Genomic DNA, 72,089 nt, shown 5'->3' with positions numbered 1-72,089 from the left:
TTAAGCAAAATCTTATTTTGGGTACTTCTATTTTGTTTCTTTTTATTAATTAAAAATAATTTGATGCAATTTATGGATAGTTTTTCTATGTTTTGAGTTGGAAAATGACTGAACAAGCAATTTCAGTTCATCAGTTTCGAACTGAGGTGCTATTTTTTTTTCTTCATTCATTTTAAGATCTGATGACTTTCGTGTTGCCCAAACTGGCCCTAAATCAATTTGGGACCCCTTTTTCTATACGATTTCTGTATTGCAAATGTGACCTTCTTTCAAACACAAGTTTTTATTCTTATTTCTGCAAAATAGTTAATACTTGTCCTCTTCCATGCTTGACTACTATCAATCGACTGGTTTTTGTCTGATATTGGAAAGACATGATCTACAAGAAATGTAATTGCCCACCAACCCACACCCCACCCAACCATCCCCCCCCCCCCCCAACCTACTCCTCCTCCTCCTCCTAAAGACTACACATTATCTTTCATTAGAATTTTTTTTTGAATGGTCATATGCTAAATTGGGATAGCGTAACATCATCATTAGCAAAGGAGTGATCATCACTATTTCACATGGACACAATGTTTAATGGTTTTTAGCTTAGTCTATTTTAGAATTCAATTTAGGGTTTCTCTACTATTAACTTCTTCACACAATCAATCACTTGATATCTTGCTTAATTACATGCCGACACTACTCAGATTAGGGATTTTTACTATTAAAAAGTGTTAAATCTCTTTTTGGGTTTTTTTTACTGCATTTGCCTACCATGCATTAATTAAATTTGTCGCAGGATCATGTTTGAGGAACATGGGTATCAAAGAAGTGGGAAAAAATGTAGAGAGAAGTTTGAAAATTTGTACAAGTACTACAAGAAAACAAAGGAAGGAAAGGCTGGAAGACAAGATGGCAAGCATTATCGGTTCTTTCGACAGCTCGAAGCTCTCTATGGAGAAACCACCAACGCCGTAGTCTCACCATCTTTACCTGTAGAAACCCATTTCGTCGGTAATAATAGTAGCAATTATCGTTACCAAGCAGCCGGCAATGCTCAAGCAAATCAAGAGATCACTACTCCCTATCATCATCAATCATCTGATCAAAAGCACTGTGACAGCCTTAGCCTCTCGAATTCATCCGAGTTTGGAACCTCCTCCTCAGAAGATCAAGACATTAATAATGATGTCAGTGCAGCCGCAATGGACGATGATCTGCAGGAGGTGAAGACAACGAGGAAGAGAAGAGGGGGTGGCGGGGGGAGGGGTTGGAAGGCGAAGATAAAAGAGTTTATCGATGTGCAAATGAGGAAGCTAATGGAGAAGCAAGAGGAGTGGTTGGAGAGGCTAATGAGAACCCTTGAGCAAAAGGAGAGGGAGAGAGTGGTGAGAGAGGAGGAGTGGAGAAAACAAGAAGTTGATAGGGTTGAGAGAGAGCACAAGTTTTGGGCCAAAGAGAGGGCATGGATTGAAGCTAGGGATAAAGCTTTGATGGATGCATTGCACAAGATATCGGGAGGATCATCATCAACTGATCAAGCAAAAGCTACTAATTACAATTCGTCATCACCTGATCATCATGATCGTGATCAAATAGTTCATAACATGAGTAGGAGTACCAAGGAGTTATTGAATAAGAAGCGAAAGGAGAATGCAAATTCAAAAAGTGCGTCGGCATCTTGTTACTTTCAGAGCAATGAGTCTTGTTCCTCATTATATAGTAGTCAGGGAGGGTATTGTGGTGAAATGAGTAATGAACAAGGTAACCATGATGGTTCTAACAATTCTCCTAATTGTGGGAATAATGCAAATAATGTGGGGAGCAATGCAGTGCCTGATAATTGTTTTCCCTTCTTGATGAGTGAGGGGGAGAACTTGTGGGAAAATTATGGATTGAAGCTCAGCACGGAAAGCCAAAACCAGTGATGACAATATTATATGAGGTGTAATATTATTACTTTGTATTAGGTGATCATCTGCTAGCTGCAGAAGACAACTTGCTCAGTTGCTCTAATCTAGCAGGAGGGTTTGAACTTTGAAAGGAGAGGTTTGACTTTTGTTATGGGGTTTAACAAATTTGAAAAAAAACCTCTCTCTCTCTCTCTCTCTCTCTCTCTCTCTCTCTCTCTCTCTCTCTCTCTCATGTGAGGTGGAGCTTACTGTATGATCGTGTAAGCAAGGAGCTAACTGGGGGATATTTATGTGTAGGGTTTGATTGATGTTTTAATCATGGAACTAAAGTCTTAGGACATGGAATTTTTAGAGGGAAATAATTATGGATTTGGACAGGTTGCGGTGCTGCTAGCGTTGCGGTTTCATCCTAGTCTATATTTTAAGGTTTTATCCTTTATGGAAAAGTTTAATTCCTGTATCATGAAAATGGTCTATTTTTTGTGGGTTTTCATTTGTTTTAACCTCCATTTCTTTCATGTTACATGCATGAGTAAATGTTTCTTATCTTATGAACACTCATGACATGGATTTCAAGCATATGCATACTAGTTAAGATCAATTTAGTATAAAATCGCTTAATAACTTAGTTTTTAGCTCACAAATCTTGATCAGTCAAAGTAGGTTGTTATAATTACACAAATGAAGGGTTTAGAACTTTAGATCGCTGAAGAGAAGTATTCATAATTCCATAAATTTTCTCAAATGTACATTTAACTAATCTTGTGGTTGAACTTGTTTTACACACATTGATCAAGTAACTCACAGAAAAATATAGTGGGTTTTACAACAATTAGTTTTTTAGATGTTTTAACACGCAATTAAACATGTTGTAAATGTTATGCTGTTGTAGGCTATTTTCCTTGTAGTGTTTGTTATGTGTCCGATGCAATGAAGCAAAGAATAACTTTTTCTAACGACACGAGAAATTTTTGTTCAAAAAATGGAAATGTGAGATACTACCAGTTGAATTTCAATTTGACAGTAAAAGTGATTTAGCCAGATAGCGGCGAGGGAGGGTTGCGATAACGGGTTAGGGTTAGGATAGATTGAAGTTCAATTCTTTACAATATAGCCAAAAAATAAAGCAAATTCCCTTACTCCATTGGAAGTTGCCTTCTCGATCAGATCGGATCAGATCAACATAAGCTTATATAGCATGGCTAGATGGTACGTACTAGCTATAGAAAACTGCCAATATTTGGAAGCTGGCATGTTATGTGCAGCTGCTTAGCAAAGAAAACGTACGAATTGTATCTCCAGGAACATGTCCTTATCTGCAATTAAAGCACTCCGGTAGTGATTTCCATTAGATTACAGCTGAGTGATATATATAAAATACATCACTGAGAGATATTAATTAGTGTAGCAGATATCTACATCATTCTGCAGTAAAATATATACAAGACTGTCGGGAGTCTAGAGGATTATAATTTTTCATATACAGCAATATATAAACTTTTTCTTTTCACATACGTGATTAAATAGAAATTCGGAAGGGAATTTTTATTAACACTCCAAAAATAGTTTTAGTGTAAATGATTTAATTTATTAGCAATAGTTGTACATAAGTTTTGAAACTCGAAAACCTCCTCCAACAAAGTGAAGAGTAGCACTATAATTGGCATTTGCTTCCAAATTATCCCTAAGCACATCAATAAGTGGTTGTATCTCACTCGAATTTAATAATCAATTTTTTTTTCTCCTTGCTCCTTCCCCTTGTAAGCTCGTAACTCACGGGGTTAAAAGTATTTACTCTCACATCCGGATTTTATGTTCGATTCTTCATACCCTAATATCACTCGTATAAAAATATAACCTAATGAAAACTCAAACGCATTCAAAAGAATGATAGAATGGGACTTTGAATTAATTTTTTTCCTCCATTTCTTTTTTTTCTAATTTTTTAGGGAAAGAGGGTGGCAATCAAATTGAAGCTTATTCTTGCATAATGGGGCCGGGGATTCTCTGTTGTACGCTGGTGTATGTGATGCATTAGCTTGATGAAGAGTTTTTGTTTTTACGTTTTGCTAAACTAAAGTATTTAGATAAAGTACATAATGTTGGTATTTGACAGTTTACTAACTCAATACCAAAATATGTGGGTGATAAGTTTACAAACTCTATCACACCTCTTTCACTTTGCACTCTCAAATAAAATTGGACAAAGAAATAGAGAAAGGAGGGAAGCAACAAGCTTTGATAAAACACTTGGACTTTGATATATGAAAAGAGAGTTTACAAACTCTATAGCTTACAAGCTTAAAATGAGAATGAGAAATGGGATTTTGATGGGATGATTTACAATGCTTGAGAACTTGGGTATTTATAGCAAACCAAATGATTAAACTAAGATTATTTATTACCACACAAAACACATTAATTGCACCTAATAATTTTTATTCAACCATACCTAACATTGCCTAACTTTCAATGCCTAACTTTGACATTGATTTTCAACAATAGCAACTTGTTTTGATTTGAATTTCCAACACACCTCCTCAAATCAAAACGCCTTCATTCCTAGCATTTCACGCAGTAGCCGGAATGTTTCAATTGGCAATGGCTTTGTGAAGATGTCTGCCACTTGTTCCTTGGTGTGACAGTAAACAAGTTCAATTGTCTTTTGCTTCACATGGTCCCTTAGAAAATGGAACCTGGTATCAATGTGCTTGCTCCTTCCATGTTGAACAGGATTTTTTGCAAGTTTGATTGCAGACACGTTATCTACGTGAATCACAGTCGATTCCACTTGTGGATGACACACTGACTTCAACAGATTTCTTAACCAAATTGCCTCACACACGGTTGAGGCTACAGCAACATACTCGGCTTCACTTGATGACAAAGCAACAATTGATTGCTTCTTTGAAGTCCATGAGAAAGCTGTTGATCCTAGAAAAAACACATAGCCAGTTGTGCTTTTCCTTTCATCTTGGTCACCTCCCCAATCACTATCTGAATAACCAAATAATTTTGCATCTTCACCAAAATTATAAAATAGACCATAGTTTAGAGTACCTCTTATGTACCTCAAAATTCTCTTGGCGGCCAGCCAATGAGACTCCCTTGGTGTTTCCATGTATCGACTCACGAGTCCAACACCATAAACTATATCAGGTCTTGTGATTGTAAGGTACCTTAGGCTTCCAACGAGGCTTTTGTACACTGTTGAGTTTACAAACTCACTCTCTCCTCCTTTGGACAGCTTCAATCCAGTTGCGACTGGGGTATTGACAGTGTTGCACTTGTCCATATTGAACTTCTTCAATATGTCTCTCATGTACCTTTGTTGAGAGATGTAGATACCATCACTTTCTTGCTTCACTTCTATGCCAAGAAAGTATGACATTAATCCATTGTCAGTCATCTCGAATTCACTGAACATGGATTGCTTGAACTCATGGAACATTGCCTCATTGTTTCCTGTAAACAATAAATCATCTACATAGAGACAAATAATTAAGAACTCCCCTTTTTCACCATTCTTCATGTAAACTGAATGCTCGTATGGACATTTCTGAAATCCATTTTGGTGAAGGTAGTTGTCGATCCTTGAGTTCCAAGCTCGTGGTGCTTGCTTGAGGCCGTACAAAGCCTTCTTCAAACGATACACCTTATCTTCTTCTCCTTGTACTTGGAAGCCTTCCGGTTGTTCCACGTACACTTCTTCCTCAAGTACTCCATTAAGGAAGGCTGACTTGACATCTAGTTGATAAATTTTCCATTTATGATGTGCGGCAAGAGAGATTAGCAATCTTACCGTGTCAAGTCTCGCAACTGGAGCATAGACTTCATCATAGTCCACTCCATACTTCTGTTTGTAGCCCTTTGCTACAAGCCTTGATTTGTATCGATCCACACTCCCATCTGCAGTGCGTTTGATCTTGTGAACCCACTTGACACCAATAGCCTTCTGATTTGGTGGGAGCTTTGTCAGCTCCCAAGTGTCATTCTTCTCGATGGCATGGATCTCTTCTTCCATGGCTTTCTTCCAACAATCTTCTTCCACAGCTTCATTGAATGAGAAAGGCTCGTGGTCTGCATACAAGCAGAAAAGGTTGGTTTCTTCTTCTTCTTCTTGTCCATAAATCTCTGTGAGATTCCTTAACCTCACTGGAGTTGAGGAGCTGCTTTCCTCACTAGATGTAGGACCACTCCTTGCAATTCTGTGCACTGGAGTTGTTGTGATTGTTTGAGCAGGTTGTTGCTCAATCGGTGGTACAACTTCTGGTTCTTCAAAATCAGTGGAGACGATCTTCTCTTTACTGACTTCTTTGTTGTTCCACGTCCATGTCTCTTCCTCACTGAAGATGACATCTTTACTAACCACTAGTTTGCCAGTTAGTGGGTTGTAGAGCTTGTATGCCTTGGACTCTTCACTATAGCCCACAAACACACATTTCTCACCTCTATCATCAAGTTTCCTCATCTTGGCTTCTGGAACTTGAGCATATGCAACACACCCAAAAATTCTTAGGTGTGTAACATTCGGCTTGTATCCACTCCAAGCCTGTTGTGGTGTCATCCTCTTGACACTCTTTGTTGGACATCGATTCAACAAATAAATCGAACAAGCTACAGCTTCTGCCCATAACTCTTTTGGCAAATTCTTCTCCTTAAGCATGGACCTTGTCATGTCAAGGATGGTTCGATTCTTTCTTTCGGCTATCCCATTTTGCTGTGGGGTGTAGGCAGCAGTAAGTTGATGCCTAATTCCTTGCTCCTTGCAGTATGCTTGGAAAGCATTGGAGGTGTACTCTCCACCTCTATCTGATCTCACAGCCACAAGCTTGTGGTTACTTTCTGCCTCTGTGAGTGCCTTGAACTCCTTGAAAATTTTTAGGGCAGCTGACTTCTCCTTGAGAAAATAGACCCAAGTCTTTCTATTGAAATCATCAATGAAGGTAATAAAATACCTATTTCCTCCATAAGACATGGGATCCAATGGACCACATATATCTGTGTGCACCAACTGCAGTGGTGCCTTTGCTCTCCATGTATCACCAACAGGGAACGATAGTCGTGCTTGCTTGCCAAGCACACAACCTTCACATACTTGGCGTGTGGCTTCAATCTGGGGTAGACCACGAACCATTCCTCCACTTGACAGCAACTTTAGGCCATTGAAATTAAGATGGCCAAATCGAAGATGCCATTTCCATGACTCATCTTCCATTACACCGATGTTGCAGCTTCCAATCTTTGTGTTCAAATTCAACGGAAACATCCGGTTCTTTGACATTCGAACACGTGCAATAAGCTTTCTCCTTGCATTCCTGAGAGTGAGAAGCATGTTCTCCATATGTATAATGTACCCTTTCTGGAGCAGTTGACCAATGCTCAGAATGTTGCTCTTCATACCTGGTATGTAGTAGGTATCGGAGATGTATTCTTCTCTTCCATCCTTCTGGATGATCTTGATCTTCCCTTTGCCTTCAACTGGCAACTTTGAGGAGTCACCAAGACTTACAGATCCATAGGCCCCTTCTTTGAGTTCGGCAAAAAACTCCTTCTTTCCACACATGTGATTGCTTGCACCAGAGTCCAAATACCAAACATCTTGTTGGCTACTGGAATCATGGTGTGCTAGTAAGACTGTAAGTTCTTCATCGGTATTTCCACTTGATTCTGCCATGTTGACATGCTCACCATTTTTATGTGAACATTCATTGGCATAATGTCCATATTGCTTACAGTTGTGACACTGGATATGCGCCTTTCCTCGAGTAGATCTCCACTCCTGAGACTGACCTTGATTTTGTGCATAGCCTCGACCTCTTCCTCGGGCTCGTCCTCGGCTACGGTTGAATGGGCTCCCACGACGTGAGTTCCACTGCCCACGACCTTTATTTGGTTTGTCAATATTCAACTTTGACTCCAAAGCTTGCTCTAGCGTTGTGGGGCTTGCATTCTTCTGAATGCGTTGCTCGTGAACTAGGAGGGATCCTAGTAGCTCTTCTGCGCTCATCACCTCCAAATCCTTGGATTCCTCAATGGCAGTCACCACATGCTCAAACTTAGATGTGAGTGACCGGAGTATCTTCTCCACAACTCGTACTTCATCGAGTCTCTCGCCATTTCTCCTCATCTGATTTACTATCACAATGAGCCTTGAGTGATAGTCGGAGATGCTCTCCCCTTCATTCATATGAGCAGTTTCAAAATCTGCTCGAAGTGATTGTAACCTCACTTTCTTGACTCGATCTACTCCTTTGTAGATTGTACTGAGTGTATCCCATACTTGTTTGCTCGTTGTTGCTTCTGCAACCTTCTCGAACGTTGAATCTTCCAAACCCTGGTATAGAAGATACAACGCCTTTTGGTCCTTCTTTCGTAAGTCCTTGAGAGTGTTCCTTTGATCCGCAGTAGATACGGCTTCTTGCTCGGCAGTGGGTACAACATACCCACTACTGACAACTTCCCATAGCTCCTGTGATCCAAACAATGCTTTGAATTGGATGCACCATCTTTCATAATTTTCTTTCTTCAATGTGGGAACTTGGAGTTGCACTAAGTTGGACGCCATAACTGCTGCACCTGCCAGAATGGTATTCTGGCTCTGATACCAATTGTTGGTATTTGACAGTTTACTAACTCAATACCAAAATATGTGGGTGATAAGTTTACAAACTCTATCACACCTCTTTCACTTTGCACTCTCAAATAAAATTGGACAAAGAAATAGAGAAAGGAGGGAAGCAACAAGCTTTGATAAAACACTTGGACTTTGATATATGAAAAGAGAGTTTACAAACTCTATAGCTTACAAGCTTAAAATGAGAATGAGAAATGGGATTTTGATGGGATGATTTACAATGCTTGAGAACTTGGGTATTTATAGCAAACCAAATGATTAAACTAAGATTATTTATTACCACACAAAACACATTAATTGCACCTAATAATTTTTATTCAACCATACCTAACATTGCCTAACTTTCAATGCCTAACTTTGACATTGATTTTCAACAATAGCAACTTGTTTTGATTTGAATTTCCAACACATAAATCCAGCTATCAATTGAAATAATGCATTCCACACACCAGTTTATTGTAGAATTTTCAAGGCCGTGGGAGAACTATTTTCACATGTAGCTAGTGGAGAGGGTAACATTGTGATCCAAACACAGATAAGGGTAAGTCATCCTACTCATATAACACTCATATACACAACGCAAACAGTGAACACTCTTGGACAGAGACTAATGACCGTACATAGGAAAGAGTAAAGAAGCTTCCCACCAAGGGAACCAAACATTGTAGTCATTGTCACAGTTTCTTTCAAGTACGCCCATTTATTTTCTCTCTCTTTTGTTACTATTCTGATGAATGTCCTTCCCCAAACTTGCTTTAGTTTGCTTGTCCCAAGGCCAAACTGCTTCCTGCTTCTGCTTGAGACAGTTGAGTAGTTGAGTCATCCGCAGTCAAACCAGGAGATTACATGCATGACAATTTTAGAACTTCCAAGTTTAAGCAAAAAACTTTTTGTTTGGGGGGGGGGGGGGGGGAGGGGGCGGGGGGGGTGGGGATGCTTTTGCTGATGTGACCACTTACTGAGCTGATAAATAAAACACCAAAAGAAAAGAAGGGGGAAAAAAATTGAACTGTAACTGCTCTGCTTTTGCAGTTATGGCTTACCCCAAATTAGGAAAGCTGGCCATGCTTCCTGACTGCGTTTTTAACCATCTTCAGACCTTACCGATACTTACCGTGGCAAATTAATTATAACCGACACATGTAAAATATAAATTATAACTATAGAAATAGAGACCCTTAATCTTTATTTAAGCCCTGCAAAGTCAAGGGTTTACCCCAATTGGCCCAAAAACCCAATTCAATTAGGTACTTCGAAAGAATGAGCATTATTGGTCCAGAAAGATGTAGCATATGGGCTTGTTTGTTAGTGAATCTCATCCTATACCAGCATGTGGTATATTGTGCTGGAAATTATTTTCGCATTTTTGTTTTCTCCTTTTATACTATTCTTATTTTTAACGGGGCTTATTGGATTTAATAATTAGAAGAGAACCAAGGGACATATCAGAGAAAAAGTGTAGCAGGAGAAAACAGAAATGCGGAAATTATTTTCTTTCCTTTGATTCGTTCATTAATTTTTACTCTTTGGAAGAATCGGATGAGTCTCCAATGGAATTTTTTTTGGGGAGATTTATCGAATTTAGTCTTGAATTATGAGTCCTCTGACTTGTTCAGCTGTCTTCAAAGCTAAATGGTGGTTTATGCAGATTAGTCTTCTGTTTGGAGGTGAATACAAGGTAAACCCGAAGCTTACGACGATCCAAACCTCAACTCGAATTTCACTCCTCAATCCATCTAAAATTTGAAGAGCTCAATGTTCCAAAAACAAGGGAATTGAAATACAATTGCACTCCGGCTTGCACAACGTTTGGTACTTAGAACTGGATTGGATAAGTATACTAAACTTATAACCCGTGTTTAAAATATCAATATCGATGAAAATATCATGTAAATAAGAGGAAATAATGATGGATGATATATGGATATGTGAAAGGTTGACGGATGATATATGGATATGAGAAAAATTTGCTCAAAAACATAAAAATTCAAAATAAAACTGTAGGGAATGTCAAAAGCTTAAAATTTAAAAGACAAGACAACGAACACGCATATAACCATTCAAGAAATAAGGTAATTAAGAGCAGAATCAAATACACAAAAACTGGATTTGGGAAATTAGAATCCTTACCACCTTCAATTCAGGCAATAAAAAAGAACCTACACAGTTCTTTTGAACAAGAAAAAGAAACATTTTTCAAACTCAACATATGCCAATGGTCCTCAAGCCTTTTATTCTACCACCGTCCTAAAATCAGAGAGATCAAGAACAGAAATCCGAAAAAAAACCCTAACCCTATATGCCCGAGAATGACAAAAGCCATACACATACCGCAAGATAGTTTTCCAAAACCAAAACAAGAGAAGCAACTGTAAATTTCTTCAGTACTTGTAATCCTTCACATGGAGAGACTCTGCAGCACCCTCACCGAGCTTGGCGTCACCCTTGTAGGTTCCAAGAGTAGCCTCTGAGTTGGCCTTGGCCCTTGTGAGGAGAGCAGCCTGTGCCTTTGGGATGTTTTCCTGTTTCCCTGCCCATGCCTTCAGTGTGCTTTGCTGAAGAGCACGTCCGAAGGAGAAGGATAGAGACCATGGCTTCTTTCCCTTGAGTTGGTTCATGGCGTTAAGGTTGAGGGTAGCCTCCTCCTCACTCTGTCCACCGGACAAGAACACGACAGCAGGGACAGCTGCAGGGGTAGTGCGCAACAAGGCACGAACTGTATACTCGGCAATCACTTCTGGTGAAGCCTTCTTGGCATCGGATCCTGGAGTGACCATGTTGGGCTTCAACAGAGTTCCTTCGAGGAGGACATGGTGGTCGTTAAGAGCCTTGTAGCACGCAGCAAGAACACGCTCAGTCACATCAGCACACTTATCGATGGAATGGGGTCCATCAACCAGGATCTCTGGCTCAACGATGGGGACTAGACCATTCTCCTGGCAGATGATAGCATAACGAGCCAACCCATTAGCGTTCTCTTGAATGGACAGCTGAGATGGCTCATTGGGGCCAATCTTGAGCACAGCACGCCATTTTGCGAACCGTGCACCAGCTTCATAGTACTTCTGGCAGCGCTGGGCAAGGCCATCGAGACCCTGGGTTGTGGTCTCACCATTGGTTCCGGCAAGCTCTACGGTACCCTTGTCGACCTTAATACCGGGGAGAACACCACCTTCCTTCAAGACGTCAACGAATGGCTTGCCTGCACAATATAATACAACGAGTACCATCCCATGGAAAATTTGAGAATATTATTTGGGAAAACAACAATCCAAAGCGAGCACAAATAGGAAAAGGGTAACAATTCATGCAACCAGAGGATTGTCAAAACAGGATTACAAAAAGAACAAGTACTCTTTACAGCTTTACCTCTTGAAGAAACTAAAAACTTTACAAAAACATACAAATTCTACAGATTTATTGATCAAACAAAATAAACACTGCACCTAATATATTGATTCCAAATACAACAGAACTAATAATCGTGGAATGCCAAAGTATCAAAACCTAGAACCTTTAATAAAAATACCTGAAGCAGTCTTCTGGTAGAGGGTTTCCTCAAAGAGGATCACTCCACTAAGGTATTGGAGCACATCAGGGGCAGTGAAGAGGAGCTCACGAAGAGCACGCCTGTTTGATTCAACATTCTCAACATTGATGCTGGCAAAACGTTTGCCGATTGTGCCAGTTGACTCATCAGCAGCAAGAATACCCTTTCCAGGGGTGCCAATGTAGGCAGCATTGGCGATAAGCTCATCTGCAAGGCATACAAAATTCAGCCAACATAGACCAGAAATCACAAAATATAAATACCCACATCAAAACATCCACTTTAAATAACCAAAAATGAGAAAAATCTACTTTAAATAACCAAAATCGAGAAAATACAGAACAATAAAGTTAGGACAAGTCCAAACTCCCCTCATAGTTAAGAGGGTAATGCAACCGAAAACAAAATCAAAAAACCAATTACTATATGTTAATTGCTTCCAAAACTATTAGAACTTCAGATCAAAACAACAAATAAACAAATAGGAGGAGGAACTCACAAGGGTTAAGTAGATCATCACAAACATAAAAATATAGGGTTTCAATTTAGATCAAAAGATCTTGATTTGGTACCAAACAACTTTGTCATTGTCAATCGAATCCCATACCAATAGTTGACTGAAAAAATCATAAACCCAATAAACACACTTGAAAATTTGAGGACTCTAAATCCATAAAATTGAGTTTAACCTTGAAGTAAAATCCAAGTCAACAGTTATTCCACCTTCACAAAGTAAAACCCAGAAGGCATATTAACTATGTATGTCAGATTAGATCTAAATTTCAGTAATCAAAATACTAAAAAATAGTTTCAGGAGCAAAAACGATTGATTTTCTGAGAACCGAAAACCAGAATACTGCAAGAAATCTATACAGTATCGAAGAAACCCAAATCTGGTCGTCGGATCTCGACCACAGAAGTAAGATTCAATCACTCAACAACCACAACACACTTAAAAAAAACATGGGTTCACGCATCAAATCTTGAAAACGCACAAGAACAATCAGATCTAAGAAATTAATCAAAACAAATATATAGATAGACAAAAACAGATCGATATGAACAGGTAACAGAGTGAAGTGGATGAGTAAATTACCAGCGTATTTGCCTCTGTAAGCAGACATGTTTGATTGATGCTGAAGATTTGAGAGGAAGAAGAAGACGAGTTGGTTGCTTTCCGAGAGATAAAGAGAAAGATGGAAGAAAGTGAAGGGTGGGTGAGGCTTTTTATGTGAGTCCGGCTCGAAAGTTGCTCTACTTGCTTGGCTTCTTTCCCACGTAAATAAATTATTATTAATTTTCTCTTTTTATGTTTACCATTTTGCCCTCCAGACATTAATTGGACCTAGATTTATTTCCTATTTTGTATAAATATATACGAATTCATTATGGTGGATTCTCTAGCAATTCAAAAGGAAATAATTATTTTTCCAAAAAGTTTAAAGGAAAATAAATAAAGTTTTCTCCATTAATTTAGTATCTCCAATGAAATTTAGAAATAGTTAGGATTTAACTACCCACGATCTTTCCATGTGTGTTAGATTTGGTTTTGATTGACATATCTTAATTTAAATGATTAAGAACATAAATTATCACGTAGATTCTGCAATTGCTTATAAGACTCGTTATGGAAAGATTCGGTTTTGATTGACATATCTTAATTTAAATGATTAAGAACATAAATTATCACGTAGATTTTGCAATTGCTTATAAGACTCGTTGTTATTGCTAGACCTAATTTTACTGCAACACAATTTTGCGATAGCGTTACTCTTTAGAGTCTTCATATATCAATTTTTTTTCCGTTATTAATAATTTGGGTACATTGCATTAGATTTACAATACTAAGGTAGAACTCTTTATTTTTCTCAAAACAAATAATAAACAATAATTTTCATTAATTAGTCTGATTAGGAGAAAATTCATGTGGGACAATTGAAATATGCGCATGCCTTTCAAGGGCCCTAACTGCACACAATTTTTACTTTCTACACACACATTTATATTTCCTTTAAGTTAGAGCCTAAATTAATTACCAAAAAAATAAAAATTAGAGCCTAAATTAATTGGAGGGTGAAAAAGTAATTATGTATGGTGGTAGGTTTTCACAAAACCAGCTGCCGTCCCGTGATTAGGTTAAGTAGGTTGGAAGGTGGTCAAAAGGTCAGAACCAGCCAACCAAATCCTGTGGGGTTTGAAGGCGACTCTGGTTTTGGTTTGGTTTTGTGAACTTGTGATACCCAAAACCAGCACCGGCAATCTAGGTTCCGGCCTTTTAAGACAATGTTTGTCTTTTTATTCAGCCTATATTAATATCTGGCGAAAAATCTACAGCGTAAAATAAATGGATGAGATTTAATGAAACATATGGTATATTTTTATTGAGTTCATCTTCTTCATTTTTATTTCGATGTATTTAAAGTTACAGGATATTATAGTCACATTATTTTTTTTTTTAACAAACGATATTATCTACACTAAGAGAGTGAGAGTGGGTTAGGCCTCACAATGAGCAAGCAATAATGCGGTTTAAATTCATCTTTAATGAGAACCGAACCTAAGACTTCTCATTTACAAGTAAAGAGGAATACCACGAGACCGTAGTATTAAGTGACTCCACATCTCCTATCTTAAGAGCCTATATTTCAAGAAAAATTGTATTTATCCCTCCTATATTTGATATCCATGTCTTCTTTTTTTATTACGCCAAATCAAATTTAATTTGTTTTTGCATAAATTGATTGAAGTATACAAAGAAGAAGCGGTCAAAACTATCCCTTGAATGAATGGCATTGTGCGTAGCTAGCTTCTCGAATGTTGGCAGTTTTGACTTTTAGGATACATAAACTTACAACGTGAATGTTATTTCCAATGAATTTTCTTTGTTTTTGTAACTATAAACAACCATCAAACGTTTTGGAATACCCCTTCAATGTCTCTCCTTTATATGATCGATTGTACCTACACTACACAAAGAGAATTTAGGGGTTCCAACTTAAGAAGAGAAACACACGTTACATTGATTTTAGAATGCCGTAATGTCGCTAACTATATACTATAGTCAAATTTTAACATGTGTTAAGTGTCATTGAATTTGGTTTTTTTAGTCTAAACCTTATTCTAATGCAGCACCTGCATTATTATGTGAAGTAGCGGAGTCACTTTGGGATCAATGGCTACTCATTACCCCAACAGCTTCCTAACCCTATATATATACTTACTAGTAGATTTATCTTTTGACCCTACTTAAGAAGAGACTGGACAACGTTAAATTATAACTTATTGTGCTTCTTCTTTCTCCAATTTTCTTTCCTCGTTTCTTCCTTCTCTTTTTTCTCATGTGCAACCCAATGGTGCGCACCACATGCTTGACCTAATGCTTCACTCAAAAAGTCTTGGCAGGTAAGTCTTGACAATCTGCTAGCTTAGGCACACGCCGCACACCTTGATAGTTGCAAATGCTAGAAGAACACAGCAACTACCGTTAGATGTCATCACAAGCTTTCAATGAATGTTGGTAGATTTTGATAGGTGCCCAATTGATGCTCGACAGAATGGCGCCATGAATTATTTCTTTGGTCGAAATCATGACCCCATTGTTGTAAAATTCTGACTCCGTCACTAATTGTGTGCGTCTATATATGTGTGTGTGTGTATATATGTATGTATGTATGGATGTATGTATTTGTGATTTGCACAGTCAAATCGTCTCTGCTTCGTGTTGGTTCTTTGTCACCTCACCCACCGCATTTCTCGTTGCTGCTTATAAGTCAAAACGAGAGTTGTTATATATGCCTCATCGAACAAACTTTCAACGCATTCATATATTAACCAAATTCAATTGCATCATTTGGATCATGCGCCACAATTTTTTTATTTTTATGTCACGCCCATCTTCTCTTTTGTATTTAAAGGTGCCAAATTATTTAAAAATAAAAGCATGCAAAAGAATATGGTATGACGACATGTCTCATTAGGCTGGATTAGGATCTTCTCCCGGCTTTAAAAAACTAAGCCTGCTGAGCAGGCAATCGTGGCCGTTGAAATTTGATCAAACGGCTACAAACAGGAGGGCCCTCTAAAAGTTATAATAATTGTAGCCGTTGGATCAAATTTCAACGGTCACGATTGTCTGCTCAACATGCTTAATTTTTAAGGGTCAGGAGAGGATCTTTCGCCTCCTTATGAGACCTATGAACAAAATTTAGTTGACTCTTCTTCCAGTTATTTTGACATAAGCACAGTCATTCTTGGTTACTTCAAGCGTTCAACATGCTTTTGGAGTTGTACAACATGGTATCAAACATTTTACACAAATAAAAAATTTAAGTTATGATTCCCTCTTTCCGCTTCTACGTACTTATTAGTCGATTTACTAAGTGCAAGGTGAGACTCTATCATGATTCACAGTAGTGTTATGTTTGCAATTTGATGTCGATAGCCATTACTCTTTTGTACATATTCTAATACGACTGGTATTTATTTAAAATGATCTAAATTGTAGAGAGAGAATTCCAACTTAGTACATTGAGGAGAGTACATAAGCTCTAATTAGCCAATGTAACTACGTCAACGTCTACTTCTTTTTTTCAAAAGTTAATATTCAAATTATAATTTATGTCGAGGTTGGAAGTAGAGAGAGAATTCCAACTAAGTACATTGAAGAGAATGCATAAGCTCTAATTAGCCAATGTAACTACGTCAATATCTACTTTTTTTTCAAAAGTTAATATTCAAATTATAATTCACTTCGAGGTTGGAAACTTTTGTGAAAGAAGAAGAAAAAGAAGTGGTAATTAGGATGTTGAACGCTAAGTTGTGAAGGCTTCACCTACCTCTCTTTTCATCTCTCGTTCTCTTGTTTTCTGAAACCAATTAGCCAACTGGCCATGGCCAAGTAGGTCTTTGAATAGCTTCCTGCAATGTCGGGTAATTTTATTTTGTTGAATAATATTTAATTATTATTCACACACCTATTTTAATTTTCGGCTATAAAATTCAATAATCTAAAAATATCAATGAACAAAATTTAACAAAAATACGTAAAAAAAAAAAAAAAAAAAACGTGTGAATAGACCTATCTTAGTATTTAAACTTAAAAAATAAAGTTGTTGAAATATTTTAACCAGGAACATGGAATGCGTGGATCCTACGCAGATATTGGAGAACAAAATGAACGAGTGCTGCTGTTAGGCATTGGAATATTCTACACCTCGATCCTTCTTTATATACACACATATATATTGTATATATAACACGTGTGTGTGTGTGTGTGTGTGTGTGTGTGTGTGTGTGTGTATTATATTTTTCCATTAATTAATTCCCGATCTTTGATCCCATATGGCCGCTCTGCTGATAAGTGATACGTGGTTTTTAATCTAAATTGACATGTGGGCATGTCAATAAATGTAAGCTTAGATGCAGACATGATTCCTAATACATTATTTATTTTCTGTTCTGCCTCCAAATATTACATTTGATGTAAAGAAAGAAAGAAAAAGAGAGAAAAAGAGCATATTTTAAAACTTTTTTCTCAATGAAAATAATATACTTTTTGTATCGTACTAATTTTGTCAGATGTCTCGGAGGGGACTAAAATAAGATGCAAAAAGAGCACAAGAGGAAAACAGAGGCCTACAAAAAGGATACCAGTCACTGCAGCCTGTGACGACCGGCCTCCCAAATCGCCAAAATAGCACCAGAAAATAGCGATTGCTCACCTCTAAACCCTACACATACAACATCGTAGTAGCAATTACAAGATTCAAACTTGGATAATTAATTAGAAGGCTAAATTTGTCCTTGAAGGGGTTTTATGTAAGTGAACTAAAACCTCAGAGAGTGATAGCGTAACGTTTTAAACCTGATGGGTTTTTAAGAAAACACAAAAACCCCTAGGAGGTATATGTGTATTCAACCCCAAAACTTACGATTGTATTGTGCCTAAAACAATATACATGTTAAGATTGTGAAAGCCCAATACAGTATTGGGCCTAAAACAATACTAACCCAATCGAAGGTTTTGCTTATGCAACTAAAACAAGAACTAAAGTTCAAATAAATATGTTCTCGATCAACCAAAATATAAACAAAAGAGGTTTAAATTTTTCCAAACCAAAACCAAGTTGATGAAACAAACAAAAACTCTTCATGCTTGTAGTAGTTCCTCAAGCTTTTATCAAAACCTACTAGTATCCGGTACTAATCTCATCATGACCGAGATTATACGAATAAAGTTTGAACAAAAAAAAGACCTAGACTACAGAAAGAATAAAGCAATCCAGAACAATTTGGTTTTCGACAGCCTCACATCAATCAATACTTGTAGTCCTTGACGTGAAGGCTCTCCGCGGCACCCTCACCGAGCTTGGCATCACCCTTGTAGTTTCCCAATGTCGCTTCCGAGTTGGCCTTGGCCCTGGTTAGGAAAGCCTCCTGCGCCTTCTTCACGTTCTCTTCCTTTCCTGACCAAGCCTTGAGAGTGCTTTGCTGAAGGGCACGTCCGAACGAGAAGGAAAGAGACCATGGCTTATTCGCCTTCAACTTGTTCATGGCGTTGAGGTTGATGGTAGCCTCCTCCTCGCTCTGCCCACCAGAGAGGAATACCACAGCTGGGACAGCTGCGGGCATGGTGCGCTGCAAGGCACGGACAGTGTACTCGGCAATCATCTCGGCTGCAACCTTTTTTGCATCAGATCCTGGAGTCACCATGTTAGGCTTCAATAGAGTTCCTTCAAGCAGGACATGGTGGTCGTTAAGGGCCTTGTAGCATGCGGCAAGAACACGTTCGGTCACATCAGCACACTTTTGAATGTCATGGGATCCATCAACCAGAATCTCTGGCTCAACAATGGGAACGAGGCCATTCTCCTGGCAGATGATAGCATATCGGGCCAACCCATTGGCGTTCTCGTTGATTGACAGCTGAGATGGCTCGTTGGGGCCAATCTTCAGCACGGCACGCCATTTTGCAAATCGGGCACCAGCTTCGTAGTACTTCTTGCAACGTTCGCCAAGGCCATCCAGACCCTGAGTTGTGGTTTCACCATTGGTACCAGCAAGCTCGACAGTGCCCTTGTCAACCTTAATGCCAGGGAGGACACCACCTTCCTTCAATACATCAACGAATGGCTTACCTGCATAGCATAAATTGAAACGTCGATATCATGGCATGGAATAATCATCAAGTACCAAATGGAAACAGGACAAACACGTCAATATTAAAAACCATTCATCAATTTTGAATTAAACCCGCTTCTAAACATGAATTCCACAATGCAAACAGGAAAATACCAGCAGCGGTCTTTTGGTAGAGAGTCTCCTCAAAGAGAATGACTCCGCTGAGGTATTGGACGGCACCGGGAGTGGTGAAGAGCAGCTCACGGAGAGCGCGCCTGTTTGTCTCAGTATTCTCAACGCCAATGCTGGAAAAACGCTTGCCAATCGTGCCAGTTGACTCATCGGCTGCAAGGATACCCTTTCCCGGGGTACCAATGTAGGTAGCATTAGCAATGAGCTCATCTGCAAGCCAAGGGGAATTCAGTATATAACATTTCTTCTAAATATAAAAATGCGATCTCAAGCCAACAAGACTCTCACTTTGTGAGTGAGGGGAACGTTTATCGTATGCACCCTTCTTATGGAAATAGATGCAAACAAAAATCCAAAGCTTAATTGTTTATAAAAAAAACATAAAGAAAGAATAACGACAAACGGTCCCAATTTTCCCATTCTTCAAACTATGTGAAATTAATAATTTTTTCCATTAAAAATAACTTAAACGAATGTGTTCTCTTCTATGCATCCGAGTTCAAATGCCCCTCCCCACACTTTAGGTTAGGCATTAAACCACCCATTAACACACTAATCATGCAGTAACTTTAACTAATCTCAAATTAAATTTCAAAATTACGCACAAATCAACACATTGTATCATTTTAACAAACAATAATTTAGTTATGGCTAGTAAGAAATCACCGATACAGACACTGATCCAGATTCCATAATCCATGCAAATACAGATCAAAGCAATCACTAAAAGTTTTATCGATTGGAATTTAAAAATTAAACCAAACAATAACAAAAAGGCCAGAGGATTTCAAACGAGAGATAAAACAAAGTAACAGACTACGTAACGTCGTTAGGCGATAATTACCGTGATACTTTCCCTTGAAGGCTGACATTGTTGATCGTCAGAAGAGAGAACGGAAACTGAAGGGTTTGATTTGGATTTGAGAGATTGAGGAGGAAGTTGGGAGAAAACGGTGGGAGGGAGTTGGGTTTTATATCAGAGACCAAGGCCTCGGGGAACACGTTGCTCTCAGTCAGTGTATCTCGAGTGATCTTCGACTTTCTCGCCATTTTTTGGTTGGAATGTGCGAAAATCCCGAGACCTCAGCTTACTACCACCACATTTCTTGCATTTACCACTAATAGTGCAAATTATATAGTTTGTTCATTCAGTCTAAATTCCGATGGATTTTTTTTTTTTTGAACAAATTATGATGGATTTTAAGATGAGAAATTTTATTTGGACCCAACCTTTTTATCTCTACATCCAACTAACAAATTTTCTTGACTAAACTTTCAAATTTGCCCTTAAATAAATAAGAATGAGAAAATAAATATTAAAGGTTTTATATCTACACCCTCATCACCACTACACCTTCATTTTCTCCAGTGAACCCAATACAAGCATTGCGACCATTGATGCTCTTGTTTTCTCTCCTTTGGATCTCACTACTGGGAAAAAATTTCTCAAAATAAAAAAAAAAAACTACTCGGAAAAGAAAAAAAGTCGGTGTGGAACTGGAGAGGATCTCTTTCCTTGGCATTCCCACTTTTCATGAGAATAATAGTATTAATTTCCTTTCCGTAAGTCAATACGTGAAGAAAAAGAGCTTATGCATATGATGTGGAGGGGATTTCATAACCCAAGGTCCTTACGTCGATTGGAATAAAAAAAGGGCTTTTGCAACTGAAGTTTGCTTTAAGATTCACATTAGGACTCCTACACCACTCGTTCTCCACTCTTGATTTGTCGATTTTAGCGTTGCTGGCGTTTGAGTTCAGTTCGTCGGGAATAATGGAGCCCTGCAGTGGTGGTCGTAGGGTTTGGGTGTAGAGACACAAAGAATACTTCAATGTTTATTATTTAAGGGCAAATTTGGAAGTTCAAAGAAGAGAAAATATTAGTTGAATGTAGAGATAAAAAAGTTGGGTCCAAATAAAATTTCCCTTTTAAGATTAATCGAAGGGAAGTATTCCAATTTCCAACCTTAAAAAACGCCAGGGCTACGTTGCATGCGGGGAACACGCTTGGAAACGGAGAATCACTTCCTTTCGCATGTTTGGTAAACCAGACTTGAAAAAATAAGTGGAAAAACAAAACTCATGAGGAATGGATCGGAGAGTTTGTATTTTTTTATTTCTTTTTCACGTTATTTATTGCACACATTTTAACGTTACGTTCTGTTAGAACAATATTATTCTTATTAAATATTGTAAAATTAATTATGCCCATAATAGTAAGAAAACTTTAACGAAAAGTTCTTGGTACTGTTCATTTTAACGAAAAATCACATTTTTACAGTAAAAAGTCAATCCTGGTACTATTTTACACTATATTTTGTCATTTTTGTTAAAACTCAAAGTTTTCAAGCTTTTTTCATTAGTTTTCCTTAATAATTATCGATACTCAAGTTTTAGTTTTCAATTTTACCTACTAATTTGTGTCTAAATTTCATATTTACTTCTCTATCTTTTACCAAACGTTCTTATTTTTCTTCAAATGTTATTTTTCATGAATTCCTTTCCACGTACCAAAAGCACCCTAAAAGCAATAGCGTGAAGATTTTAAATAGATAGTTTTGTTTGTAAACTTTTTCAGTGAAAGTTTTGAAGTGTAATCCATTTTTTATTCGAAAAAGAAAATAAATTCACAGAGAAGAAACGTACTAGATCATTGTGTTCAATAACTATGACTTTCGTCCCTCCTCCTTGGTTCAAAAGATACAATTTATTGAGCCCAATTCATGTTCTAATTTTTTAAGTTAAGAGTTTGAAGAACGAACAGACGTTATAGCCTTTAGGAGTCAAGCTTTTGGTCTCCTACTGCAACATGAACCGTTTCCTAAAGTTATCACTAGCACAACAGTTACCATTCTGTAAAACGGTTTGTACAAACATACAAGGACAAATGAGATATCCGTTCTCCAAAATAATAAATATGATACATCTCACATGAGAAACCTGTAAACAAAGGCCTGAAACCGTTAAGATTTAATTTACACGCATAGCTAGATGATATTTAACTTTGTAAAAATCATGTTTAAATGATGATAAAGTAAAATAAATAAAAAGCCCAAAAGAAAAGACCATTAACAAATGCCTTGAACCAGCTTTTCTTAGGTGATGGATTGACACAGTGGTTAAGACTTTTCTCTTAACCGTATCGGGTTCAAATTATCTCCCTTCTTTTAATGTAGATTAGTATAAAATACTGTTTGTAATAAAAAAAAAACTTCGTACATGAACATATAAATGTAAGCACTCATCTAAGCTCAAGACCACTGCTGAGTTTGATTATGGCAGGCTACCCACATGAGCGTTAAGAGTGCCTTGGCCGAAACTAGACCTATGTTGTTTAGAAACTCTCTTAAGTTCAAGAAATTGTGTACCGGTAAGTAGTAACTATCATGTTTCATTTTCTTGACAAATATCATGATAATGGTATTGAGTTAGATTTCACCCTCAATACCCAACATTGTACAAACTACAAAAGTATAACTCACTAAATTTAATGTATATGTTAAAAAAAGTAACGAAGGTTAACTTCCAAATTTTGTATAAGTTGAAAGTAAAAGATATATGAGTTATACGTCCAGAATTGGATTGGATAACCATTAGATTCTAGATATGTTAATTATGAAAAAAAAAAAATTAAAAATTGTCGTTTCAATCTTGATGGCGATTAAATTGAATAATTTTTTTTCACGACTAAGAATAATATTTTAAATTTAACGAATTATCTCATCCCATCCAATTCATTTCTAACATGGCCTAAATTTGATGAATGAAACAAACTCTTTGCAACTTTGACCAAAAAATTAAAAAAAAAAATCTATTAGGCAAGCTTTGGGCTATCTATTTAATTCTAACATGGCTTAAATGAGAAATCGAATGAAACTTGTTTTCCATGAGATGGTGACTTAAATTTATTGTCACATGTGAGGCTGGACCTAACCCACTTTGGCACTTGCAATGAAATTTAATCCCTGAAAATAATAGCTACCAGCTAATAGCTATATAGTCGTAGTCGTGGAAGTTGTTCATGTACGATGTTGAACTTATATGCTCATATACATATATAATTCGATCTTGGAGAGTGAGTATTATGTTTGAATTTTCTAGGTTTAGGTGTAAATTCAAAACTCGTACGATATTATAGGGTTATGTTATAATTAACTACAGACATTGTGTTAAAATTTAACGTAACTAATATTTAACAAAGATTTAAAACGAAATGACCTGAACACAAGCTAAGACAATTTGATATCACCTCTAGTTGGTGCTTGATACAAACCTAACTCAAAAGTATCAAGTGGCCCTTCAAAATATAGTCTCTTTCAATTTACTTTTTTGGCGGAATAGTTTCTTTCAATTGAGTTCGAGATACTATTTGTGACAATCAAAAGAATAAAACTATCAGTCTGTCAAAATTCTAGCTGATTTGCTTCTCCTACCTCAGATGTTTTGAACACATATATTGTTGGTTCGAATGAGGTTGGCAAATATGCCAAAACAATAGTAGTACTAGTACCTAAAGCTTAAACCAAATCGATTGGGTAAACCCAATGCCAAGTAATAAAATTCAGCCGTTCTTTGCAAACTAATAATATCAAGCTTGTGGCTATAGGTATGCAACAAAACTTCCCAAAAGTTTCCTTGCAACTAACCTCAACAAAAATGCATAAACAAATGTTATAAGGCAGACCAAAATATGTGCACGTTTCAATGGGTAAGTTAATTGCCAAAAAGGGAAAAAGTTGCCCCTTGGTTGTAGAAAGCCAATCTATTTTGGCCATAAGACAAATATCACCGAACAAGAAACAAAAAGGAAGGCAAATTCGACCTTTTTTTTAACCTCAATGTATAGCATGCATCGTCTTTTAAACGAATCATGTTAACTTGATGGATTTCACACTATATATCATCTTTCAAACAAATCACTTAACCTGATGGATTTCACAATGTCATAAACAGATGTACACTAGAATTTCGGAAAAAAATTATTCTCTTATAAATCTTGAAAGAGCACTAAGGGGGACAAAATAAAGAAGACAAATTCGAGTCTTATAGTATATAAAAATGTAGAATATACATTGTCAGGTTAAGTGGATCAGATTTATTTGTTAAATTTTTTTATATTCTTGAACTCATATTCAACCGTTAAATTCTATAATACATGTCACACATGAATATGCTCAACATAATAAAATTGGAATCTTTGGCTTGGAAGTGAAAGAGAGAGGGAGTAGAGAGTAGACAAAGCCAGAGGACTTTTAAAGCAAATATTTCTAGTATAATTGGAATCTGTACAATTTTCCTTAGCATATAATTAATAATGTCCTATCATCTTTAAGTTTTAAAATAATAAAATAAAAAAATAAAAAAACAAGAAACAAAAGAATCAGTCAGAGCTCTTACATGCATAGATCAACAAAGAAAATTCATCGACATTTTCTTGCCCTTTCTTTTCCAAATTCTTGTCTTCCAACCAGAGCCTGCAATCCAATCCACTCCTTGTCCTGAACATAAACACAGCAATCCCACATTTTGGATTGAACAACCAGTCATGAATATCCCACATCAAATCCACCAGTAAACCATCCAAAAAAATTGTTTGGTTCCCTCTGAAATTCCACCTCAACCTCTTCACCTGAAAAACCTTGCTCTTGTCAATGCAGACAGATAAAACCGAGGTTTTTGAGCCCGGTTCTTCGGATTGATCACACTTGATCACAATGTCATGTGATACTCCAGTGTCACAGAATTGAGCTTTTGTTGCATACACAGCGTTGCCTGAGAAATGCTCACTCCTAGAAACCAATGTGAATATTTTCTGTGACACGATGGTTTTGTACTTCTCCAAGTCCAAAACTTGTTCGACCTTGTCGCCGAGGAGGAGGCAGAGTTCCGAGTCAGCCAGAACCATGAGGAAAAACCCGGTTGCCGGTTCCGGTCCGGATTCATAATTGGCAGTGGACAAATCCCAGGAAACTTCAATCTTGGTATTGCAGGATTGGAATGCCAAGGTGCCCTTTGGTTTTCCAACTTGTGGGTGTTGGTACTGGATTTGGACGGCTGAGATTTGTTGTCTCCAATTGTGATTGTGAGGCCTTGGGATGTGAATTTGTTGAACCAGGTGAGTGTGATCAAAATCGGGTTCTGGGTTGAGAGCTTGGCTCTGTATAAACATGTCACTTCATTTGGGATTGATGGGGTTAATTTTGGGGTGACATAAGCTTTGTTTGATGGGCCTGAGCAATATGAATCTGAGACCTTTATGGCATGCTCGCTGTAACAAGTTGCTATGCTTCTCATTGTCTATGAGAAATTCGAAGATTGATCTGTATCGTTCTAATTTTATCGGATGTCCCCTGAGGGGACGAAGACAAAGACGGAATGAGAAGAGATGGGGACTCAAAACTTGGAGAGGAAGAAGCGAGGGAGTTTGATATTTCCCCTGGATAGGGAAGAAGAAGAAGAAAAATATACTTGTCTTCTTTATGGTTTTACCTCCATGTGGATGTCCTATCTTATTCACAAAATTAAGTGTAAAAAATAAAAATAAATAAATAAAATAAAGATAATATGTGAAGAAAAATAAAGGGAAAGACAGTGAAATCCATGTGTTCTATGCCAGCCTAACCACATTTATCACGATTCCTTTAACCTTAACAATTCTTTAAAGAGAATATTGAAATCGATTGTGCAATTGCATTCATAGAAAATGAATAACTTAGCATTACACTGATGTGTGCCTCTGTAGTTATACCTGCAAATGCAATATTTAAAGCATAATCTCGGTTAGTTAGCTACTAACCTAGCCTAGACTGTGTTTTGAGTCAACCAAAGATTGACAACCGCAAAATGAGGGAAATTTTGTTAATGGCTTTCCAAAAGAATAGGTCTATAGATCTATCATGTTAGTATTTTTATTGGTTTAGGTTGGAGAGAGTTTCAATAATGTTGTTTAAACATACAAAATCAACCCTATTTGATTATCTAATAGAGAGGACTCTACAATTATATTTGGGATCCTTCTATTTTAGAAACTGTATCAGCAAGTGCGTCAATTATGTATATTTAACTAGCATTACTCATTTTACGTCTACCTTTGCCTTTAAATGTAGAGGACAACAAATTAATTTGGGACCCCTCGCCTACTGGGAACTTTTCCTTTTTCTTCTAGTTATCATCTTATCGGAAGAAAACTGATTTTGTTTAGGCTAAGGTTAGTTGGTGAAATTTTATTCTGCCATGGCTATCTATTTTGGCTTGACCTTTTTTTTCATGATAAACTTCCTAGTAAGGGTGCACTACAACGACGTGGTATTTCTTTAGCATCCAATTGTTGTTTGTGTCATGTTTTGAGGAATCTACTGCTCACATTCTCTTCAACTGTTGGATATTTGGGCAGCTTTGGAGGTGGTTAGCATGTCCGGTTGGTACCTTTTGCCTATTTCATATTCTTTGACTGCTTTTTTTGTTGTCTATGCGTAAGCCCTTTTCCTAACAATTGCACAATCCTTGGGTTTTTGCGGGTCTTTTGACTATTTCATCTATTTGGAAAGCTCAAAATAAGTTTAGTTCTTAGGGTCGACCAATTTTTTCATCGTCTTGTTCCTAGTTACTCTCATGGCTTCCTATCATTTCTTGTCTAGGGATCCCACCTATCCCTTGCAAGGCGCCTACTATTCCCCTTGTGCTTTGGTATTCTCCTTGATTTCCTTGGATTAAACTTAATACAGATAGTTTATCTAAAGGAAATCCTGGTTCTGCTACTTGTAGAGGAGTTCTCAAGAATTGTCGTGGTCGATTTTTTGATGGTTTTTGCAAATGGATTCATCATAACTTTACAGAATTCTTAGCAACTATTGTTGGTGTAAAGTTTGCATATCAGCCGAGTTGGCATTTTCTTTGGTTGGAGAGTGACTCTTCTAGCATTATTTATGCTCTCCAATCGACTTATTTTAATCCTCCTTTACCTTTTTGTACGTAATGGTCTATTTGTTTGGACCACGTTCTTAAAATGACTTCCTACGCATCTGACATATATCGCGAAGAAAATTTTATTGTGGATAATTTTGCTAACATGAGCTTTTTTTCTCCAACTTTAACATGGCATGTTTCTCCTCCACCAGTAACTCATGCTTCTTTGTTTTCAGACTATATTGGCTTGCCTAGCTATCACTTTGCAAATTAATGTGCATCTCGGCATATAGGTTTGTCTCACATTTTTTTTTCCCCAACTTTATGTTGTTGTTGGACTTGTATTGCATATTTAGACCTTCAGATTTGGCTTTAGAGGGGTTAGGTTTTATGACGTCCCCCCTCTCTTTTCATTGTATCATTATTGTTTTCGTTTCTAGAGGAGCAAGGTTTTCCCTCTGACAATATGTTACTTATTTTTTTTCATTATCAATAAAATTCATCTCATACAATAAAAATAAAAAAAAAGCATTGATCATTTGCTTTTATCGGAGCATTACTCATATATCACAGAATATTATGTGTAATAATTGCAGTCACGTTTATTGTCAGACAATACGTGTGTGTTTTGTCATAGTTGTCAGTGTAACGGAGAAAAACTTTAGTGTAGTTGTTCTTGCCTTGTGAGGGAATGCAATGATGAGTGACAGTAAAAGCTAGATAAGTGACGTACCCGTGTTTAAGTGTTAAATTTAGTTGTCAAATTTGAATACATCTTAACTTGTTTGTATTGTCATTCATCACTATCATGTGGTAGAAACAACTATACTACAATTTTTTTGTTTGAATTATATATTGTTCACATCAAGATCAACTTGAATAATGATTTGAATCTAAAATCCAATTTTCTTGGCATCTAACACTATTTTATAGTGATATTCCTCTTCATTTTTATCAAAGAGATTCCAAGTTCTAATATTATAAATAGGGAATTCGAAAATCAATTATGGTTAATTCATTGTGTGATTTAATCCAAACCTTCCACCCCAATATTCTTTCTAAATAAAGTACGATAAGAATATTTCGAATGATAATTCAGAATTTAAGCTCAAAGAGAAATGGATAGCCAATGAAGAAAGGGATTTTGATAAATACTTGATGGCACGTAGGCAGGGGGTAGTGAACTGACTTGCAGGATGCTATTGCCATCGGTTAACGTGGAGTTGTGCCTTTCTATGATGGTACTGAAATGGATGATAATGATCATTTGGGTCCATGAAATAAAAGCAGCCATGAGGTTCATCTACTTCCTACTCTGAAGGAAGACAACTTTGAAATTCATGAATTATTAGGGTCTGTTCGTAAATGTTTTGTAAAACAGTTTTTCATTTTTTAGATATAAAATACGTGGTATACTGTTTTGTAAAAATAAATTCAGAAAATGAAAAACACAAAAAGAAATGTGTAGCCTATGTAGAACAATAAATTGATGTTTTATCTGTTTTCCAAAAATAGTTTTCAACATAATAAAAACAAAAGATACATTATAAAACAAAGTTAGAGTTTCATGTATCCCAACACTACTGTTATTATGCCACTGCCATTACAAACCACCACATTCTTCACCACCACCTCCACCCACCATATCCTCCACCACCATCACCCTCACCACCATGGCAACCACCATCTCCACCATCTTGCCATTACCACAACCGACATTACTGTCACCATCTCACTATGACCACCACTATTGTGCCTCCACTACCACCATTACCACCACCACTAACATCACCAACACCACCATATCATCCATTGTCATCCCCCTGCCACCATGCCATCACCACCTCCATCGTCTCACTATTGTGGCCACCATCAATGCCATCATCACCACCATCTTGCACCACAATTGCTGCCACCACCACCACTATCAACACATTCTTCATCCCATTACCCTCACCATGGCCACCACCATCTCCAACATCTTCGCCACCATCATCCACACCTCTCAACCATCATTTTCACAACCATCCCTTATAACCAATATTAACACAACCATTCTCTACCACTATTGCATTAACCGCCACCACCACCACATCATTCCCTTCACCATTGCCCTCTACCTCGCTATTGCCACCACCTATATCCCACCACTACTAACACTTTATTGTTACCACTACTATCACTACTCCAACCATCATTGCTACCAACACCACTCTTGTCTCAACCACCATCCTTACCATCACCATCACCATCACCATCAATATGAAACACAAATTTATTTTTTTATTAAGCTTTTGACATTTGGTATCAAATGCATTTTCAGTGTTTTCATTCTCTAGATCATTCTTGGACTTCTCGCACTAAACTACCAGACACGTTCTTAAATCATAAAAATGCAAAATCTATTTGTCGTTCCGTTTTACAAAACAGTTTTTCCGAAATTCGTTTGTGAAACGCTACCTGACAAACCCTTATGCATGACATGTCTAAGGTTTATTTCTCTCTTGACCTCTTAGTTATTTTTAATGCATTTTTTTATTTTTTTTTCAATTGTTAATGCAGTTTCAATTACAAATGGTAAACCTTTACGTTTTAATTAGGAAACCCAAAAATAGGAAAGAACAAAAGATATAACTGACAACAGTAATAATAGGGGAGCTTTGACATCCTTGAATTTAATAAAACCATAGTAAATTAATAGAACAATTACATTTTGAAGAATATAATTTACTTTCTGTGACGGATTATTTTTTATGTCCTTGTAAATATCGTTTCATGTTTGTGTAGCATCGAACTCTAAACCTAATAGTTTTAGGCAGCATTATAAAAAATGGTCTAGGCGGCCGTCTAGGCGCTGGGCGGCAATGCTCCATCGCAATTAACCCAAAATCGTTTCTAAAATCGATAACGTTATTAGCTTACACCGGCTGGGTGGACGCTAGGCGGTCTAGTCAGACACTAGGCGGTTTGGCAGCCTAGGAAAGAACATTTATCGCTAGACCCGATTTGTCTTCCCAAGTCTCGCTATCTCCCTTTCGATGTGTAAACAAAATTGATCTGCAATTATGACCGAATACGTCGACAATGGTTGGAGAAATCTGAAGAGGAAGAAGAAGTAAGGGAGGCGTTGTGGGATTGGTTGGAGAAATTTGCAGAGGAAGAAGAGGGACAGAAATGGATCTACAATTGCAGAAACAGGAATGGCTGACGGCGGCAATGGTTTAGACTTTTAGCACCTTTGGCACGTTTTAGACTTTAGTTAGGTTTTTTATTAAGCATGTGCAAACCAACAAAAACAAGGATTAAAGCCCAACCTTTCATTTTGTTAATGAGAATAAAAGGTCCAACAAAACTTATGGGCTTAAAAATATATAAATATAACATAAATTGTTTAAAATTTTACATATATACTTACCTATAGATATTCATTTTTAAAATAACATTTTGTTCAAAGTTAATTTATATATTATAGAGTAAATTTAATTAATTTCATATGATATGTAATAAAATTCTCCTAGGCCGCCTAGACACTCCGTCCGACTAACGCCTAACGTTTTTTAAAATCTTGATTTCAGATCAGAATTAGATGCTCTACGTTTTAAACTAAAAAGTCCCTAATTTCTCTACACAGTATTCCAAAACAAAACTTTTTTTTATAATTTTATTTTAGGAATATCGATATTTCCGAAACAAAACTTTTTAAATTATGAAAACGCACAAAGAGAGGAGACCAAGATGGGATATCTATTGGGATCATCATTAGTTTTTTATTTTTTTATTTTTTTATTTTTGGTTGTTAGGAATGTTTTAAAAATCTTCGTATAACACCGTCTAGACAGCTAGCCATTGTACCAATTAATGCCTAGATATTTGAAAAATAAGAAATGATGCCTAGACCTATTGAGGCGTTAGCCTAGATCGCCTGGGCACCTGTCCAGACCGCCTAGCCTGCCCAAGCACCCGCCTAGGTCATGACTCACTTAGACAGAAAATAAATAATTTTTATTTTACATTTTATTTTTTTAATAAATTATAAAAAACTTGTTGCATACTTAAATTAACACACATTATATGCATGATCCCCGAACATAATATATATGTCATTCTATTTTGTAATTTATGATGAAACTATAAATATTTAAGTATAAGTAAACACTTATTTAAACAAAATATAATAGATTTACTTAAATCCGTCAACTCGCCACCCGACTAACACTTGACGTCTTTTAGAACATTGTTTATTTGGTGATTCCCAGATTTGCGGGTTGAATAAGGAGCGAAGCTGGTGTGTTAGTTGGTGAATAACCCATTATTTTCAAATTTTAAGTACTTGTCAGCTAAACACACGATAATTCAACGTCAAATTGAAGAATTAACCTAAAAACAGGAAAGCCACCAATAATTCAACGTCAAATTGAAGAATTAATTAAAGAAGCCGATTAGACATCCTTGCCGGATCCTCTTTGTGAGGATTTCAGGGATCTTTTAATCGTGTCCGTTCATCGTACATTGTGCAATTAGTTTTTGTGAGTTACTATTTGTGTTCAATTTAAAATAAAATAAAATTTAAATGATTTCTGATTGCACGATGCAAGATGAAATGACATAATTAAAGGATTTCTAGAATCCTTACAAAGAGGATTTGGAGAGGATCCTATCTCATTATAAGAAACATTGAACACGATTTTAAATTAATATCCTTACTGCTTAGCGACAAAATTCACTTAAGGAAGAATATGCCTATAGTTTAGGGGTATTCTTCCTACAAGTTGGAGGTTAGCAAATATGTTTATACGTCAGTATCACTATAGTTTAGGGATATTCTCTACTAGCGATGCGGTTAGCAAATATGTTTATACGTTAGTATCACTATAGTTTAGGGATATTCTTTCTACAAGTTGGAGGTTTTAACCCTTTAATAAGAAGTTTAATATCTAATTATTCAGCTGGCACATTGTGTACCCTAGCCTAAAGGTTGATACTTGGCTCTTTACATGTAAAGAGCCATATTCATATTTACATGTAATGAGTCATTCCTTCTTACATGATGATGTGATATTATTTTACCAAGCAAACATCATAATTCAAACAATTCATTCTCTTTTCATTATCTAAAAATTGCCTCTAGAAATTTTAATGGATTTGGAGACTGATTCGTTATCCATATGAATTAAACAAATTGAGGGTTAATCAAAAGGATATTACTTGTTAGCAAAACTGTTGATTTTTTTGACACATAAGGATGACTAAACAATAGTCATATTAAATGAATTCTTTTAAAGACAATCTTTAGATAATGATAAAAATAAAATAAAATAAAAAACAAACGATTCAAACTAGGACATTTGTAAAGTGAGATAGTGTCACAATGTTCTGCAAAGAATAATGATTTAAATTAACATCATTTTACAAACGCCATGATGAATCGTTCAAATTGTGATATTTTGTAATGTTTACACGGTAGAATAAATGGTTCATATTGTTTGCACGGTATAATGAATTGTTCAAATTATGGTATTTGTATTCTAAAGGTGTACTGTTTTCATGGATTACACCTTTAGCTTGGGACTTGATGATGGCAAGAAAGTAAGTCTATCTTGCCTGCAAAGAAACCAGAAGACATGCATGTCTTCATAATAAATACTCCCTGATCATACAGGGCAATTGAGATCTCATAAGGGCGAGCGGTTTGATGATTTACAGTGTGGTGTACGTGTTCTTTCTCTCGATGTTATGTAGAGGCCCAGATCTAATGAAAAAGCTGAACCAAAAATAGTAATGTCGGTAGTGAAAGTGACCAACTGTACAAGTGTATTGAGTACTTTCCTTCAGCACACAGGCAAAGCCCTATTGGGTATCTTATTTTTTTGTTGCCCGAAGTGCGGGGAACTTTCTTCCATGTCAAACCTCCCAGAAACATATCTGGGATAAAATAATCACCTTCTTTGTCCCACAATTATTTGACTCAATGTACTTGGCCAGTAAATACTATTCAATTAACCACTCGAAGGCATCCTTTAAAGTAAATGACGCTAACCAAAGTCGGTTGGAAAGTAGACCTTTTGTAATTAGTTTAGTGATTTATTTGGGTCCTTGTAATCAGGTTGTAGTTAGGAAAGATGTTATTTGATATTTTTTTCCTTGTAAATCAATCTTGTACATTATATATTTTCCTCCTTAGTGAGAAGAATGATATCAAAAAATTAAACCCCAAAATAAGTCCTAATTAGCATGGTATCAAAGCAGAGATCCTAGGATTTCTGCTCTACCCGTTCCCTCAAGCAAACTCGGCCCTCCCATGGAGAACCTACCACCACTCCACGGTAGAAACAATCTCATCCTAACCGATTCTACTCCTACACTAAACACTACTACCCTAACCGACCCTTCCATGAATCCTACCCTACCTCTACCACAAGTTCTTACATAGATTGTCCATCATGATTCGTCTACTGCTTCGATTGGCATCAAACTCAATGGTGCCAATTATGGAGTTTGGTCTCAAATTGTTGAGATGCTTGTTGCTAGAAAAGACAAGTTGGGCTACTTGTTTGCGGGTAATCCCCAACCACCTACTGACAATCCGACCTTCACCAAATGGCATACGAAGAATGTTATTGTGAAGGTTTGGCTCATTAACTCTATGGAACCCAATTTGATTGGGTATTTTCTTTGACTACCAACGACAAATGAAGTGTGGGATGAGGTTGCTCGCACATATTATGACAGCTTCGATATATCTCAAGTCTATGATCTTACTTGCAAGGCCTCTCGCAATCGGCAAGATGGACAACTGGTGGAGACATACTATAATGATCTTCAATCTTTGTGGCAAGAGATTGATTATCGTCTACCCAATCCGATGAAGTGCGATACTGATATTGAAATTTATAATAAAATTATTCAAATGGATTGTGTGTACACTTTGCTTGCAAGATTGGATGAGATGTTTGATAAAATTCACAGTGATATCTTATGAACTGAACCTCTTCCTTCTGTCGAACAAACCTTTGCCTATGTTCGCTGGGAAGGAATACGACATGCTGTTATGAATATCGGAGGACAGCTGCCAAGTGGGACAACCATGGTGGCTCGGCCTGCAGCATGAGTCGCGACTCTACCTCGTCCCTATGCCCCCAAAAAGCCATATGCATCAAGCCCAAGACTGCAACCCCATGCTATTACCTCGAGCCTAGCACAGTGTTCGCTCTTTACTGCTAAAACGGCCTCACAACCCATCGTGGGTCACCGCCCTCCTCGTCATAAACCACATGTCTCGGCTAGTGATTGTACTTACTATGGTAGTGAAAAACATGGCCACAATAATTGCTTCTAGTTGCATAACTATCCTGATTGGTGGGAACCATTGAAGCTTCAAAAACAATATGAATGAGACATGCAAGCCAATCTCACCACCTCCGTGTCCCAACTATCTTTGATATCTCAGGATGATCCTCCTCCTATTTTGAGTTCTTCCAACATGTCTCCGGAGTCCTCAGGTAACTGTGGTTATGCTTTTAATATGAATAGTGATGATACTCTATCCAGATGGATCATTGACTCCGATGCCACATACCATATGACTTATGATCCCACTGATTTAGCTTATGATACCATTCCATTTCGACGTAATATTACTAATGCTAATGGAGTCACCTCATCGGTAACTGGCGCTGGCACCATACGCCTCACCCCCGCTCTCTCTTTGCCTCATACATTACTTGTACCTTCACTAAAGCATAAATTGATGTCTCCTCGCCAAGCTACTAAACAATTGAACTGTTGTGTGCTAATGTATCCAAAGTTTTGTCTTATACAAGATATTCTCACGAATGAGATAATTATCCATGATACTCAGAGGGGGGATCTCTATTTTGTGGATGATGTCAGTATAGGGCGGGTCAATCTCGCCCAAGAAGCCATTGATCACAAGTAGCATCAGATATGGTTATGGCATCACCATATGGGTCATCCATCTTTTAGTTATTTGTAGCATGTGTTTCCAGATTTATTTGTTGGTTATACATATGCCAAGAGTCACCGTGTTTCTTATCTGCAGAATTCTAATAAAAGTGTTATTTTTTTTTGTTCCGTTCATTCGGATGTTTGGGGACCATCTCTGATTACTACTTTATCTGGTATTTGGTGGTTTTTAACTTTCATAGATAATTGCACATAGATGACATGGGTATATCTTCTTAAACTTAAAAGTGATGTATTTTCGACTTTTAAGACCTTCTACACCATGGTTCAGACACAGTTTTCTACTAAAATCCGGATTTTACGTTCTGAATGGTAGTGAATATGTTAATGATTTTTCACATTATTTAACTAATCACGGAATTCTTCATGAAACTACCTATTTTCAGACTCCTCAATAGAATGGGTGGCTGCGTAAAAATCGACATCTCTTAGAAACGACTTGCTCACTCTTGATTGGGGCATATGTTCCTTGTTCCTTTTGGGATGTTGCTCTTCAAACTGCCACTTATCTTATCAATCGCCTGTCATCTAAAGTCCTAGATTTTCTTACCCCCTTACAAGTTCTTGTTACATTTGTGCATCTACCATCGGTTTTGGTACTCCCACCTCGAGTTCACGGAAGTGTTGCAATTGTTCATCTTCATAAAAATCAACGAACGAAACTTGACCCGTGTGCTCTCCGTTGTATTTTTATAAGGTACAGACTCCATCAGAAAAGGTACCATTGCTACCATCATTTTTCACGTCGAATGTCTACTTTTTTCTGAGTCCGAGATGTATTACCCTTTAGCTTCTTCCAATCCTCCTCAGGGGGAGACACGACATGATGAGAATGATTGGACCATGGATACTACTATTGATCTTCCGCTGTCACTAGTCGAGCCAGCAGCCAAGCCTATAATGGCTACACTGCCAGCCTAGCCAATAGCAACCGCAGTGTTGCCCACAAAACCAACAGCAGGCACGAAAGTGCCGTCCTCACCCATGATAACAGTGCTGCCATTTGTTAATTTTGAGACTTATACTGATATTCCTCACCCTTATCTCCAAATATAATACCACCAGTTGACCATACTCGTGAGAATATTCCTAAGGTAAGCTCTACTATCCATGTTGATGCATCTGCTGTTCCAAATTATCAATTACCTTTCAGGCACAACCGAGGAAAGCCACCCAATCGATATTCACCAGAAACAACGAAAGGCTCTAAATGCCTCATTGCCAACTATATGTCATCACAAAAATTATCAGAACTCGGTAAAGGTTTTGTACAATAATTATCCAATGATGGCACACCAAGTTCATTAAAGGAGACACTATCTAACGATCGATGGACAAAGGAAATGGAGGAAGAAATGGCTGCACTTTAGAAAAATCAAACATAGGATTTAATTCCACTACCCCGAAGAAAGAAAAAGGTTGGATGTCGATGGGTGTACACCATCAAGTACAAAGCTGATGGGTCCATTGAACGATATAAAGCATGATTGGTGGCCAAGGGATACACTTAGATGTATGGTATTAATTATACAAAAACATTTGCCCTAGTAGCAAAGATTAATACGATAAGAATATTGCTTTCGTTGGCGGCCAACTTAGATTGGCCATTACAGCAATTTGATGTGAAAAATGCTTTCTTACATGGTAATCTTAAAGAAGAAGTGTACATGGATATTCCACCTAGTTATGCATCGGTTTTACAACTCGGAGTAGTGTGCAAGTTGAATAAAGCGTTGTATGTGTTGAAACAATCACCTCGAGCATGGTTTGGTAAGTTCCGGACAGCTATGAGGAAATATGGGTTCAGGCAGAGCAATTTCGATCATACACTTTTCTTGAAACGTCGAATGGGGAAATTGACGACACTTATTACTTATGTGGATGATATGATTGTTACGGGTGATGACAAAGAGGAAATCTCAAGGCTAGAAGATTACCTAGCAATCAAGTTCGAGATGAAAGATCTTGGTGGGTTGAAATATTTCTTAGGGATAGAAGTAGCTCGATCTAAACAGGGTATATTTCTATCTCAAAGAAAATATGTTCTAGACTTGTTAGTTGAAACTGGAATGCTTGATTGTAAACCAGCTGACACCCCCCATAATCCAAAATCACCAACTTACCGTGCACCCTGATCAAGTTCCCAATAACAGAGGTCGTTATCAAAGGTTAGTTAGGAGGTTAATTTATTTATCTCACACCAGGTCTGATATTGCATATGCAGTAAGTGTTGTTAGTCAATTTATGCATTCTCTGAGTAATACACATATGAGTGCAGTTGAACACATGCTACGATACATAAAGTCCTCCCTGGGTACAGGCATCATGTTTTCCAAGAATGATCATTGCCGGATATAAGGTTACACCGATGCAGATTGGGCAGAAAACATTACTGATTGATAGTCCACATCTAGTTACTTTATATTTATGGGAGGAAATTTAGTGATCTAGCGGAGTAAGAAATAGAAAGTGGTTGCTTTATCAAGTGCAGAGGAGGAATACAGGGGTATGGCAAAAGGAGTATGTGAACTATTATGGCTTTGGAGGTTCCTTGCTGAGCTCAGGTATCCTTCAAATTCAGCCTCAGATTTGTTTTGTGATAATAAAACAGCTATTGATATCTCACACAACCCAATCCAACATGATCGCACGAAACATGTGGAAGTTGACAAACACTTCATTAAGGAGAAGTTGGATGAGAATATTATTCAATTCTTGTTCGTAAAGTCAAAGGATCAATTGGCAGATATCTTAACTAAAGTTGTTGCAAGTCAAGCACTCTACAACTCTCTTGTCAAGTTGGGCATGAACGACATGTATGCACCAACTTGAGGGGAAGTGTTGGAGAGTTGACCTATTGTAATTAGTTTAGTTACCTATTTGGGTCCTTGTGATCAAGTTGTAATTAGGAAAGATGTTATTTGATGTTTCTTTCCTTGTAAATCAATCTTGTACATTATATGTTTTCCTCATTGGTAAGAAGAATGATATCAGAAAATTAAACCCCAAATATGCCCTAATTAGCAAATTCTACGTGGTTTTGGTTGAACCAACCAGCGTGATATCTGACATATTTGAAATTGTTAATTTATAGATCCAACCTTAATAAAATAAAAAATAAAAATAAAATAAAAAGGGGACATGATTAATGGTTAATTTATATTCATAGTTTAGCAACATATATATATATATATGTGTGTGTATGTATGTATAAGCAAATTATGGTTACAATTAAAATCTTCGGCGCAGTACAATTAACGTGAGGTTTTTAAAGATCATGCTAGCTAGGGTTTGCGTTTACTAGCTTACTTGTCCTAACAATGAAGTAAAAATCTTTGGATTACACTTAAGTCTATATCCATACTTAATATTTTGATTTGTAATTGATCATATATATGCAATCAAGGAATTAACATATAGATATGCGCTATCGTTCATGCAGAAACAAAAACATAAAAAAACCATATGTTCTAATCACAGGCTCACAGCCACGTATATATCCGTTGTGTACAATATCTGTGGACGGAATGAAGGATGCACAAGCCAAGTAAGACTACCCCTTTTACTTGCTTTTTATGGAAATGCTAACGTACCCATAAAGCAATCATTATTTACACTCTGTTTATATATATACATATGTGTGTGTGTGTGTGGCATTCACCTACGCGTAGGCTATAAGATTGTATACATTGATCGAAGACAACCAGTTAATCATTGGAGGTTGAAACAGATCAGATTATCTGAGAAGAGAATGCTTGAAAGATATATGTATTCTTCTCAATGAGAGGCATTTATATGTATACAAACCTAACGTAAATAGAAAGAAAAAACTAATTGCACAGGATTACGTGTGATTACATGGGATTGATATCAATCAAGGATCCTACCTAAAATACAAAGTCAACACTCCCCCTCAAGTTGGTGCATATATGTCGCACATGCCCAACTTGTGTAAGAAACCTGAAAACTTATGACTCAAAACAGTCTTTGTGAGAATATCTGCCAACTGATCTTCCATTCTTATTGTCGATAACTCAATTATTTTTCCTTCTAATTTTTCTTTGATGAAGAATCGATCAACTTTAACATGCTTTGTTCTATCATGTTGTACCGATTATGTGCAATATCACGGGCAACTTTATTATCACAAAATAATTTCATGGGATGATCATGCTTTATACCTAGATCACTTAACAGAAGCTTAAGCCATAAAATTTCATAAATCCCCAATGCCATACCTCTATATTCAGCTTCTACACTGGAACGGGCAACCACATTCTGTTTTTTTTACTCCTCCACATAACCAAGTTACCCCCTACAAATGTAAAGTAAACTGATGTTGAGCGCCTATCGCCAACCAAACCTGCCCAATCTACATCAGTATAACCTTCAACTCTAAGATGATTATTCCTTTTAAACAAAATTCCTTTGGTAGGACTTCCCTTCAAATATCACAAAATCTTCATTACTACATTCATATGTTGCTCTTCAGGGTCATGCATATATTGACTTACTGCACTCAAGGCACAAGCAAGTCATATGTGTTTGCCTGCACATATGACTTGTGCAGGCAAACACAAATATATACATAAATATGCAACAAGAATATGCAAAAATAGAACTTTAGGTCTATATTATAATTGAATTTAATTATTTGGACTTCGGGCCAAATTAAAGTGTGGGTGAAACATATAAAACTCATTAGGCCTAAATAATTAGGCAAATATAACTACGGGCCCAAAAGAAAAAATAATAAGCCCACGGGTGGCTTAAAAAATTTTGGTTCATGAGACCTAGGCCGAAAGAAACTTGGGCTTTGGGTCTAGGGTGGGATTGCAAGCCCACGGTGGAGGATTGGGCAAAGGAATGGGCTGCTGCAGGCAAACCCAAAAGGTTTTTTTTTTTTTTTTCACACACAGGTTAGGAGAAATGATTTAGGTCGGGGAAGCTCCAAAGCCCAACATGCTGGAGCAAGATGTTAGTAGAGGGATGAGCCTAGTGACTTGGGGTCAGGCCAAGAGCCCAAAATAAAAATGAAACAGGCTGAGTAATCAGAGCCCAATAGGGCTTGGGTTTTGGAACCAAACACCCCAATGTTTGCTGGATGCGTTTCGCCGAAGAAGAACGTCGGACCTGTGCTCCTGGCGGCAGTCTGAGGTTGGTTAAGACTTGGGTTAAGTCATGGTGGTCATTGACGACCATGATGGTGAACGTAGAAGATGTAATCTCAACAGTATACCAACCAAACCCTAGAAAAATTAAATCAGATTTTCGACAAAATTCTGACGAGATTCAAGTGAATGTCGGTCCAATTTCCGACGTGGGATGACTTATGGTCATCGACGACGTGAACCAAAGGTTCAAGGCAGTGGCTATAGGCCATGTCGTGGTCGATGTGGACAGGGATACCAAGAAAGGTTTCAAGTTTTCTAGGTTTGAAAAGCTTGGAGCTTCTGGCTCTGTGGGTCTCAGCTTGGTGTAGGGAGCCCATCTTCATGATGGTGGTCACAGGGTTTGAAAGAACCCTAGGTTTCCCCTTCTTTTTAAATTTTATTTTTCAATTCAATTCAATTATATGCATATTCAAAACAATAATATGTTAATTTCATTCAATGTGACGCATATACAAATATATTGATTCAATTCATAGGAAATATCAAATTCACATAATTTAATAATTATGAATATAATGTATACACAATTTATGTAGAATCTAAAATTCGAAAAACGTAAAGTTTGGTCATGCATTATGGTGAATGTTCATGCTATCAGGGCTACAAAAATATCTAGATAAAAACCGTTATTTTGAAAGAACTTGATTGCGTGATGATATGGATGAACTGGTTTGATGCAGAAAAATTCTTCAACGTCAGATTCCTAAGTGTAGCGGTAGGAACGTGCTGATAATGTGTTGTGGCCTATTTTATCTAACAAGTTTAAGGTGGCCGGCGGCAAGGAAAAGAGAGAGTGAGAGAGATGTGTTTGTAGAATTGTAGAGGAATGTGTGTTGTTATCCCTCCTACATTGTGCCTTTATTTATAGTAGTAAAAGGAGAGAAGATATTTCTTCTTCCCCAAGTAATACAAGTTGTAATAGGAAGGGATAATTAGAATAAAATCTAATCTAGAATTTACACAATCACACTTAAACTAGGAATGTTTACAACATGTAAAAGTATTTGTAAAAGTATTTGTCCCTTGATCCTATCCCTCTATATATATATATATATATATATATATATATATTAGTTTAATAATTAGATTCCATTGATATTAATCAATAATATTGTAGAAGATGACCACCTGTTTTCCTTCGTTTACAAAATAGCAAGTACTACTAGGTAGATTGAATTTACAAATTAAACTTGCAATTAAATTATGTATCACTAATAAAAAAAAATAAGCACGTTAATCAACACTTAAGTAATAATTTAATCATTAACTTCCATGTCATTTAATTTATAAAATTTAGTCTCTTTAGCATTACATTTAAATTGTTCATGCAGTTGCAAAGTTGTCTGTCTCCATTAGTGAGTAGTAACAAGTAGAATTTTAAAGTATAGTCCTTTTCAGAAGCAAACACACAACCGTTTGACTTACCATTTGAAATTTTTGAAGAAGACATGGTGATGAGAACATCCTTGTAGCGTTCTCCACCCGATAGGACTCATCATGAATCACCTCTCTATTCCAAAATATGCAGCATCATTGCTACTTCACTTTTCAAAAGCACTCCCATCAACTCATTTTTCCTTTGATTGATGAACCCGAGAAACTATTGACGAAGAGTACGTATTGTTAACAGAAATGCAGAAAACACAGAGATGTAAAAAAATCATGTATCGAAGAAGAAAAGAGAGAAGGGAATGAGAGAGAGAAAGTAATTGATTACATTGGTTCTAAATTGATCTTTACAACTATGAGAATACAGTTTATATAGCCATCATGACTAGCTTGCAGCCAAGCTATTTAACTAACTAATTTTGGTAACAACTCTAACAACCTTTGGATATTGTCAACATCCCCCCCTCAATCTTAACTGGGATTGCCGAGTTTGAGATTGAAGCAGACCACTCATCAATCATCTGTTCATCAACAAAGTATGAGGAGTTTTTGTTCTGGACATGAATCATCTATTCATCAACTTCTTTGGTGCTCATCTTACCATAGAACACAACATATGCAGTAAGGTAATGTCCATGGCATGGCTCAGCAGCACACATCATGTTTTTTTTTTTTTTTTCCGCATCCCACATCTACTAGTTCAATTTGGGCACAGATAGAGAACAGTACTGCTGTGATCCTCTTGAAGTTAGGGGTGCAAACCCAACCATAAAGAATTTCAGCCCCTCAAACTGATTTCTACACTGTTGTAGCTACTGTTTTACTTTGCGATAAGGTTTCCAATATTTCACAATCAACATTCCTAGAGACCTTCAATTTTCACAAATTCCAACAACAAGCTTTACGATCATAGAAATCAAGAAACACAACCTTCTTCGGCAATCGACCTTCAATGAAGAAAGGGAACAAGAACTGCACTCCGACAATCGACCTTAATGGAGTTGCACAAAATAACAACAAACAAAACTTGTCAAGAACGTTACTCCGGCTATCGGCCTTTAAGGAGTAACACACAATTTCTGAGACAGAACTTTTCACTCCTGCTATCAGCCTTATGGAGGAAACAAATTGCATTCAACACACTCTTGGCAATCGGCCTTATGGAATGCACAAATCTCAAACAAGAACTAGTCAAACAATAGAAAGGAATGGTTATCCGCCTTTGTAATCCTTCAACAATCTCACAAAAAATGGCTATCAGCCTTATCAAACAAACTGGCATATAAGAAACGCCATCGAAGAAGCAAATTTTTAGTGCGGCATGCAAACAGATGGAGTGCAAAATTGAGTAACAAAACCTAAGACTTAAGGGGATGATTAGAAAACCCCATCACAAAAGCTTCAACAAATCAGTTACCAAAAAACCCCAACGAACAAAAAGAAACCTTTAACGATCACAGTAGAAGAATAGCCCCGAAGATCTAAACAATTATTCAAAACCAAAAAAGATTATCAAAAGTGAGAAGATTTTGTGCCTTCTTCATTGAGACAATCAAACAAACAGATGGAGTGCATAAGAAAGACTGCAGTACGTCCTTTGAGCAGCAATCCAAAACGAACAAATTGAATCCCCAAGACCATCTTCAAGAATCAGAATTACAAACTAAGGAATTAAACACAATTCACAATCCACTGTGCTGATCAAAGATTGAACAACCAAGAATGGCTTCATGCCCCCAACAATCTTTGACTATTCTTCTACTGATCATAAAAATAAGAAATCTACCCAGATCGTATAAGAACATACATCTTTTAACTTCGAAAAATCTTTACAAAACACAGAGATCAAGAAGAACTTGGAAACTTTCACCTGAGTCAGCACCAGAAAAACGAGACAAGCAGACTTGCCATATCTAAATTCACCATTAACAAAGCGGCAGAACTGGAAACATAGCGGACATTCAACTCTCACAACAGAATCAGTGGCTCGATACCATGTTAACAGAAATGCAGAAAACACAGAGATGTAGAAAGATCATGTATCGAAGAAGAAAAGAGAGAAGGGAATGACAGTGAGAGAGAGAGAGAGAGAGAGAGAGAAAGAGAGAGAGATAGAGAGAGAAAGAAAGTAATTGATTGCATTGGTACTGAATTGATCTTTGCAACTATGAGAATACAGTTTATATAGCCATCATGACTAGCTTGCAGCCTAAGCTATTTAACTAGCTAATTTTGATAACAACTCTAACAACCTTTGGATATTGTCAACACGTATAAACACTAACTATTATATTTTGCACTCAGTCTCTAATTTGTCGGAGGATTCTATCTGGAATTAAGTCTCATAAGTGATGGGAACATCACAGCACCTCCTTGAATTTGGGTCTCAACCAGAGCCAATTAAGCAAAACTTGGATCTCATGGATTATAGAATAAGCTAACCCTAGATTAGATAATTAAGATGGTTCTTGTTATGGTCCAACTTCAAGACAATATGACATCAACCGTCTCTAATTGGGCCTTTTCTGTATTAAGGTGGACACTGCGTTTCCTCAGATCAATATTACCTTTCTGAGAGAAATAATTGCCCATCTTATCATGTAATAGATTAGTTGGGCCTAACCACATTACAACTTCACAACAAATGAAAGCCGAACTTTGATATGAAATAAGGAGAACCTTCCCGCATCCACTTTAGGGGAATACTTTTTTAGAAACATTTGTTCAAAAGCACTTCTAGTCGAAGAACATCAAAAGTTTTCATGCAAGTACCTCCTATAATTCAAAAGTACTTTCAAACAGTCGTGTCACTATCTTATAGTGTGGATTTATAACTAAACATGATTAAAGTAATTGGTTGTATGGATGATAAATCAAATAAATGAGAGATTCAACATGACCTCTTGTTGAGCTCATATTCAATACGCCTTAAAACCTCAAGTTAGTAGAGAGGATTCCACCCCAATGGCCGAGTAGAAGGAAAAAAAAAACACTTCCATACAAACCATTTAATGTACAGTGAGAAGATTCAAGTTAAATTCAAAACCAACCCTGTTTAGTTAATCATCACATGATTAAGAATAGTAACATGGACATGTGCGTATGTGATAGTCAATGCGTAATGAGATAAATTATATACACTAGAATTTGATTTGTTTATAGGTACCTCATGTGCATTAAACAAATAAAAGAGACACTTTCCGACATGTAGAAAACCAAGGCCTAGTTGGGGTCAAGGAAAACGAATATGAATTAAAAATTAAAATTATTTTATATGTGTGCGCATTTAAAAATTAAAAAAATTAAATATGATTTATATTGAGCAATTTTTTTTAATTATACCGAAGTATTTATTGATGAAACTCTCATAGTTATCATCTCGTGCTATACAAGTGTTAAGATGCAAGTTAAAAATCGTAATTCCTAGGAACCCAACACATAAAATGAAAAATTCATCATAATATATAAATAATGGATCCAACACAAACTTTTCTCAAGTCGAGTATATTAGTTTCACAAGGATGTTTCCAAAAAAGGACTTCGTGTGGGGTTGAGACTTGAGAGTTTAAATAATTTACCTACAAAAAGGACTTCCTCTGGAATTTGCATTTAGGATATGTTTATGCTACCCAACTAATTGCTTCCAAGTATATGGATTTTTAATGTCGGACACAATCTACAAAATGTCATCCATTGCGTCATTTGGAGGTATACTGCCAAAGAAACCCATATTTTTACAATAAGATCTAGAACCTCAAATATTACAAACTTCTGAAGTCCATAGTTTTACAATAAGTTAGAACCTCAAATATTAAAAACTTCTGAAATCCATATTTTTACATTAAGTTCTAGAACCTCAGATATTAAAATTTTCTGAAAGTTTTTTTTAAGACTCTTCATCACTTTATGTTTTCGGCAAAATTTTTATGGCAACATCATAGAATCTTGTGCCAAAAATATGAAGTGACGGAAAGTTCATAGAGAGTCCCACTTTAAGAGAGTTTTCTTAACATTTCTCTTTCAAATATAAAGGATTATAATCGTAGTCTTATACTCACTTATTAAATATGAAAATACGAAGAAAAGTGCTCAGGAGATCCTCACAAAAGTGTGACTCTCCATAGACTCTCTCAATAATGAGACTCTCCTAGAACTCTCTGCCACTTCATCCTTTTGGCACAGTTCACATGTCAACATTATGAAACATTGTACAAAAAATATGAGGTGGCAAGAGCACTTTAAGAGAGTTTCCTTAGCATTTCTCAAACACAAATTGCATACTCATTTCCACGAAAATAAAACTTATTTTTGCTCACCATCCTATTTATTACCACAGAATGAGTTTAAATTTGAGATTTGTGTCTATCAACTATACAAATTTCAAAATTTAAACTCATCTAACGGTAATAAATAGGATGATGAGTATCACTACTATATTTAATTTATTGCAGAGATGGCAGATACAAGAAGGTGAAGACCGAATCGGACGCCTAGTCGCTAATCCGAATGATCAATTGGGAGATTGATGTCGATGCTACTATGGAAGGTTTTCTCTTTGATACTGAATCGTTGGCTACGCAAATAGGAGAAGTTTAGTTTGGGCTTGTGCGCGGGGTGGCAAATTGGCAAGGTTGCTGCCCACATAGTTGCCTTGTTTGTTGCCTTGCATGGTGGCTCATTCATTTGGGATGAGATTGGCCCGAACTTTTTCTTTAATATTCTTACTGTAGATATAAACATTGCAATTAAATTAGAATTGTCTATCTTTTTAAAATATATATATATGTTTTCTATAAACAGTTAATTTTATTGAATTATTTGTCAATATAATTACTATCAATGTCTTCATACTTTCATTGGAACTTAAGAATGACGACATTGAATTATCTGTGGATATAACTACTATCAATATCTACCATTACTCAATGTTGATGTATGATCTTCCTCATATATTATCCATATATAAAATGATTGTACAACTTGCATCGATACAAAGTCTTCGAAGGCGCACTAATCTCTGTAAAATATCACTACGAAATACTAATACATTACCAATGAGATTAGGCAGGGTCCACCGATCATATATCATACAAATTTAAATACAAAGATTAGGGCTTGGAACCCCACCATCACAAACACAAAAAGAGTTGGCCACCAACATCACTGTCGGTCAAAACTCCCATCCTCCAAAGGCCCCACACAAAAACATGTCATTCCGTACGTCATTGCCTAATGGCTCGTGTGGAATATACTACTTTTGTTTCTCAATCGAAATTACGACGGATAAGTTTTTAACATTTTTCTATCAAAGTCAGATATATTTTTAATTGTCAAATAATCGCTCTAAAAGACTGACTCAAACAAACATTAACTATTTTGCCCAACAATCTCAATGGACTTAAAGCTTGCGGACCCGAGATCCTTATACGGGCCGGGCGAAACACCGCCATCTTGACCCATGAACCTCTTCCCCGCTCCTCCTCTCTTCCTCCTCCACGCCCTAAACCTCCAAACCCCCACCACCCCAATAAATATCAAAAGTGCAACACAAACCACCCCAATCCCAACTCCCACGCCCACATTTATTTTCTTCCTTCCTGCACCCTCCCGCACCTTAAAATAACCCATCTTACTCTCATCCCCAACGCCCACCAAACTCTGGATCGGGTAATCAATCAAGTAACAAAACCCGGACCCGTTGTTGTACACCGCGCCCCAACAGCTACAGTTGCTTTCACAGGTTCGTTCGCATTCCCCATAAGACGACATCGTTTTATACCCCATCAACTCCTTGTACGGCAGCTCCACGCCGTTCCTCCTTAAAACCCAGAAGCTATTAATTTCCCCCCATCCGGAACCGCAGAAGTCGCCGCTCTGAACCGGAAAACACTCGCCGGACCGGAACTCCGTCTGGTTATCCAAACACGAACACGAACTGTTCCCGGCCTCGCACAAACCGAACGAACCGCATGGACTGGGAAGCTCGCACGTGGTGGCAATCGCCTGGAAATCCAAAGCCCAGTTCGAACCGCCCCAGTAATACGCCTTGAGGTTTCCGTCCGGTTCCAAACGGACTTTACGGAGGCCGTTGATTAGCCTCGGATAGGTCATGAACGGTTGGATGTCGACCGGAGCTGGGTTCCCGGTTTGGTACATTCCCATGAACCCGTCGGGCTCTACTCGGGCAGTAAATGGGTCCTTTTCCTTCGACGACTTGGGCCTTGACTTCCATGGCTTTGTGTTTCCAGTAAATTTGGTCTGCGTTTGAACCTGGTTTGAACTTCGCGTACAGACCCATGAAATCGTTGCCCAATCGCATCGAATATAGGCCGTTGGATGAGACAAGCTTCATGGTCGATGTGAAATTCTGGTTCTGGACGAGAGTATTTGTGGGAAAGTCAAAACTCTGCCATAGAACGTTGTCCTGGGTTGTTTGGATTTGGACGTTGGAGGTATCGAGGATTGCAACCCGGTCGCCGGTTTCGGTGAGAGTTGACCAGAATACGCTCGACTGGGGATCTAAGAGGACGATGCTGCCGTTGAAGAGGAGGGTCGTGCGGTCGGACCAGCGGGCGAGTTGCATCGGGTTGGCGAGCCAAAAAGGGTCGGAGGAAGGCACGTGGAGGAGCGCCAGAGCTAATTGGGTTTTGTTGACTCGGAGGAAACCCAGTGAGAAGTTGCCAGTTGGGTCGGTGAGCAGAGGTTGGAACGTTTGGATTGAAGGGTCTGGAGTGGCTTTGAAGCCTCTGGGAAGCTCCGCTTGGGCGGCGGCGACGCAAGGTGGCGAAGTGACGTAGAGTAATACAGTGAGTGTTATTAGAAGAAGCTGAGCTAAGCTCAGACGAGTCACTGATTTGGTAAACGTTTCCATAGTGAAAATGAATATCAGAGAAGAGAGAGAGGGAGAGGAGAGAGAGTGATGACTACAGAACAAAAGCAGCCATGGGAGGGAAACAAAAGGGCAGCAGCAGCTCATATATAACAATATTCTTCAGTTGCAAAACTCAAATGTTCTAAGAATTAACATTTTTTAATGAATTGTTAAGAGAAGTAGTGGTAGCAAAGGATGGTTTACAAAAAGCAACATGTGGATTACTACTAAAAGCATATAAATACTTACAAAATAATTGCTTCCATATTTGACCGTTTGCAACTTGCAATATTGTTTGGAATTGCAAATCTTCAACGCAAATTCTGCTTTGGTTCTTAAAAGTAAGTTTGTTTAAAATGGATGAGCCGCTGGGAGAGACAGAGACTTGTAGTTTTATTTAATTCAGGACATTTAATATCGTAGTATTTCATTTTTTATTACAAGTAGTATTCTATATTAAGCGATGGAGAAAATTTATGTTAACACATGATCCTTTTAGATCCATTAAAATAATGTATAGTTGTTTGGACCTAATAAATGGGCCTTGAGTTAGCCCACAAAAAATGAGAAGACTAAGATCCGACTACAAGCCAGCCCAAGAAATTTGGCAAACAGAGCACTATCCTAACAACGAAAGACGACCACTTCTAGCCCTGGGTCGTCTACGAAGTAGAAAGGACGAGTGCAGAACCGAAAGCTTTTTCTAACTGCTCAAGCCAATGACAGACCTGACAAATTTATGGCAAGGAGCTCTAAGGACAAGTCTGTTCTGACGTCAACTTCGAGCCACACGTTGGCCATCGACGAGAAAAGAAGTCTTTGAAGTGACATAAATGGTGGCAAGCATAGCGCTTGGCTAAAGTACTTTCCAACCACTCTTGGATGAGTGTTGCACTTGAGACGCGTCGACCCGGGAAATCATGCAAATGGACCTATCTAAATGTCACTTCCTCCCCACATGTCAAATGCACAATGGAAAAGTAGCTTATAGACCGCGCCTATGTATTCAACCCATTTATTGGTAAGACAATGAGAGAATTAAAGGCCCATGACTTTTAGAGGTCACTAAGGACCTATATAAAAGGGGCCGAGTACCCTTTTAAAGGCAATCAAATTCACAAGAGTAAAATACATTACATTGTATTGAGAGCTATTATAATCCACATCAAATATACTACAGTGGACGTAACCCATTTTTAAGGGTGAACCACTTAAATTCCTTCTTCCATAATCTAGTTTAATATCTCAAACCCACCAAGGGTTGATTGTACTGGTCTTGTGTTGACCTCCAAATTTTAAATTTGACAATTTGAACTCAAAACACAGTAAATTGAAGAGAAAAACATGGTCATCAAGCCATTCCATCACTTGCCTTCTAGTATTTCTTTATATATACCTTAATACTGGGCAACAATTAGAATGTTAATAATTAGTCAACTATTTTTTGTGTTAATTAGTGAAAACGACATATTGTTTTCTTCCATGTTTGGTTTCTTCGCTATTCCGATACAACTGTTTTATGACTTGGGTGGGTGTTGGACATAACCATTTCAAAGTAGGAGAAGGTTGGCACTTATATGAATATCGTTGAGATTCTAGAAATGTTTGTTGGGGTTGGCTACTTGCTATCGGCAGCACTTTGAATAATCTATACATATGCATATGAAAGCAGCCTAATATATACATGCCATCCTCATCCAATCCCAACATCACTAAATTGAAATCAAACCAAAGATCGAACTTATTCAAGTGAGATCTATCTACAAAATTTAGTCAACCACCTTTTACGTTATTCCATTTCAACGTTTTCATATTTCGTTTACGAAATGCTAGGTCACATAACAAGCTGAATGACAAGTTCTATCAAGTATAAGCTTTAAGATAAATCATGTCAAGAATCAGATTCTTTTCCATTATAACCAAAAAGGACACATATAAATGTGTGTATTTTAGTTTCTTGAATGTTTCTCTTTTTTTTTTTTTTTACAAATGGTAGTATTAGTGAGTTTAATTGTTAGTTGTTTGGGGGGATGGAGATCAGTGGAGATCGAACTTGCATTAGGGTGCATAGGCATAATTGTTTTCTGCTACTATGATAAAGCGTCATTTGCTTAGGTTTTTGAATGTTCAATGTCAAAAATTCTTTCATGTTATATTGTAGAATTTTTAATCTTTTTTTATTTTTAAGAAACATAGCGTTTGTGGATTAAATTGTTAAAGGTTAAAGGAGAGGAAAATATGTGGGGAACAAACCAGCATCAAGATGCATAAACATTAATATTTTTTACCACTGCTTTAATCGTTAGATCTAAATCATTATATCTTTGACCAAATTTAACGATTAAAACCTCTAAACTAAAACTATAGAATGCTCTGAAGTATACCAGAAAATCTATTTCCTTCATAAGAAGTCAATGAATTTGATTCATCTAATAAAGGGGCGCATCTAGAAGATATCTTCGTCGGGTGGGCGCTGGGGTTAACATTTACAAAAGCGCATTGAATCAAGGGTTGACTTGTATGCAAAAAGAAGTGGGTAAACTTCAATCTCGATCCAAGAATTTCAACATTGCCATTAATAGCCAGTTGCTTGTTGTTTGACCTAAACATGCAGAATACATATTGATTCAACCGATCGATAAAAAGATACCCTACCATGCATATCTCTCCAATTCAAGATATGCCTGTGTCATTCTATCTCGCTTCCAATATTTCGATCACTCTGCAAATATTTACGCCATTTTCCTCCTCTCTACTCTGATCTGCATTTCTTTGTTAAGGTCTTGACCTATGCACGTCTCAGCCTTTTCTCAAAGAATCAAAGCCTTGCCTTTCTCCAAGAGTAGAGAGCTTGCTAGCTAGAACTTGACTTTTGCCCATATATGATATATCTATTAGTTATCCCTGTCCCCCTCATCAAACAGACACGGATGGAGGTAGTGGCCTCACGTTTTCGCTATTTAAATGAGTTTTTTGTAGAAATAATATTTAAATGATACTTAAAGAATAATTGGTTCAGTTTATGAAAAATATTATGATCTGGATTCAAACGAGTGATTAATGTCTTATCAATTTATTCATTGATTAGCGCTCGAGAGGTGTTGTACTGTGTATATATGTACATCTAGGTAATCGTATATATGTATATCTCTGTATATAAACATATGAACAAATTAGGTCAAAGATGAAAAGGTATGAAGATATAATAAGGCATTTACTTGTCTCGATTGGAGAAAACATGAACCAGGAATATTATATTGGAAAAAGCAATTAAGATTTTATTCTGCATGTCTCAGATTTTTTTTTAGTAAGAAGAAGACAATAACATTGATAATTTAGAGTTTCAAACAAATATATCATTGGACTGATAAATCATGATATTTAGAAGTTTTTTGTGAAGCAGCTGTTTGTACATTATCCAATGGATCTCGGCAAGGCCAACAGCTGCTGCAATGAAAGTATATGCATACTTTTTTTATCTTTTCTTTTCTTTTCTTTTTTTTTCTTTTTTGAAGGAAACAATTGTGTATTTCATTCATCTCCATGGGAATAGTACATCGAAGGGTTACACAGAAGGGGAGCAGTCCGCAACTAATATATCAATGATAATACTAGGGGGATGATCCACCCATTCAACACACTGATAGATTGAGAAGCCGAGACGAGCTAGTCTATGAGCTGCGCCATTGGCTTGACGACGAACGTGGGTGATAGCAACTTCAGTGACTACCGGAACCAGCGACTTGATGTCTTCGATTAGTTGTCCAAGAGGTGACAGGTTAACCGAAGGCTGCCGCAAAGCTTCAACAATCTGAAGTGAATCTGACTCACAAAGGATATTAGAGAAACCCCTTTCGAACACCCAGATCAAACCAATTCTGACCGCCATAGCTTCAGATTGAAGGGGGCAATAAACCTCAGGGAAGCTTCGGCACTTAGCAGCCAAGAAGCCTCATGTTTCATTCCTCACAATTAAGTCGTAGCCCCCTGAAAATTTCTCTCGGTTCCAAGAGGCATCAATGTTAAGTTTGAGACATCCCCAAGGGGGGTAGCACCATTTTGTTGAAGTTTGCATGGGAGGGCTAAAGGTCGGTTTTTCATTAGCCGATACAAAGGCTAGCCACCTTGGGTCACAGTGACGTCCGAAGGATTACAATTGGAATTCCAGAGCTTCTCATTTCTAGCTCCCCATAGCGCCCAGCATATCATCATAAAGGATTCGAACAGGCCAGGTTTGAGCAACTCCGCAATGTCCATGACCCAAGAGAGGAAGGATGGAGGGGAGGAGTTCCGAAGCAAACAGCCAAAGTGGGACGATAACCAAGCACATTTAGCAAAGGGGCATTCCTTCACTTAGTGAAGGATTGTTTCCTCGGGGTGGTTGCACATCACGCACGGCAAATCAGTCGTTATATGGCGCTTGGACAGGTTCACTTTGGTGGGGATGATGTCGTTACAGAGGCGCCACATGTAAATTCTGACCTTAGGATGGACATTTGTGCGCCAGATCTTGGACCAAAAGATGGATCTTCTGTTAGGATTTAACGACGAGGCCCCCGAGTTGCTTGGATATAGCTACTCCCGAGCTAGGTGATAGGCACTCCTTACAGAAAATCTCTCACCCTTCTCATGGTGCCATGTTAGCAAATCAGCGGAAATGTGGATACTCAGGGGCATGGTCCGGATGGCATTGGTTTCCGACTCGGACAATAGGGAAGAAACCAAATCGAGTTTCCACGAATTAAACGTGGGACCAATCAGCTCACTTACCAATCGAAAGGACGAATTAACCGACTTAGGAGTGAAAATTCGAAATCGACCTGGCAATGGGATCCATGGAACCTCCCAAATTTTTAATGAGCTACCGCTGCCCACTTGCCACCTAGATCCCAGGGATAGAATGTTCCGAGCTGCACAAATACTCTTCCAGGTGTAGGAGGCATCGGTCGTCACCTCAACCTCAAGGAAGATGCCGTTAGGAAAATACTTAGCCTTAAGAACTCTCGACACCAATGAGTTGGGATTTACGAGAATTCTCCATCTTTGTTTGGCTAGAAGGCTGAGGTTGAAAGCATACAAGTTCCGCAATCCCAAGCCATCATCAGATTTCGGGATTCAAAGTTTTTCCCAAGAAAACCAGTGAGTTATTTTCCCTCCCTCAATATCATTCCACCAGAAGGAAGCAATTAGTTTGTTTAAGTCATCGCAGTAGTACTTACGCAGAAGATAGCAGTTCATAGTGTATAGAGGGATGGCAAGAGCAACGGACTTGATGAGAAGTTTTTTACCAGCAACACTTCGAATCTTTCATTTCCAGCTTTGGAGTCTCTTCCAAAGCCATTCTTTAATGTATGCAAAGCATTGACTTTTATTTCTTCCGACAAATGTCGGCATACCCAGGTACTTAGAGTGCCGGTCAACCACCTGAACGCCCAACAAGGCAGTCATCTTGCATTGCATAGAGCTTTTGATATTACGACTGAAGCTGACCTCACTCTCCTAAAGATTGACTTTTTGGCTCGAAGCACATTCGTAGAACGAGAGAATCTCATTAACCTGATGACATTCCGACTCAGTGGCCCTGCAAAATAGCAGGCTATCATCTGCGAACAGTAAGTGGTTCACACTTGGGCCGCAGGAACTGATCGTAACCCCCTGAATTTTTCCTTCCACTTCCCTTTTGGAAATAAGGCCAGATAGACCTTCTGCACACAACAAGAATAGGTAAGGAGAGATGGGGTCCCCCTGTCGAATTCCGCGAGAGGGGTGGAGATAGCCTCTTAGGCTCTCGTTGACAATAAAGGAGAACGAGACCAAGCACACTAATTCCATCACCAGGTTGGTCCATTCAGTGAAAAACCTATGCGAGTTAAGATACACCGAAAGTAATCCCACTCAATCTTGTCGTAAGCCTTGCTAATGTCCAACTTTAGGGATAAAAACCCTTTTTTTTCCCCGACGGCGCTTAGTGAGAGAGTGGGAGATCTCCGAAGCCAGCAGAGAATTGTCCGATATCAATCTGCCCGAAACGAATGCGCTCTAAGCTGGTGATATGATCACTTGCGCATCTGATCACTGCTCGTCCAAATAGAGATAGGTAAGGTTGTCCGGAGTTAATAATATAGAATTGACGAGTTGGAGGTCAATATATGAACAATCAAAACGTAATCGGGATGAGCTTCAGTCGATCGAGCTCAGTTAGATTAAATAGTCAATCATATTATATGAAACAATCACACTGTAACGTGATATTATTAATCTATTTGTTGTAATAATAGTGTGTATAAGTAATGCATCATTCATAATTCACGGACTTCTTGATGTAATATTTAAGGGGCTGCTTTCTTAAGCAGCTAGCAATATAATCTATGAAAAATATACAATACAATTCGTTTCGACTATTTTTTATGTGTGTTCGATTCTATATCTACATTTTCTTATTGAAGAAGGTGTATTTTTTCTCTCTACGCCACTGCAAATGTTTCACAGAACCCGTGAATGTTGTCGTCTTTGCATAAATACATATAGCCAGCATGGTCACGGTTTCACTGTGTTCTTTCAATTGCGGACTCGATCGATCAGTATTTTATTATTAAAGAGAGAAGAGTCACCAATTGGTATATGAAGCTAATTCTGTATCAAACTACCTGCTTAGTCAAAGCCTGGAAATTTAACATGATAAATTTGGAGTGGAAAGTTTATTAAGCCACCAAATAGATACGATGCTAATTGCTTTTAGTGCAGTCTAAAAGACTAGAAAGTTTGCAGACAATACCTAGGCACCTAGTTTACTACCAAATGACGGATTGAGATCCTATTCGAGTCTCACACTAAACTCTAGAGTCCAGGGATTGAGCAATTCGAACTGTTCAATTAAATTATACAGTTCTCATTAACTCATTTAACTGGTCTATTCCACAGACAAAATTTATCTCCAATGCTTTGATATCTCTCTCTTTCAGTGGTTCAAATTACTCAATTAGGGGACTCTGGAGTGTGTGATCCGGAGAGAATCACAATCTCCAAATAAATTAATGACTTAAAAGATTAATTAAACTCATTGCTTGTAAAGAATCATTTCTCCTTAACCCAAAGCCAAGATCTGTACCCAACTTTAGACAAATAAAAGCCCAAGATGAAATATAATTGGATTAAAGAAGACTACAAGATGATCGAGAGTTCCCGAGCTCCTTTCTTTTTTTTAAATTTCCTAAATCCCCACACAAAACTACAAAATGTATTGGGCCTTTTATAATTAAAATTCGTAATGCGTTGGGCCCAAAACAGTTACAAACTTTTTTGAAAAAAAGTGGAAATGTTGAGAGTGGGATTTGAACCCACGCCCTTTCGGACCAGAACCTTAATCTGGCGCCTTAGACCAACTCGGCCATCTCAACTTTGCTGTTAAACGTCAAAAACAATATCAAAATAAAAGATTTGAATCAATTATCTCTTAGACAAATCATCCTAGTAAAAATGGTGGATGTATTTTATTTACAATACCAAAATTCCATTCGCGATTTTTTTTTTTTTCGAAAATCTGGAAATAACGTTTTCTTCAAACGCTAGTGTTGTACGTAGACATCATCCAAATATCAAAGCATATGTTTTGAAGTTAAATCTCAATATAATCTTTCTTTGCACCAATTCGATGTATAGTAATTGGTATATGTAGCTTTCACTGACCTTAAAGAAAAAAGGAGATTAGACGTGGGTGTTATCATATTAATTAGTGACTAAGTTCAAATTTCACTTCCCACATTTTAGATATCACCTAGAAAAATAAAAAATTATCCCCTCATAATGAAATTACGAAAATGAGATTCACTTCAAATTTCACTTCCCACATTACAGCTAATGTCTTAACCTTCAAGCAAACGGTTGATTGGTTTTACAAATATGATCTTCATCCTAAACTCATTACGTTTATGTTCAAACTCTTCTTCTTTCTTATTTTAATATAACTTAAATTAATAATATCATTTTGTCAAATAATAATACGGTAAAAGAAAGTAAAAAAAAAAAAAAAAAAAAAGAACTTGGCCATCAATTGAAAAACAGTAGCATGTCGGGCTAGGGCATCTTTCTTGTTTTTATGTCAATTTGTGGGGCATGGTCTAGCATACACATTTCCCAATTTGACAAGGCTCACCACTAATCATCTTAAAAGTGGATCTGATGATGACAGGGATATGACACCGACCATATCTTCAATCGTCGTGGGAAGTTGTTGGAATCATATGATCGGACCGGATCTTCTCCTAACTCTCTTTGTAGTGATCTAAGAATCAATTAATTGTATTCGTTTATCGTATATCGTACGATCAGTTTTTGTTAAATATTATTTATATTTAATTTCAAATAAATAATTTAAAATAATTTATAACCGCACGATGTATAATAAATGGGCACGATTAATTAATCTTTCAGATCTCCACAAAAATAATCTGGAGAGGATCCTATTTTCATATGATTATACATTAACTCCCCCATACACTTTGAAGAGTGAGCTGGCTATGGAAGCCACTCAGCAAAATCCGCGTGGAGATTAGATTCATGCATGTATCAAGTTGTACTGTTGATTCGACGCAAATAAATTTTGAAAATTTTAACGAAAAAAAAATATATATTTAATTTAAATAATCTTCTGAATCTCCACAAAAATAATCTGGAAGGATCCTAAAACACTTTGAAGAGTGACCTAGTTATTGAAGTCACTCAGCAAAATCCACATGGAGATTAGATTCATGCATGTTTCAAGTTGTACTCGTTGATTCGAACCAACTGAGCAAATAAATTTTAGAAACTTTAACGAAAAGCTTTTGGTGTTATTCATTTTAACAAAAAAATCATATTTTTACACTAAAAAATCAATCATGATACTATTTATTTTACTCTTTATTTTATCTTTATCATTAAAACTCAAAGTTTCAAAACCCTTTTTATTAGTTTTCATATAAATCTTTTGTCATCCTCTTCGGTTTTTATTTGGGGTTTGGGGCTTGGCTGGATGTTCGTATATTTTCTTTGGTTTTCATGTGGTTAGGTTTCGGATTTCAGCATGATTTGGGATTGGTGTGGTTACGTAATCTTATACAATAATCTTCATGGTGTAATGGTGTTTGCGGTGCTCTAGCTTGCTTCGTTGTGGCGGCGGCGGCTTTGGTCGATACCCTGGGTGGTCACAGTAGTGCTGCTACGTGATATTGGTGGTCGTTGTCCACTCGGGCTATTTTCTTTTAATTGGACTTTCGTGCTCTTTAGGTCATGTTGTAGTTTACTGTTTATTATTTTAATATCTTTACTCTTTAATCAGATGGATCATGATTCTTTTCTAGTCAAAGGTTGAGAATCCTCCTGATCAAGTTCATTGGGCATTTGAAATTTTATCCAACGGCTACAATTATTATAACTTTTAGAGGAACCCTCTGTTTGTAGCCGTTGGATAAAAGTTCAACGGTCCGATGAGCTTGGTCAGGAGGATCCTCACCTTTGCTCAAGAGAGGATCCTGATCCTAATCAGATCTGTAGAAGTTGTGGTGTATGCTTTCTTTCGATGGAAAGTTACATATCAATTTTTTATCATGCCAATTTGTTGGGCTACTAGGTTTCTATCTCTATAACATTTTCTTCTATTAATAAAGTTCATGTTGACAAAAAGAAAGAAGTTGGACTCGTTGATTCTTTGATCTCTATATGAAATTTTGGCCTTTCAAAAGTATCATCGATATTATTGCTGCGCTATAGTCAGACTTAAGTCAGATGATTTTCAATGTTTTGAATTTTTTTGTGATAACAAAATTCAAATCATTATATGCCATTCATAGTTTACGTAATTTGTCAATTGAATCCCTTTCGATGAATAGTAACAAGGAGATCCCTCTTAGTAAAAGAGAGAGAAGCATATCTGGGTAGCTAGTGATGTCGATCTGACGATACTGCTAGTCAAAAAGTTAATTTGTCTACACTAATTAAAACGAGATTAATTTCATGCATGTTGTCGAGCTCTAATTGAAACGAGACTGAGAGGCTGATTGAAGGTGAAATTAAAAAATAGGACAATTTAGGAACTGATTAAATAATCCAATCCCCCCCCAATAATTTGTTGAAATTTTGTTAACTTAAATATTTGATAAGTGCAAAAGGTTTAGAAAATCATATTTTAACAGATTATTGCCTAGATTTTTCAATTATGTCACGCTCAAGACAAAGTGATAAAGATATATACAGATTAACAGTTCCAGCATTAATTTTTGTTCTTTAGTTTTGATCTCACATTTTAAATTTAGAAAACTGATAAAAAGGGCTTGAAAACTTTAAGTTTTAACAATAAAGACAAAATAAAAGGTAAAGTAAATAGTACCAAGATTGACTTTTTAGTGTAAAAATATAATCTTTCGTTAAAATTCCCCTTAAATTTTTGTAAGTATCTAGAAGATGCAGACCTGGTCAATATTCTATATAATCTGTGAATAGGTATTGAGACCAACTCACATGTCTGGGTATACCGACATGTGGCTAGTAGTGGATCCTAAAAATACTATTGGAAAGTCAGTAAGAATAGTGCGCAGTAGGTGTAAATTTTTTGAACCGAATAACATGCAAATTGGTATTTCATCAAGTTTTAATAGGCTTGAGATTACTTGCCAAGTCATTGCACACATGTGAATAAATGCCAACATTAACTTCCAAGCAAGCATGTCGACTGATATCAATAGTTTTTGAGAGAGTATGTAACAGATGCCTGCATATGCTAAGTGAGCCTATTGACATATATATGTTATAGCAACACATACAAATGCATGAGGCTAGCAACTACCTTACTTAGTGCCCACAAAGACAATTCGTTGAGCAGTTATCAAAGACATGCATGTGGACAAAACTTCTCTCTCTCTCGGGTTTCCTCGCTCAGATATCCAGATGCAGGTAAACTGCGGGACTGGAGACGCAGGGTAGGAGGTAGAGGAGGGTTTCAGGGAAATTTTCAACTTTCCGATATGATAGAAACCCATCAACATTTAACCAAATCTCAAATGGAACTTTGGTATGAGAGGCAGGAGAAGGGCTTCACTGAAATTATATTAATTTTCAGTTTCACTAGACTAATGTAATTAGTTCATCTCTCTAGTAATAAAAGTCACCATCTTCAATCTCTGTGTATTTGGATCTGAACAATTAAAGTTTGGATTTTTATATACAAAGTGGTTAAACTCCAGTGTATCTTCACAAGTACGTGTGACTACGTAAAAATATCTGACTCGAAGAGAAATAAAAGTGTGAGAGATGAAGGGAGGCTTGTCAAGGTTTTCAACATTTTATCACCATGTCAACTTTTTCTTATAGCTCTTATAGATAGAAAATGAAAGGAAGGGGTATGAATCATGGTATTTAACAGATGAAGGAAGGGCCTCATTTACAATGAGACACAAGGAAACGTAAACAATTGACGAGCTATGATGAAATGTAAAGATTTAACGCGTCAAAGTGAAAAATGTAAAAATTTAATTAAACATTGTGAACATTATATAGATTCTATCAATTTAAAAAATAATGAGAAAAAACACTCAGTTTGACTCATCTACAAGGAACGTGTTATAAATATATCCTCCAATATTAGAAAGGACACTTAATCACGTACGTATTTGGAGTTTGTAGAAATTGGGACAAAGTTCATAAGTTGGGTAGCAAATTGTCAAATGGAAAAAAGCTGCGTAGGGCATACGTGCAGGTCAAGGAAGGCAGTCCAAAAGTTGACTTGGTTGACGATTTTTGTATTTGTGGGAAAAGACATGCTATTTCTCTTTCTTTCGGTGCATCTAAAGAGAAATCAGAAGCATCAGCAATGACCATAACAATGACATACACGTAGTACACAACGAAATTCTTATCTCACACACTATACCACACTGTGGGTTTGATGCTAAGTACCTGTAATGTCTATTTTATATTTGTTTCGTTCGACTGTATGAATTTTAAAATGTTACTATTTTAATTTTGCGTTATATTGTATGCATGTCAATAGATGTCAACAACTTTCGAGCGAGCATATGTCGATTGATGTCAATATTTTTTAGCGAACATCGTGACAGATGCCTGCATATGCTAATTGAGCCTATTGACATATGCGCATATCAATACATACAAAGGCATAACGCTAGCAGCTACCCTACCCCAGACCTTGAGTGGCAATTCGTCGAGCAATTAGAGGACAGCTTTCAAGGACATGTGGACAAAAATTTACACTTGTCTTTATCTCCCACTCTCTGGTTTCCTCGTTCAGATATCCGGATGCAGGTAAAGGGCGGGGCTGGAGACACAGGTAGGAGATAGAGTAGGGTTTCATGGAAATTTTCAATTTCCCGATATGAATAAACCCATCAACATTTAACCAAATCTCAAATGGAACTTTGGTATGAGAGGCAGGAGGAGGGCTTCACTGAAATTTTATTAATTTTCAGTTTCACAGACTAATATAATTAGTTTCTCTCTCTAATTGTTACAACATTTAATAAAAGTCACCATCTTCAATCTTTGTGTATTTGAATCTGAACAATTAAAGTTTGGATTTTTATATACAAAGTGGTGAAATTCCATTGGATTTCCACAAGCACATGTGACTCTGTCAAAAATCTGACTCGAAGATAAATAAAAGTGTGAGAGATATGAAGGGAGGCTTGTCAAGGTTGTAACATTTCTCTCCATGTTAGCTTTCTCTTATAGCTCTTGTAAACAGAAAATGAAAGTAAAGAAACTGCTCTGCAACGAGACACAAGGAAACGCAAGGATTTGACGAATGACGAGTTATGAAGAAACAATAAGATTTAATGCGTCAGGGTGAAACGTAGAGATTTAAAATTTCTAAAATACTCCTTATAATTAAGGAGTCGAATATGTGCTCCAACGTTAGAAAGGATAGTTAATCACGTACGTGTTTGGAGGGTTTGTAGAAATTTGGGACAAAGTTAATAAGTTAGGTTGCAAATTTTCAAATGGAAAACAGCTTGTCGGGCATGCGTGCATGTCAGGGAAGGCAGTCCAAAAGTTGACTTGGTTGACGGTTTTTGTCTTTGTGGAAAGACCTGCGGTTCTCTTTCTTTCTGTGCATCCAAAGAGAAAGCACAGAAGCATCAGCAATGACCATAACAATGACGAACACGTAGTAAACACGAATTTTTATCTCACACACTATACCACACCGTGGTTTACCTGTACTGTGTATATTATATTTATTTTGTTCAGGCGGTATAAATCTTAAAATGTTACTGCTTTCGGTTTTACATCAAATCTTCCATTAGCTCTATATACTTCAAGTTTTCTATTTAGTTCAACAATTATCTTTTATAAGTACTTTATATATGAAAAATGAAAAAACATTTACATAAAACAGGCGTATATAATATCATTACAAATACATAAGAATTTAAAAAGTACGCAATACAATATCTGAAAGAAAAAATCAATTGAACTTATGAAATTTACTTTTGAAATTATAGAAATCATGAATTAGTGAAGTGGGATTTAGAGGACAAAAGAAAGGGATATCAACTCATCACGGATTGTAATATGCGAGCCATATATTTTTTTTGTTTTGTACACGTTAGTAAACTCATTCTTGATTGAAGTAATATTTTAGAAAACACATGAGAAGTGAAGAATTAGAATAATTTCGTACCGTTCTAAGTAAATAAACATGTCAAAAATTAATTAGAAAAAAATAGTTAATCGCATTCTCAATCCCTCTCTTCCATATTTCTTATATCTTGTATTCATAATTTCCCTATTTCAATTGAATCCGGCATCAATTACGGTTATTATAATTTACTATTTCTCTAGTTTCCTTGCATTTTTTTATTAAAAGAAACCAATTGATGACGAAGCCACACGACAATTTACTCTTTCAAGACTCAGAAAAAATTTACTGAAGTATTTCAACATTTGAACATAAGCCTCCCGTATGAAGAAGAATTACCATAGAAAATTCCTAAATTTTATTTCTTGTCATAAACAAACAAAGGGAAGGAAGTGGGTAGACCCCATTAACTGTACTGCTTGTACTGCTTGCTTGGCCTTCCATGTGACTGAAACCCTGGCTTAGTTTTATTCATCTTATTTATACACTGCTTTGCTTCTCCTTCCCTTTTTTCTCAGAACACACACTCACCACCCAAAAGCCAAAAGCCAAAAGCCAAATAGAGAAGAGAACCCATCAAGCAGATGAAGAATAACCAAAACTTTCTCATATTTTCTCTCTTTGTTTTTCTTCTTCTCTTCAGCTCATCATCTGCTCGTGGTCGTCTTCTGCAACAAAACAAAGCTTCACTAACTGGAGCCGATGATTTTGCAAATGTAAGATAATAAATATATATCCCTCCCTCACCTGTTTTAATCTAGCCATGATTTTTTTTTTTGCGTTTTCGCTAGTTAATTATTATATTTTGATGTTCTTCTTTGATTAATTGTTTGTTGGGTTCGTGGTAATTTTCTTTTTAATTTTCCACAGCTGATGGGAGCAGAAGAATGTGATGAAAATGATGAAGAGTGTCTGCAGAGAAGGATGATTGCTGAAGCTCACTTGGATTATATTTACACCCAAAACCATAAGCCATAGACTTTGGATTTTCGCATCAAAGTTGTATAAGAAATAAGATGGATTTTCGCATAAAAGTTGTGTATAAGAAATAGTTGTTTATTTTTTTGTGTAAGAAAATATAGACTTATTTAGATGTGCTTTTAAAATGACTGAAAGTGCTTTTAAAGGAAATTGTTTTAGGTTCCAAAAACACTTGAAGTGTTTTCTGCAAAAACCATCATTTATGTGCTTTTTCAAGAAGCATTTTAAGTACTTTTTCAGGATTCACTTGCATATTTACTAAAAATTGGTTCTAAAAATATTTTCATCCAAAAGCATTTTCAGTCATTTTAAAAGCACATCCAAACAAGCTCTATAGTATCAAAGTTGCCATTTACTATTTCTTCCTTCATTATTGTGATAATTATTACGTCAATAAGTAATATCCGCACTTTATTTTTTTCATAGACACTTTTTTTATATTTTAAGCATAGAGGATTAAAACAGAAGTACGAAAATGTTAACGAAAGATCATAATTAAAAGTAGAAACAATTTTGGGAGCAAAATCCTTACCATTGAAATTTTTTTATAATTAATTTAGGATCACATTCTCAGAAAGAGGAATTCATGACGTTAAATAATTGAGCAAATAATAATACTGAATTATTGAGAGAGAGAATCATTCAAAGTGGGATGAGGGATGTAAGAAAGTGCATGTGGAATAAGAAAAACGTCTTCATCATTCATGCATGTGGTGGCACATGCAGGCTCCACACACGTACCATGTCACCACCGTAACAAAATTTCTTGCAGAACCAGTCGGCATGAAAGAGATTGATGTACGAAACATAACGTAATACATGACGCTAACTTCTTATGCGGTTTTTACTTTTTACAATCGTCAGGTCAAACGAACTGAATGATATCAAAGAACAAAAATTAACAAATAGTGCTTGAATAGTACCATCCTAATTTGTTTTCTAACGTCCAAAACCATTTGTGATCAAAACTCCTTGTGTATCGACAAGAATATAACCCTTTACGATTAAGCCTCGTCGGTTTGTTGTCTAGGATTGATCAAAACTACTTTGGTATTGACATGAACCTAACCCTTTTACGGGTGCAATTATGCCTCGTTTGCTGTCTAGAATTGAATTGTAAAGGATCATTTTATATTTAAGGTATTCTTGAGATAAGAGAATAATAATTTTGTATTTTGAGAGAAATTAGAACGGGATTAGACATGAAAAAAAAAAAAAAAAAAACCCCAATCCCTCCTAATCCACCAACTTTGAGGAGCATTGGAATAGATAAACTTTTTAAACAAATATTTCATCTTCTACCTTCAAGTTGGATACAATTTTTTTCATTACTTCTTTCGAGATACCTTCAATATAGTAGTTTACCCATTCCAATTCAACCCAAGACGAGTCAAAAAGCAAACACGACACAAAAGGCAAAAAAATGGCACACTAAATCATATGATGAAAAGATGCTATCCTACAAAGTTTGGGAAGGTAAAGTAACATTTATCCATTATCTTTCCACAAACATCGAGAGTAGACAGTATTCAACTCCAAAGGCTATAAACTACACCCACAAAAAAAAAGTAAAAATTGAAAACATAAATTATAAAAACATTGCTCCACTAATGGTACCATGATACAGAGGCATCCCTCAAGGGCCACAAACACATGCCGATTGTGAAGCTGGAATGCTTTCGTTCGGAGGATCGGAGGTGTTTTCGTTGTTGCACTAAGATCGGACGACGACTATGGTATCAAGCGCAAATCGCTTCACAGAAGTGAAAAACAAGAACAAATATAGCAAAACATCAAAAGCACATAAGAGAAATCATTGAGATGGAAACTATCTGGCAAAGGGATGTATTTCTTTTCCTCTAAAACTTTGAATTAAACAAGAAGAAAATTGTAGAGGAGGAGCTAGTTGAAAGCTCTCACCACTATTTTGTGGCGCACGAAAAAGAGGTATCGAAGATTCACATCTAAAGACACATTAATCTAAAACCTGGAATTCCCTCAAAAGTTCAGAATGCATGGAGTTTTGTCTCTTCAGCTTCGAGCGCTAAATTTCCGGTTCCTTGCAAAAAGTAAGAGGCAACATCTTAACATCTAAAATCGATAGTTTATGGTAGAAGACTAATAAAAGAAGGGCCAAAACATTGACAATTATTTTGCCCATACTTAACTAACAAGAGCTTACCAATTTAACATGGCTCAGCAATCCCAAATCAGAGAGTGAACTTTCCACTGTACAATTTACATGCACAATGGGACCCTTCAAAACACTCTCCTCTGTGGTTTCCATCTCACCGGCCCCAGATGGAATACTCATGTACGAAGCTCCTTTGAACATCCATTCATCCCTTTCTTGACGATAAAAATCTTCAAAAATATCACCACATATAACACATGCACATTGGTTTTCGTCTGCAGGAACCATGGGCTCGTCAATGTCCATCGTCTCATTAGGCTCGTCTATTGAATTGTTGGCCTCAGGTACCAAAGGGTGTCCTGCTTTTCCAGCAACCCAGCTGGTTAAATTTGGATACCACTTCCTTGATGCCATAGCTGAACCATTGGCTTTGGGATTTTTCGAAGCATGCCATTCCAAGTGTCTCTCAAGTCGTTCTCTAAGTTTGAGCTTAAGGCCACATATGCTACACTTATGTGGAAGGTCATTAAAAAGTTCATCAATCACGGCTGGATGGAATTCTCGGATTTTATCTGGCTTAAACTCAACGCCAATGAGGTTTCTTATTTCTGTCTTGGTAATTTGAGGTAAGGCAGCAGATGTTTTAGCTGCAGGTTCTGGGAGAGATGCATCATCAGTTCGAGATGAAACAGGAAGACTTGTTGAAACTGAAACTGGAGACACTGACACTAAACTGGTGGCAGGTCCACCAAGGCTCTTGCTTTGCAGTTCAGTCGGCTTTTGGGATGGCACAGGAGTGAGCGACTCTGACTTTGATGCAGATATCAAACCCTTTGCAACTAAGGAGCTTAAAAGGCTAGAAATTGGATCCGAGGAATTATTCACCACAGTTGAAGAACTTGCTGACGCACTACCCTCGAGAGATGAAGGAGGTTGGCTATGTGAAAGTGGCAGATGGCCTACCTTCTTCTGTGATACATTTGAGGAAGCTGGTGAGTTATCACCAGAAAGGCGACCTGATGTAAGTGCTGAGGCAACCTTGGACCCTGGGAGTGCAACCTGAGTAGGGGGAGGTCCACTTGGAAAGGGAGACTGAACACCTGACAGTGATGGAATATGTCCCATGTCCCGAAGATTCAAATTCGGTAGGCTACCACTAATTGATTTGTTAGATAAAATTCCAGTCTTCATAACGGCAGCCAACAAACTACTAGTGCTCAACTGTCCTGAGGTTTCTGCAGCAATGACATTTGAATGATCTGGTATAGAATCTCCAACAGTTGACGGAGTTGAAAAAGTGGAGACCGGTAGCACATGGGGCTTCTTAGTGTGACCGAAAGATTCAGACTCTATACTGTCTGGTTGTTGTTGAGAGGCATATTTGTGCCTTGATTGGATGGCAGGAATTGACAAAGATAAATCTTGAGGCTGTGATTTTGCTTTGCTACCCAGTCGAGCATTGGGAGTTGGGATTGGCAAAGGGTCCTCAGCAAGGTCTTGCTCAGCTAAACTTTGCAAATGATGACGAGGGTGTTGTACTGTTGATGTAGGTGAGGGAGAATACTGGTGCATCAGTGACTGCCCAGATGGTGATGCAGCTCTCACAGACTGAAGTTGCTGCTGTTTCCCTAAAGCTCCAGTAGGCCCTGATGCTGCACTAAATCCAATACTTGACGCTCCAATGCGAGAAGATGCTACTTGTGCTCTACTTCCCATCCTGGCCACAGATAAATCTCCACTTGTCGATAGCCCACTTAAACTTGAAGCATAACGATCTGAGTGAACCGAACTAATGACAGGAGTACCAGAAGGGGTCAGCCTGTCAACACCGATAGAGTCCTGCAATGTCCAAGGTGATGACATCCGGTGACCAAGAGCAGATGGGTCCTTCTGTTCAGTAGGGTCAGCAGAGGTATCCGGATCAGCTGTTGATGCATAATCATTTACACTTTTTGGTTTACGAAAATGACCTCCAAACCCCTGAGAATATGAGCAATTTCAAATAATAAGATTTTCTTCTATTTTTTTTTCAAAAAAAAAATATCCTTAAATGTAAGAGGCAGTTTGTGCATCCTAGAGGTTAAGATAAGTGTGAAAGTAAAAGCATTGTATTGATCCCAACAGGATCTGCCCAGTAACTATGTCAGTATTGTGTAAACTGTAAACTCTTCTGAGATTTAGCCAGCTATCCAAAAAAACTTGTCCTTGTATCTACCTCCACACTTTGTGGCTGAGAAATTAACATGTGAACCGGTAGGTAATCAACCTTCAGGTCCCAATTTTTCAATCAGTACAAGCAATGGAGCTTACCAATCTCTCTGAATCATCAGAGGCCCAGTGATCTTTTCTTGAGTTACTAGAAATATCTGAGGGGCCATGATCTGTTAATCTTGAGTTCATATCATCCCACATGAACTCCTCTTCCTCAGAATTCTTCCAGCTACTAGAAAGCCCACCACCATTTCTAGTTGCAATGCCTGGTGCTGCCTTTAAGCGAGGATCAGCATTAGCAGATTTAGGCGCCGAGTAACTTGCAAGTCCATGCCTGATATTAACACCATTTCTTTGGGTGGATAGTGTTTCTGTAATCTTCCCACCAATTCTTCCAATTCCTGGGTTTGAATTCCTGGGAAGATCAGAACCATATTCATATTCTCCATATTCAGCATCAATGTTCTTCTCATGAACACGCTCGCTAAGTGCATCTGCATTGGACTGCTGCAAATTCTGCAAATGTTACCTATCATGAGCTGTGAAAAAAAAAAGGACAATAATACGCACATAATATCAAATTTTACTTAACATTCATGCATTTTAACAGTAGGATCATCATCAATTGAGTTTGCCATAGCCCTAGAAAAGTCACTAGCCATTCCTTTTGCCTTCATACCAAAAACCAGCATAAACGAAATAAGTAAAAGCACTTATCTTTTCATAAGGAGCATGTGGGTAAATCAAGGTTGTACGAAGAAAACATATATTCTCAGATATCAAGTCATCTGGTAAAGGATCAAGATACTTCTGGAAAATATAGCATAACTCCAAACTATAAGAGCAATATTCTATGAATAAACTCCCTGAATAAATAAAAAGAGCAACATAGAAGTTTTAGAACCTACCATAAGAGTTCTAATTTCCAGTGTTAAAAAAGGTCATCAGAGTATAGTTTTCTGATGTTATTATTTATTTGTGATAACTTTTAACAATCCACCACTAAATCTTGGAACATCAATACTAGGTGGTCAAAACTCAAGAGATGTGAATCCACATCCATAATTGACTTCAGAACTCCACTTACCCTAGTTGGCTGCTGAAGACGTTGCCTTTCCAAATATTTGGGATTCACATGAATGCTATGTGCTTGTCGCTGTGACTGCGAATCTGGTCTTGATGTTGCTGCTCCAGTGGATGAACCATTTGCCGTAGAAGAAAATCCAAGTTCTTTCTCAATCATCTGAAGTGTCTGAGCAGGAAACACTCCTTTCCATGTTCCAAAAAGATGTCGCATACTTTGATGTATAGGAGGTTCAACCTGCCTATATGCCTTGCAGAACACCTATAAGTTCAAGAGAAAGGCAAAGAATTGGCCAAGTAACTAACAAAGAATCAAGTCTACCGTGAGTTGTGACAAATACGGGTAGCAAGGACGTAGTGTGCAAACAAACATCTTTTTTATTTGAAAGATACCAGGTAATGGGTTAGCAGTGAAGATCAGGAACAATACATGTCAAAAGAAAAAAACAAAAACAAAAAAAAAACAAAAAAAAAAAAAACAAAACAAAAAAAAAAGAAAAGCATGCTTTCCATCAACTAGACAAAGCATGCTGAGAATCAAGAAAGAAATCTAACCTCAGGGAGTCTGACAGCAAAATATTTGATATAATCCCTTCCGATATTCTTTACAATACTGTCCAAAAGATAAAGTGATGGTAACTTCTGCTCGCTAGGAACCTGCAAATTACTTTCTAGAATTAGATATTATACACTAGATGCAGCCAGTATTGTTTAAACAAATAAGCAATTAATAAACCAATGGCCTAGAACCAATGTTTCCCAAGAGAGTGTGGAAGGGGAAGGAGAATTTGTGTCAGTTTAGACTCTTCAAACACATTTATAAGATATCAAAAGCAACATAAACTGCACGTATAATCACTTCTAAACTATCCCATTGGGGGGCAAAACTTAGGCTCTTAGGAGAAAATACAGTAACTAGAATAATGCGAGTGATATTCATTCATTTATTTTTACAGTCATATTTTATGACTTGTTTTCTCATGTGTCCTCAAAAAGCTTGGCTTTCTCACTCTAGTTTCTGTCTCACAAGGATTTGAGTCATTTCCTTATGGGAACAATGAAAACTAACAAGACATCCTTCACTCTGCCACTCCTAGATAATATAACATGTATAGAAACATCTCCAGGCACCTAATAATCAGAAGATACACTCAGCTAGAAATGGAATGTGTGCTATCAGAACCCTAAAGGAGAGCAATTCCAGAGTGCAATAATAGACCGAACATCTAAATCTATTTGACGTATATAAGTGTATATAAATGTACTGTACATTGTATATTTTGGTGGTAATCACACTGATAAATCAAATATGCCCTCCATCTTTCAAATGTAAGGATGTCAATGAAATTGGCACCATCACTTTAGTGCTCTAACAAAACCTGAGGTTTGTATGTATTCTCTGTTTTGTCAATCTGACAGTCTTTAATTACCACCAGAAGATCAGTATAGCAAGATAATTACCACTGAGCAAAACCATATGAGATCATGCACCTGCAGAGTCAGCCATCGAAGTCTTGCAGGGCATTACCATCAGGTCTAAAAACTCCCCAAAACTCTATCCGAATAAGGTTCTTACATACAACCACAACATATAATGCTGATTTTCTAAACATAGCAGCATCTGTAAGGCTATGAAAGTGGTTTTCCTCCCCTTTCAAATGCTGAAGCGTTGTTGTAACAAGAATAAAACAGCTATATGCAGAGATTTTCAGTGAAACCCGTAGGCCATAACCATAAGGATGTGATTTATTCATTCGGTTTTGAAACCTGCTCCAGCTCATTCCACAAAACCCATTTAATCACAGAATGTCAAAACTATTCTCATGTAGCTACATACAGCCTCATTTGCGTGCAATGGATTAAACAAATTCCACGCAGGCAACCAGAAAATGATGAAGTGGAACTTGTCAAACCTGGGGGAATGTCAGGAAAACATATTGATTACACGTGCAATGCCTGACCAATGTTAACTCCAGCCAACCCCTCAACTCAGTATCATACAGGAAAAATAAGAATGAAATTGGATGTTCATTACTTCAATAGGCTCACTGGCGAATACAAACATTCTCACTCAGTCAAAACTAGATCACCACACATAGCACAAACCTTTATTATTTGCATCAGGAAATTAAACAAACATTTAACTGGGGACAAGCTTTCGGAACAAAAAATTTCACTAAATTATCGGCACAACATAAAACATGAGTAAGAGCGAGCACTAACACATTTTAGTTCTCCTTTCGCACCTCCATCCCTTTCTTTTTCATTGTACAAGTCGAATTCAAACAACCGGTGCCATAACCAAAAATATAAAACACAAATACAGCTATATACAGTGTAAAGCTGAGTTTCACCTCAATAATGTGGCTGCATACAGTTGCCGCCACCGCCTTCGCTGCGTGGAGGTTCTCACCAGCAATTATCGTCAGATTGGTAATAATTGGCTTTGAATTGAAGGTGAGCTCCGCCAACGCCGTCTTGTACTGGCTCACAAGCTCCTGATGCTGCAGTGGCTGCGGCACATAGCCCCCACCCCCGCGATTCGGGTCATCGCTCCCGGTGTCTCTATCACTCACTCTGAATCTTGACAGCACTGGATTAGCTCCCCCACCAGGTCTCTGCCCAAAAGCTCGGCCATTCGGGTTTTCGGCCAATCGGGGCTTCTTCAAGCCTGGTTCATTCGATCCGCTAAACGGCCTACGCGAGCTCTCCATTTCCATCACAGTCTCAGAAATCAAAACCCTAACCCTAAATCCCTAATCTTCGATTACAAATCAGCCATCTATAAAAATAAAATAAAAAAATCAATCCAAAATTGTATACTACCAACAGCGAAAGGCCTAGTTATCGACACGATAATCAAGAAAATCAAAAATCCCTAAATACATGGATAATTATCAATATAAACCCTGATTCTTATTACAGGTATACAAATTAAATTGAAAAATAAAAGCAAAAACAAAATCGAAAAATTGGAGCGGAGATTGGAGCGTTATTGGTGGAATAAGAAGATTGGGGAATTGGGAATTAGGGTTAGATTTAGAACAAGGACATGGGGAGGAAAAGTGTGTGCATCTGTGTGTGAGGAAGATATATTATATAGCGGGGAAGGTCGTTTAAAGACAATTAAATTAAAAAGAAAAAAAATATAGGAAAATGAGCTTTCAATCGAGAAATAAAAGAAGGGTTATTTTCTCTTTCCTTTTTTTTTTTACTTAAAATACAAAAGGTTATTTTGAATTTTCTTTTTCAAACAAAAGTTGGGGAAGAGATCCGGATCTCTCCACAAAAACCCACCAATCAATTAATCCGGGATCTTAAAATTT

General features: G+C 37.2%; 5 protein-coding genes, 1 non-coding gene and 1 pseudogene across 9 annotated transcripts in view; 1 reads left to right on the top strand and 6 right to left on the bottom strand.

The window, feature by feature from the left end:
- The window catches only part of LOC103944292 (trihelix transcription factor PTL), a 3,067-nt gene extending 786 nt beyond the window's left edge, over window positions 1-2,281 (top strand). Inside the window, exon 2 of the mRNA XM_009354716.3 lies at window positions 791-2,281. Coding sequence (XP_009352991.2) covers window positions 791-1,919 — 1,129 coding nt within the window. The 3' untranslated portion in view covers window positions 1,920-2,281. The remainder of the gene's footprint in view (window positions 1-790) is intronic.
- An 8,353-nt stretch (window positions 2,282-10,634) lies between these two features.
- Window positions 10,635-13,346, bottom strand: LOC103944293 (fructose-bisphosphate aldolase 1, cytoplasmic). Its single transcript, XM_048576490.1, has 3 exons — window positions 13,188-13,346; window positions 12,071-12,298; window positions 10,635-11,743 (listed from the first exon to the last, which is right to left on the bottom strand). The coding sequence occupies exons 1-3, from the start codon at window positions 13,213-13,215 to the stop codon at window positions 10,923-10,925; spliced, it is 1,077 nt and encodes a 358-aa protein (XP_048432447.1). The 5' UTR covers window positions 13,216-13,346; the 3' UTR covers window positions 10,635-10,922.
- A 4,853-nt stretch (window positions 13,347-18,199) lies between these two features.
- LOC103944294 (fructose-bisphosphate aldolase 6, cytosolic) lies at window positions 18,200-20,356 on the bottom strand. Its single transcript, XM_009354718.3, has 3 exons — window positions 20,247-20,356; window positions 19,385-19,612; window positions 18,200-19,227 (listed from the first exon to the last, which is right to left on the bottom strand). Exons 1-3 carry the CDS (start codon window positions 20,272-20,274, stop codon window positions 18,407-18,409), a joined length of 1,077 nt encoding a protein of 358 aa, XP_009352993.2. The 5' UTR covers window positions 20,275-20,356; the 3' UTR covers window positions 18,200-18,406.
- A 4,290-nt stretch (window positions 20,357-24,646) lies between these two features.
- On the bottom strand, window positions 24,647-26,089 carry LOC103944435 (annotated as a pseudogene).
- Window positions 26,090-46,781: 20,692 nt separating this feature from the next.
- Window positions 46,782-49,045, bottom strand: LOC103944295 (PAN domain-containing protein At5g03700-like). Its single transcript, XM_048576616.1, is given in 2 exon segments — window positions 46,782-48,042; window positions 48,044-49,045. Coding segments are annotated over 2 exon segments (1,608 nt in total). The 5' UTR covers window positions 48,830-49,045; the 3' UTR covers window positions 46,782-47,220.
- A 6,995-nt stretch (window positions 49,046-56,040) lies between these two features.
- TRNAL-AAG lies at window positions 56,041-56,121 on the bottom strand. The gene has a single exon. It is a non-coding gene; the product is annotated as a tRNA-Leu (tRNA).
- Window positions 56,122-64,802: 8,681 nt separating this feature from the next.
- LOC103944297 lies at window positions 64,803-71,876 on the bottom strand. Of its 4 annotated transcripts, XR_001952953.2 has the most exons (7): window positions 71,118-71,875; window positions 69,319-69,420; window positions 68,768-69,025; window positions 67,780-68,196; window positions 65,518-67,449; window positions 65,256-65,394; window positions 64,803-65,088 (listed from the first exon to the last, which is right to left on the bottom strand). XR_001952953.2 is itself a non-coding variant. In XM_009354721.3 (6 exons), exons 1-6 carry the CDS (start codon window positions 71,481-71,483, stop codon window positions 65,380-65,382), a joined length of 3,081 nt encoding a protein of 1,026 aa, XP_009352996.2. In that variant the 5' UTR covers window positions 71,484-71,876; the 3' UTR covers window positions 65,152-65,379. The 4 variants fall into 4 exon arrangements, 3 of the variants coding, with proteins under 3 accessions (XP_009352996.2, XP_009352997.2, XP_009352995.2); XM_009354721.3 differs by lacking the exon at window positions 64,803-65,088 and having other exon boundaries at window positions 65,152-65,394; window positions 67,780-68,187; window positions 71,118-71,876; XM_009354722.3 differs by lacking the exon at window positions 64,803-65,088 and having other exon boundaries at window positions 65,152-65,394; window positions 67,780-68,184; window positions 71,118-71,876.
- Between the last annotated feature and the right edge of the window lie 213 nt (window positions 71,877-72,089).

The sequence above is a fragment of a genome, unplaced genomic scaffold (genome assembly GCF_019419815.1).
Source record: "Pyrus x bretschneideri cultivar Hongxiangsu unplaced genomic scaffold, Pyrus_bretschneideri_v1 Contig9, whole genome shotgun sequence".
NCBI lineage: Eukaryota > Viridiplantae > Streptophyta > Magnoliopsida > Rosales > Rosaceae > Pyrus > Pyrus x bretschneideri.
Note: the sequence above shows the minus strand (reverse complement) of the source record. Positions and strands in the feature narration are given on the sequence as shown.

Excerpts from the sequence above, each read along its gene's own strand:
- LOC103944294 (XM_009354718.3), bottom strand. The coding sequence starts at position 20,274 with ATGTCAGCCTTCAAGGGAAAGTATCACG. Across the intron at positions 19,613-20,246 it reads CTTCAAGGGAAAGTATCACG|ATGAGCTCATTGCTAATGCT; the intron begins GTAATTATCGCC and ends CTTGGCTTGCAG. Across the intron at positions 19,228-19,384 it reads CTACCAAAAGACCGCTGCTG|GTAAGCCATTCGTTGATGTA; the intron begins GTATTTTCCTGT and ends TATGCTATGCAG.
- LOC103944297 (XM_009354720.3), bottom strand. The coding sequence starts at position 71,483 with ATGGAAATGGAGAGCTCGCGTAGGCCGTTTAGCGGATCGAATGAACCA. Across the intron at positions 69,421-71,117 it reads TATGCAGCCACATTATTGAG|GTTCCTAGCGAGCAGAAGTT; the intron begins GTGAAACTCAGC and ends AGTAATTTGCAG. Across the intron at positions 67,450-67,779 it reads CTGATGATTCAGAGAGATTG|GGGTTTGGAGGTCATTTTCG; the intron begins GTAAGCTCCATT and ends TCATATTCTCAG.
- LOC103944293 (XM_048576490.1), bottom strand. The coding sequence starts at position 13,215 with ATGTCTGCTTACAGAGGCAAATACGCTG. Across the intron at positions 12,299-13,187 it reads TTACAGAGGCAAATACGCTG|ATGAGCTTATCGCCAATGCT; the intron begins GTAATTTACTCA and ends TATGCCTTGCAG. Across the intron at positions 11,744-12,070 it reads CTACCAGAAGACTGCTTCAG|GCAAGCCATTCGTTGACGTC; the intron begins GTATTTTTATTA and ends TATATTGTGCAG.